This window comes from Notolepis coatsorum (assembly GCF_963971535.1).
Source record: "Notolepis coatsorum genome assembly, chromosome: 19".
Lineage (NCBI taxonomy): Eukaryota > Metazoa > Chordata > Actinopteri > Aulopiformes > Paralepididae > Notolepis > Notolepis coatsorum.
The window spans coordinates 85,332,690-85,393,637 of record NC_140183.1 but is presented as its reverse complement, the minus strand read 5'-3'; the positions used below and the strand labels follow the sequence as shown (position 1 = coordinate 85,393,637).

At 42.8% G+C, this 60,948-nt stretch overlaps 1 protein-coding gene across 1 annotated transcript; it reads right to left on the bottom strand.

The window, feature by feature from the left end:
• Positions 1–4,853: 4,853 nt before the first annotated feature.
• khdc4 (KH domain containing 4, pre-mRNA splicing factor) lies at positions 4,854–45,287 on the bottom strand. The gene is made up of 14 exons (XM_084335827.1): positions 45,139–45,287; positions 44,238–44,421; positions 32,307–32,432; positions 32,108–32,187; positions 19,750–19,802; positions 19,450–19,649; positions 18,421–18,632; positions 16,273–16,333; positions 11,725–11,782; positions 11,348–11,562; positions 10,425–10,559; positions 7,053–7,162; positions 6,832–6,920; positions 4,854–5,706 (listed from the first exon to the last, which is right to left on the bottom strand). The coding sequence occupies exons 1-14, from the start codon at positions 45,168–45,170 to the stop codon at positions 5,474–5,476; spliced, it is 1,788 nt and encodes a 595-aa protein (XP_084191953.1). The 5' UTR covers positions 45,171–45,287; the 3' UTR covers positions 4,854–5,473.
• Between the last annotated feature and the right edge of the window lie 15,661 nt (positions 45,288–60,948).

Below are 60,948 nucleotides of genomic sequence, written 5' to 3'. Positions count from 1 at the left end.
TGTGGCTGAGTTGTCTGATCCAATCGGACAGGGATTACAAATTTTGAACTACTGGGCCCTGAGGCTTCTCTCTCCTTGGATATCAATGTCTGGCTTTGACGAGGAACATGCTCGGTAATTACGTTGGTCAAACCATATACCCCAGAATCCACCCTTTATGACTCTCATCCTCCAATCAGATCTCTCTGGGTTGTCAGGAAGCTGCCATCTCCGGCCTTATTAAATTAATGTCTTACACTGGTAAAATTATCAGACAGGATTTTGGGTACTAGGTAGTATTTGTTCAGGAGTGTATTTGACTATCTCTGTTGGTCATCTGAAGGTCCGTTTGCAGAGGTGTTCAGAGGTCCCGAGACCAACGGGTCGAAAAGTACCTTGCGGGAAAAAAATCGAATCTAGCTTCAGAACATCCCACTCCACTGACTCATGCCTTCTCTATTTGAACGACCACATCAAACAAGAGGTGGACGCGGGCAAATACTGCGGCATGGTCATGCTGGACCTCCAAAAAACTTTCGACACTGTCAATCACTCCATTCTGATTGACAAGCTAAAAGCGATTGGTTTTGATAGTTCATTAGTGAGCTGGATGCAATCCTACCTGGAGGGGAGAGAACAGATGGTGAGGTAAACGGTACTCTACCCCCCCCCCCCCCCCCTCACAGTGAGCTGTGGTGTTCCACAAGGAAGCATACTAGGACCGTTACTGTTGCTAATTTCTGCAAATGTCATGTCGTCAGCTTGTGACTGCAACTTGTTCCTGTTTGCGGACGACTCAGCCCTGCTGGTCTCTGACAAGAACAAGTTGCAGGTTGAAAAAGCCCTCAGCTCTGAACTCGGCAGAATCTGCACCTGGCTCGCTGATAACAAACTATCATTACACCTGGGTAAAACAGAGTTCAGTTCAGTTATTTTTTATTTCGGGCTTTGGACACATAACGTTCATTCCATAAATCACCAAAGTTTTACCAGCTGCTATTGCAGCGTTGTCCAATTGTCCGAAAAGGGCTAGGGAGAAGCACTACTGCACTAGGCTTGTCGGGCCCTACCCCTGAAGACTTGCGTTTAATTTTTTTTACATACATACATCATAGTATACATATAGTACACTGTGTACTGTACACACATATAGTACACATTACAGTATATAATACATAAGTGTATACAGCACATATATAATGTGAGATATTGTTGAATGCCCACGCTAGGTCTTAGGTCAGATCGATAACTTCATAACTCATTGGTCTGCTCATCTTGACATCAAACAGCGTCCTGCGAAGTGGTTGACATGCAGAACCGAACGAGTCTACAAAATGTTGTTGTTACTACTGACCGACAAGAGATAGCGAATGCACCGTTCCGACCCCCGTCAGTCATCGACCTTAGGTCGAGTGATTGAAGTTGCGGAATCTTTTATTTTATTTGCACTGGGAAGGACTCTCCTTATTCAGATGAGGTCCATTTCCCTTATTCGTTACACGTATTATCACTATATGGCTTTACTTGATAATCCCATTATACAGTACACGTATTATCACTGTATGGCTTTACTTGATAATCCCATTATAGCTAGGGATAAAGCCACTTACACGTATTATCACTGTATGGCTTTACTTGATAATCCCATTATACAGTACACGTATTATCACTATATGGCTTTACTTGATAATCCCATTATAGCTAGGGATAAAGCCACTTATTCTATTTTGCTTCAATGCATAATCATATGTCTCCTTTTACTCCGTCTGGCTAAAGCCTTACTCAGGAGGTTTTTTATATCATAAATCAGGCACATTACTGGACCGCATGGTTGACATATTTCTCCTTTTACTCCGTCTTCATTAATCAAAACGCAAAGGGTGAAGTTACAAGGCAAAACACATTTCATGCTTACCCGGTCGTCTGGTCAGAAGAAAGGATACAAAGGATATTTATAAAGAGGTATTTTTAATTAGAAAAAGCTAGTTACAAGAAGAGACTGAAGTGGAAAATTTCCAATTCAGTTTAAAATAAGCAGAAAACAGAACATCTCAGCATTGCACGGCTTGTGCCCCGTGTCTGGCAGCAGGATCTCCATCTCTCAAAAAAGTCTGGCCCTTGAATGAGCAACCGTCTCTTTTTATCGACATTGTACCATATTTCCGATTGGTCTAAACACAGTGATGTCACAGGGTTGTCATGTTTGTTTAGCAAACCAAAATACAATACATAATTCGTATTAACTCCTCCTTCTTTGTACTAACGTTACTGCTAGTTACCTAGTGGTTTTAAGTAACAGAAAGTCCCTTATTCCTTCAAAACAGACAACGGCTTTGTCTGTGGTGACCACGTGACATGGTACCATGCACGAGGCCGCCCTCCATAGGATTTCTTAAAGGTTCCCTCCAGACAAACAGTTTTACACATCATTCTTTTAGTATAATTTTCTACTGACAGTCAATTATAAGCATGCCATTTATGAAAACTTTTACTGTACACATTAAACATTTAATTGTTATATAGTTTTTTCTTTTAAGATTTCCTCAATAGTTTCCGGACTCCTGGCTTTCAACCCTCAACCTTTAATTCCCTTCCCTTCTGAAAGGGTTAACATTTTACTGCTCTCTCTCCTCTTCTGAGGCCCACATTCCGCAGGTTGACTCCCTTTTCACTGTTTTTCACAGACAACAGGCCCCTTCTATGGAGACATTAAAGGCTCAGTTCCATTTTTTATAAGTAGAGCCATCATAGAGCTATCTTTCCAGAGTTCAGTTTAAAGATTTATACTGGTCATATAGGAACGATTCAGGATGTCATTGTCCAAAAGTGTCACTTGTTCTGTGGCACTTCACAGATATATAGTACATGATATATACAATACAATATAGTACCATAATATAATAGTATAGTGCAAATATAGTTCAATATAATATACAAATTAATTATGATTATATAATGTGATATGATATAGCGCACAATACAGTATCATATGTATTTGTAATTATTAAAAAAAAATTATATGCAATTAAAGCTCTTTCCTTCTGTACCTATGAAAAATAGATTTTCTTAGTCTAGATTTGAATTGATTTATGTTTTCACAATATTTTTGTTCATCCTGTAGCCCATTCCACAGGGTGGCTCCGTAAGAGATACACATTATTTTCAGGTTGGTTTTCATCACAGGTTTTTTGAAGTTCAATGGTCCTCTGAGGTTGTATCGCCCCTCTTTATCCTGAAATTTGCTTCTTACATTTACCGGTAATTGATTATTTATTGCTTTGTACATAACTTGCAGAGTTTTAAAGTTTACCATATGAATGAACTTCAAAATGTTCAATGTCTGGCTTCCATTATCTTTGGATCAAATAACGAACTCAGCAAGACCAACGGCTTCTCTGTTACAGTAGGTGACAATATTGTCACAAGGAAAGAGGAAATTACATACCTGGGTTCGATCCTAGAGGCAAATCTTTCCTGTGACAAAATGGCAACCAATGTAATAAAAAAAAAGTCAACCAACGAACAAGATTCTTGTACCGGATCTCCTCTGTGATGAACAAGAATAACCTGAAGACTAACGGGAGCACTTATTCAAGGGTACTACGACTATGCTTGCACCTCATGGTACCAAAGCACCTCAAAGGCACTAAAAACAAGATTACAAACATCACAAAAAAAAATTGGTCAGACTACTGCTTGACCTTACTCCTAAAAACCCACCTCACCCCTGCCCATTTTGACAACCTAGGATGGCTTAGAGTAGATGACAGAGTACAGCAACTTGCAATGGGCCTGGTCTACAAGATACTACACCACTAAGGTACCCATGTACATGTCGAAATACGTCCTAAATGTCAGTGAAGTCCACGACCACAACACCAGAGGGAGCTCCACAAATCATGTTAAACCCAGATTCTGCTCAAACAAGGGACTAAACACGTTTCGCAATTATGCCACATCAATGTGGAACACCCTACCCACAGCCGTAAAATAATGTGAATCCCTACCAACCTTCAAAACCACTCTCAAAGAACACCTACGGGAGGCTGCAATTCACAACTGGCCCCTGTAAATATCCAAACCCACAACCCCCCACCCTCCAATGTAGTTTCTTCCCCCTAAAATGTACTCTTTTAGAAACTCTCTCTTAAACAGTACTGTATATTTGTATGTCATGTATGTCATAAATGTTATGAATTGAAAATGGGGGACCCTGATGTAAACAAGACGAAAGTCTTTCTCTGGTCTGCATCCCCTTAACAATTGTGTGTAGAGCCGTACTGTATTGTACCCATTCTGCAATCTGTTAATAAAGTTTTCAATCAATCAACTGTAGATCCGATTAAACATGCTGCCTTACATCCGATTGGTGCCGACTTTACGACCTAACTAACAGCCGAACACTGTCACCTCGTATTTACCATTTGCTCATACGACTTTACGAGGACAGACCGAACGCACAAAGAGACAAGCTTCTGTTGTTTTCTGGAACCACTGCTCCCAACCCATGTTGTAGTTGTTCACACAGGGAATAAACCTGGTTCCAACACAACGACGGCAGGAACATAATTAGCTATTAATGTATAACGATCAATCAATGGCCTTAATTGTTCCGTGACTTTGTAATAATTGTAAAATGTTTAGTTAGACAGTTCATATTATCACAGTTTGACAAATGTCTATTTTTCCAAGTATATAAATCTTAGTTCACCCATCTATACTATGTCTTGTTGATCGCACCTAATTAGAATATCTGAAACACACTTTGATCATGTGTGGCTTTGTATATTCCATGACTACGTTGTGGCATACAATAGGCATTCATCTATTCCCAGATTAAAATACACCAGAGGTGAAAGAACGACTCACACACACAACAATAAATTATGTTTATGTATTTCACAAAAGCATTAAATAACCTCAATGATACATAGAACTCCATTGTGATCTGTACACAGAGTGAAGAATGGCATGTGAAACACTGAATCTGAAGGTTTCTCTGGATCTGCTTAACACGGAGGAGAAAGAGGGGTGACAAGCAGTAAATGATGATGGTATAAAATTAGAAGTGGTCAGTGATGTAAAACATCATTACCTAGAAACTATTTTCAACTCCTTCATCTGGTGCAGGCCTCGTTCCAAAAACCTGACAAAATATGAGGCAAAATCTTACTAAACAGGGTTTTCATCCATAAAATAGTTTGGGGTATTAGGTCTCTTCTCAATCGCCCCGTTGTCTCCAAACGATCGCACGTGCACGTCCCAAACACCAGCAGGGGTACTTTCACTTTAAAAAGTCAGCAAGTCCATTTTAGACCCTATACTACTAAACCTCCTATCAATGCGGAGAACAGAACAGCTTCATGAGGGGGGGGAAAGTCATCCGTGTGATGGATGAGGACCATGGGACCGGCGATGGGGCGTTGAGAGGGGATGATCTGGGTCAAAGTCCTGTACGATAGAGAGGGAGAAAGCGTTGGAGCCTCATCCAGTCTCAGGGCGCCATCCAGAAGGGCATGGGCTGCTGCTGCTGCAACACCTGTGTTTGGGCGTGTGGGGATGGTGGAGGGGGGCAGCGATACCTCTGTGTCCAGCCTGACGGGTTGGGAGGAACTGCCCCAGGGTTACCTGCCCCCAAGGACCTGGGGGTGGAGTGGTCCTCCTCTTCGTCCGAGGAGTCTCCAGTGTATGCCACCAGACCAGTCTTCATCCTCTTCATTGAGGGATCTGAAAGAGGAACGGGGGTGGGGGGGGGGGGGGGGGGGGGGAGAGAAGACAAGGGGGAAATAGTGCATTGGGAGAGAAAGAAAGAACAGAGATAGGAGGAGAGACACACAAAAAAAAGACACAAAACAAAGTACAACCACCACAGACCATCACATGTGTTAAAAGAAAATTAAAAAGTTGATTATTTAAAAACACATTTTGGGAGAGACAAATAGTTAATAGATTTAATTGCATTGATTATATCAGTAGAGGAGGGGCATTGTTTGAAAAACCAGCCATTGGTTGGTGGGGAGCGACAGTAAGGGGGGCCGTCCAATCGAGCGGTAGGACAGCGTCACAGGGAAGAGTCGTGCCCCACCCCCAATCAGTATCCAGCATCGCCAGAGACACATGGAAGAGAAGAAAAACACAGAGAAAAGAGAAAACACAAAAAACAGGAGAGATTCTCATTAGGGAGAAAGGCTTAGAGACGACACTCCAGACTGATGATGCCCTTTCAACGGCTATTCAAGAGGGGGGGGGGGGGGGGGGGGGGGGGTCCAACAGCAAAGCAATTCAAAGCCTTTGATCCTAAGGCACTTATTATCAGGGATTCAAAAGGTATAGTAACAACTTCTAACACCTCACTGGACATTTTTGTTCATGTCTGTACAATAGGAAGGCCAAATCGGGGTGTATGTTGAGTATTTCAGGAGGAGGAGGTCTCTCTCACTTGAATAATTCCAAGAACAGATGGGTACTATGTTCTAAACCAACTTGGATGTATATATATAACCAAACTGGGCCAAACTGCATTCCTCTCTTATCACATCAATGAGCAAACGGCATGTCTGCATAGAAATGCATTGATACAACATGACAGCCTATTTGGGCTTCTAGTGGACTGGATATGTACAGTACTTTGTCAAATATCTTGGAATAAAAGTACTGAAACCAAGTTACTGTCACTGAGCCTGTAGCAGAGGTCCATGTTCTGCACTACAGGGGCAGACATAGGCGGCATGCTGTGTAGCTCTACACAAGGGCAATAAACGGGGTCAGTTTGCGGTATTGGGACACAGCCCAGCTTCAGGAACTGTGGATTTTGGGGCAGGGATTTGTCGATCCCTGGGGTGAGGCCCTTACCCAGGGACCCCGGCAGCATTCTCCTCTCCTCCATCTTGGGTCTCACTCCTCCATTCACGGGCATGGGTGGTGGAGGCATTAGATGCTTACTGGAGAGAGAGAGAGAAGGGGTGGTGAATGGTAGTAAAAAATAATTGGTGAAATTCAATCAAATGTTTAGTTTGGTCAAATAAGCCTCTTAACCCTTGCACGGCATGTTGCTTTAGAAAAAAAATATATACCTGTCCCTCTCCCCCGGCGGGCCGGAGGAACTCTGTGGTGGGGGTCCTGACGTCTCAAGGCTGCCCATTGGGAAGCCTGCACCTAAATTAGTCATATGAAGGGGTCCATGCTATGAGCAGAAAAACACAGGCACGATTAGCAGACATCCTCTACCTGATCCTTCACCTAAACATCTTTACTAACATAAATATACCGTCATTAATATTAAAGATAATTAAAAATATCATAGTTTTACTTTATTATTTTTTTTAACTTAATTTTTAATTTAAATTTTTAAATTTAATAGTTTTACTGTCTTAAATACCATTGCGGTAATACCCAACCACAATATCTAATTATAATATAATAAAATGAGTTATAAAAATCTAGATTAAAGGTGCTATAGATAACGTTTTTGTGTCGAGTAATCATAAAAAAATATTAATACATCCACAGAGCTTTTATAAAAAGGTGTAGAATGAAAGTATTGCTTTTCTCCCAAAAAAAATTTGCGGGTCCGAAATAATAATAATCATTGTCGCAAAATAATTGACCGACACAGAGTTTAAAATACCGAGCCGCCTCGGCGAGGTGTTTTAAACGTCAGTGAAGGTCAATTATTTTGCGACAATGATCGAGTATAGCTAATTAGCTATACATTATCCCGCTTATTACATGGCTAACTTACTAACAATATACCTAATTCATTTTACATCGACTCGCAACACTGGTTCTGGCTGCGTTCTGGCTCCGCTCGTCGCTCCGCCCCCTGTCATCGCCGGCAGCAGAACACCGGCAGTGTCTAATTGCACTGAAACAGTGTGTGTCAGTGGGCTTGATTGCGAACAGCTGCGCACAGCGGTCATTATTGTCCCACAGCGGTCATTATTGTCTGATAATGACCGCTGTCGGGGGGCTATTGACCAATCACAAGCAAGCATTTCGGCGAATGTGAAAACGCCATGTAATAATGTTGTTTAATTGTTTAATGTTGCAGGCCCTCCCATACTTCCCATTTCGCCCACGTGGAATGCACCCGATTAGATAAATGATATGCTGGTGCTCTATTGCAACATCTAGTAGCTGAATGTTCTATAGAATCTATAGCACCTTTAACATGACATACCTTAACATACACCATAACAATCCCTTTTTCTGAATTTCCAAAATACAGTTAGAAAGAAACACAAACAAATGAACAAGAAACAGGGCACTATCTCAAAACATGTACATAACAAAGCAATTGTTGTTGATTTTCTACTTATGGCGCATTTCCACTACCGTGTCATCCTGTGCCGTAACCCGTGCTCCCGCTTTGTTCCCCTTTTCCCACTGAGTGCCGACTGACCCGTGTGGAACAGCGCCTACCCATGCTAATTTATGCATTTAATTTATTACATTTACCTGGCGCCTTTATCCAAAGCGACTTTCTGTACAACAAGTCAGCAAGAAGGGTACAACTCTGGCAGCTAAGGGTAAGTAACATTGTTCGTCAAACAGTGTTGAACTTGAGTGCTACAGTATTGAGTGCACAGTAGTATAGTATAGACCAGGGGTGGGCAATTATTTTTCCCGGGGGGCCGAATGAGCAACTGAAAATATGTTGGGGGGCCGAGCCAAAATTCCAAACTCAATTATGCATAATATACATTTTATTTCTATATAAAAAGCAGTAAATGGCATTGTTTTGACCCCTGGTAAGAGTGTATGTTATTATTTGGCAATTAAAAGGTGAGGTTAGCTTTCAAAAATATCATTTATTCAAATAGAATTTATTTCCAAAATGATAAACTAAATGTGAAACATGAATAACGAGTTTCTATTGTTTCTATTGAAACAAGGATTTTCTTAGCTTTCTAAAGACATCACATCATCTTATAGCAAAAATAAACAAGACATGTCACTGAACTGTGTAAAGAAAAGTGTCCCCGTTTTGTAGCCTTTTTTACTTTACATGCCTATATTAAACATTTAAGAAAAAAAAATATCAAGTGTCCCATTTCACTTGTTATATTTCCACATTTTAGTGTTCTTCAGTTCTTTTTTGTTTCATTCAGTGTGAGAAATCCAGTCTCTGTTGAGCTTTAACAAGTCCATCAAAGTCAGGTTGCATGTCTGAGGTGGAGATGCGAAGCACAGCTGCCAGATGTTCATCAGTGAGAGAGGATCTGTACCTGGACTAAATGTCATGACTGAGAATGTCTGTACACATATGTAGGTGGATCCAAAGAGAACCAACATCTTCTGAGCATGTCTCCTAAGCGTATATTGTGCGTGTGAACGTTGACATGAAAAAAAAAAAGTATATAAAAAAAAAAAAAAAAAAAATTAAAAAAAAAAAAAAAAAAAAAAATTTTATTATCATGTAATCTTTCGCGGGCCGGTCAGTACAATGCCCAGGTCTGGTATAGACAATAGACATAACAGCATAGTAGGTAGTAATATAGGCAAGGTAGATTAATTAGTTGCAAAGTGCATAATCGTAAAAGACAGTACGAAGGTCTGTAGTTTTTTTTTTTTTTTTTTTTTAACGGTCAACCTCATATTGTGGAAAAAGTTTAGTGAAACTTAAGAAATGTATCAATCTAGTGATCTATGCACAAAAACAATTACATTTTTGCAGCAAATCTCATTAGTTACATCAATATTGTGCTGTCAGAACAGTTTTATGTTTGTACGTTAATTACCTAAAGTTCACTATTGGCCGTTTTAGCACTCCCATCTTGTTATCACCAAGGAAATGCTTTGAAACTCATTAAAAGAAGTTGGTCAATCTAGTGTTCTATGCATGAAAACTGCACACAGTTTTGCATAAAGCAGTGTTGTTTTTAGAATCCAACCACCTAAACGGTTCACTGAAATATGTTTGACAACTTTTGAAGCAAGAAATAGTCCTCTACGGTCCTGTGTTGTCACGTCTCTCGTGAAACGTGAAATGTACGCCAGCAAGCAGAGTAACTCCTCCCAAAGAGGGCTCCTCCATTGTCTCAGCTCCTCCTACCTACACCTACACTGACACAGGTGTATAGTGTACGGGGAAAAACAACACAGGCAACACGGCAGGGTGGAGCACGGCAAGTCTACCTGTACTGTACCGTGCTGTACCATACCGTGCCTAGCGGTCAGTGGAAATGTGCCATTAGAGGGAGTGAGGGATCAAACGGACTGAACAGGCAGACACATTGCAGACAGCGAGGACAGTAAAGAGTAAGGAAACAGTTACACATACAGGTTAGGTTGGCGAGTCGCACTCTGCTGCAAGACAGAAGAACTGCAGTGAGAGAGACTGACAGACGGACAGATGGGGGACGGGGACACCAGAAGAGGAGGCAAGGAGGAGGGAGGACTCTCCAAAAAGAGGCGGCGCAAGAGTAGAGTAAGCGGATAATCACCTGGTATCCCAGCAGGCCGCTGTTATTCTCGTCCGGCACCTCCTCTGTGAAGCGCCTCTTCTGTGGTGGGTTGAGTGGAGCAGCGGGAGGAAGGGCTTTGGGTGGAGCAGGAGGGAAGGGGACAGGAGGGAGAGGCTAGTGATGGAGAGGATAAATATTAACACAATTCACAACAGTGTACAGTATATAGCACAATTCATCAGTGTATTATTGCACAATTCACAACAGTGTATTATAGCACAATTCACCAGTCTATTATAGCAGTGTATTATAGTGTATCATAGCACCATTCACCACAGTGTATTATAGCACTATTCACCACAGTGTATCATAGCACCATTCACCACAGTGTATCATAGCACCATTCACCAGTGTATCATAGCACCATTCACCACAGTGTATCATAGCACCATTCACCAGTGTATCATAGCACCATTCACCAGTGTATCATAGCACCATTCACCACAGTGTATCATAGCACCATTCACCAGTGTATCATAGCACCATTCACCACAGTGTATCATAGCACCATTCACCAGTGTATCATAGCACCATTCACCACAGTGTATCATAGCACCATTCACCAGTGTATCATAGCACCATTCACCACAGTGTATCATAGCACCATTCACCAGTGTATCATAGCACCATTCACCACAGTGTATCATAGCACCATTCACCACAGTGTATCATAGCACCATTCACCACAGTGTATTATAGTACCATTTACCAGTGTATCATAGCACAATTCACCAGAGTGTATGATAGCACAATTCACCAGAGTGTATTATAGCACAATTCACCAGAGTGTATGATAGCACAATTCACCAGTGTATGATAGCACAATTCACAACAGTTGTGATTGGAGGATCAAGAAAAGAGGGCAGGGTTCGAGAGAGGTCAATTGCCGGCTTAAGTCTTACCTGTGGAAGAGTGGTGGGGATGGGGGGGAGGGGGTACTGAGGGGGCACACCCGCAGGCGCCCCGGGAGGTATGGGTGGCGGGACAGTGTACGGAGGAGGAACCAGTTGTGGCTGAGGGGGAGGGATGGGCATGGAGTAGGCTGGCTGGAATCCAGCAGGAGGATAGTACGGAGGCTGAGGAGGCATCCCGTTCACCACCGGTGGCTGCAGGAAGCCTGCGGGTGGAGCGGAGAGGGGTCAGAGGTCATTCACGTCAGCATACCTCTGTGACTACTGCGGTCACACAGTTATTATAATGACCGACAACGACCATGGTTCTTTAGCTGAAGCAAACTATATTCCCAGATACGAGAGTGAGAGTCGGTCAGTGGCTGTACCTTGATTGGGCATCATGGCACCCATCTGGTTGAGGAAGCGGGAATAGTCCGCATGCACCTGGATGAAGACATGGAGAGGTTCAGACAAGGCTGGGGTCCAGTTAAAAAGGAATATTAACTACAATGCCAACACATTTTGTGGCCAACAGGCGTGTCAACAGCCTGCCCTTTCATACAGTCGTCACCAGGGGGCGACCCACCTTGTGTTTCTAGGCAACGGGGAATTCCACTTCCCTAGAGATTTATTAGCCTCCGAGGTCTGTACATTTTGAGTGAAAAACAGTGAGCCACTGGTTCCTTATCTTCACAATTTAAACCTTTAGAGCTAAATGGTAAATGGTGCATTTACATGGCGCTTTTGTCCAAAGCACTTTACAATTTTTGTTCCTCACATTCACACACACACACACCGATGGCGAAGGCAACCATTCAAGGTGACAACCTGCATAGCAGGGTTAAGCATCTCGACTCTCGCTCAAGGACACTTTGACACGCTGCCCCGGGAGGAGTGGGAATCGAACCGGGAACCTTCCGACTACCGGACGAACACTCTACCTCCTGAGCCACTGTCGCCCCCCCCGAGCTAGCTACCGAAGCAGTTTTGTCCATATATGTATTATTTATTCAGTCTGGTTAATTGAAGCAAAGATGCAGTGATGTCATCTATTTTATTGTAAGAGTATATTTGGACTTATAAACAGACTGCATTGATATTGCACATATTGCACTGGTATGGCTATTTTTCATATAGACATGTCTAACTGGAGCCTAGAAGAACATTCCGCGCTTCCCTGACTGGAGTAGGCTACTGGTAATTTGCATAGTCTTAGAGAAAAATAAGGAAATAAAAGTTATCCTCAGTAGAGGAAACGGAGCACGTGGATCAGAGAAACAACGCATTCATTCCGAAGACTATTGCATCTTCAATTAATTCAAGTGCCAAAATGAAGATGATTACAGTCATCTTAGATTTAATCATTTTAAATAGGGAGAGACCGATAAGAGAATGATGAGTGAGAGACAGTCACTGAAGGGTGTGTGGATGATGGAGAGAGCAGTCTGTCCTCTCCTGACTCTCAATCATTCTCCCATCTTTTCCCAATCCTGTGATTCATTCAGGCTCTTGTATCGTTTCCGATCCCGATTCAAATGAATAAAATTACTTCTATCCCGTCCATTATGTTTGAATTGACACTTCGCTTCGGCAACCAATGCAAACCCGGTGGCCCCACGGGACTCCCATTCAAATGTCACACTAACAGGGAAGGGATCAGCGAGCTATATGGAGAGCGACAGGAAACCTTAACCCCAGATTTTAGGCTGTGATCACACTGGATGCCTTTTTGAACGCGCCCGTGCCTTGTTTTCACTGGTTGTGTCGCGACAGGTGCACGTCTCCTCCAAACTCTGTTGAAAACGTTTCAACTTTAGCCACGGAGCGCACCATCATCAATGTCACCTTCTTGTCGACAGACCAATCAAATCATCCGAAGGGGAGGGATTACAAAACTGAGATATCTGAAGAGAAATGGACGGCAAAAAAAAATAAGCTCATTTAGGCGGTTTCTGACAAACCTTGTTTGTACAACCAGGTCTTAACATGACCGATATGAACAGCAACACACCTGCAGGGCTGCGAGTACGGCAGTAGAGCTGTGAATCTTCACTGGCCTCACAGTTCGATTACGATTCAGCTGTCCACGATTCGATTAGATTACGATTCAGCTGTCCACTATTCGATTCTATGATGCATCTCGATGCAGCTCAATAATATTATAATATTACATCCTCAATTTTATAATCTATATTACTGCACACGGCTACTTTTTCATCAATTAATACAAGCAGTCAGATAAATTTACTTTTATTTAGAAAGTTCTTAAATCAGAATGTCAAAATAAATGTCTAAATAAATGTCTTTACTAGTGTTGTATGATACAGATACTAGAAAGGTATCTCGATACCCAGCTGTTAAAAACGGTTCAATACTCTTTATTAGTATCAGAATTAGTATCAATACTTTTAGAATAGCCTGATGCTGTATTTTCTATGAGTTGAGTGGATGCATGACCAGAGCACTAGCTTTAATAATAATAATAATAATAATAATAATAATAATAATAATAATATATTTGATTTGTAGGGCTTTATAGTTCTGGAGAAAATATATATATATTTTTTTTTTAAATAATCGATTATGTTCCGTCACTGCATCGATGCTGAATCGTCCACATCCGCATCGCGATGCATCTTAGAATCTAGACATTTCCACACCCCTAGCGAGTAGTAATGTATGCAACTTACGTAACATTAGCGGAGGTAGCGACTGTAACCAGTGGTATCGCTCGTTACGCCCTGTGCACTTTCGATTCTCTATTCACACCGCCGCGCCGCGCATCTGAGCGCAAGAAAGAGGCCTCCAATCTGATCACAACCTCAAGCAGCACAACAACAAACACATCCTGAACAGCTGCGTGACCCAAAACAGAGCTTCTCCCAACAGCTCTTCAGTGGAGGTGAATGAAATGCTCATCCAGTTCAACACTGAAAGAGGTTCACCCCTTTACTTTTTCTAAAATATGTCACTTGTAATAATGTCAGCCATTGTTCATGGCAAGAAATAAAGAACATAAGAATAAATAATGTGCAAGTAAGGTCCTGAATACAGTGCAGCAAAAAACTACATTTAAATAAAAAGCAACCAAATCGTGTGCCGGTGGCAGCACCTGAGGAAGGGCCTCATCGTCACCACTAGTGGGAAAAGTCAGTCCTGGCTGTTTAGACCTACTGTTACAAAGGGTCAGATTAAACCGAATATATATATTTATTGCTTGAGATCCCATGTATAATATTTGTATATCGTCTGATATCCCTTGTATATTCTTTGTACATATACACGGAATATCCCTTTACCTAGGTACAGGCCAGACCATAATATTCGTTCTCCTATTGGACAGCGACCCCCTAGGCGCCACGGCCATACCCCCAATGCCGAGTTCAAAGCCACCGCCAAGGCTTGTCTCAACATGTCCAGGTTTGCGCAGTAATACGAGACAGAACTGAGGTTGGCACTAGATTATTCACCTTACGTATAAATACGTTGCAGGTGGATACAGCAGTTAGTTACCCTCAAACGAGTTAACCCAACAAGTTGAAGCCTTCACCACGAGTCAACGACCAAGTGAAGTGAGCAACCTTGCATCTAAATAGAGCACTTATAACCGCGTGCGAATAGGATAGTAAAAGTGTCAGAGCTTAGTGAAATAACGTCAAGTTCGACCTAGTTAAATGTGAAGTACCGTGCACAGGAGAATCTACACCGGCAAATGCAGAGCCTTTTCCGGCTGGATTATTATATTGCTTTGGTACCGTGGCTGCTGGAGCAGAGAACCGTCTACCCCACTGCTGTGTGGGATTTACCCGTGAGGAGCATCACTCGAGCCCGTCTCTAGGAAGAGGCTGGCTGGCTTTCATCCATGCTGTCCCGCATACTTGGATTATAGCTGCTGCTTTTGTCTGCCGATCGAGGGGAGTATATGTACAGACTCCCGTAGCTGGAGCTTATTGATTCCTCGTTGATCCAGACTTTTGCTCCCGAACATTCCTCTCCCCTGCTGGCTTACAACCGGAGGGAACCCCCTTAGTATCTCCCGCTGACCTACGAGTGTACCTTATATAATTCTTATGCTACAGGTGGTATTAATTATCCCCTTCGTAATATGCTCATGGACTTACGCTCTTGACCTATTCATGCACATTCTTCGCCTTACAAGCGCAACTCTAATTCTCAATAATATGTAAGATAATCTTGATGCTCTTCTAATAAATATTACAAACAGTACTTTCCTTGTTAAGCCGTGTTATTGTGTGGGTGTTCATCACATATACCTGTGTACTGTATGGCCAGTAGTAATGTACATAACTCAGTAGTGGTTTAATGATACCACACTTATTCAATACAGTCAGGGAATTGTACCCCTCAGTTACACCTACAGATGCACAGATTAAAAATACATTGTTATGAGGTTTGGTGGTACTGCTGCAATTGAATGAGCATAAAAGAATAATGCACTCAATATAGAAGACACCTCCGCATAATGCCTTCATGCATGTTTCCAAAACAGATGTGAATTTTGATCGTACCAAAAGAACAAAAAGTGATGAATCCCAATACGTTTGTGGAAAAGTTTGCAGGTAACATTACATTTTTCTTCCCTTTTTAAAGAAACACTGGTGTTTTTGTAGTTTCTTGGCCATTTGTTTTGTTTTACCGACTGTAGTAAAGGCTATTACTTGAATAAAACTGAAGGGTGCCAGGAGGAATATCAATAGCGTTTAATTTGGTTTGACACTGATATTTTATTTAGCTGCCAAGCCATCCAGAAATGCCACATTCTGAGTGGAATGTAAAAGCTGAAACATTACACCTACCCCTCTGCTCAGAGCAGAGAGACCGGAGAATCGTTTAGTCTCCGACCACGGGAGGCAAATCTGACCGCGGGAGACAGGTCGCTGTTCCGAATAAGATAGTATCAATGAAATACTCACCGTCTGAAGCAGGTTCTCACACAGGATCTTTGCGGCTGCAAGGCCCTCTGGTTTAGGATGACTGGGAAGACGAAAAGACTGCCATCAGACCTATACAGACCTGAATTAACCATATTCACACAGTGGCCATTTTGCTCTTATGTCGTGCTCAGGAAAGGAATCCCAACCAGAGCATGACCTAAGTGCAAAATTACCGCCGTGTAAATACGGTCAATTTCGACTAAAGGTACATGCCCAATTAAATGAAAGATTGCTCCACTTCTACAAGGTCAATTTGCATGTCCTTGGTATCTAGGAACATCTAGGGACCTGGGGGTATGTATTCCCAGTGTCAGAAATATTGTGTCCGTTACTAGGCTTGAGTCAATTGTGATGAAACAAATTATTTTTTTTGCCGGTGAATAACACCATGTTTCATGTTATAATTGTGTGGCTCGCTCACTGAGCTCATTCAGCACCTTCTTGAGATCCAGTGTAAAAAGAAAACTAAGCAAATGAATAAAGGGAAGATGATTAAACAGAAGGATTTGTAGATACAGTAATAAATTATAATCCATTTGAATTATACATTCAAAATTGAATTATAAACTATAAATTACCTTATGGCCAAATCATACATCTATGGATAGGGAAAAGGCTTCTCTTTCCAATGGCCGTGTTAAATCTGGATTTAGTCATTTCCTCTCGGTTTAACGATAAAAGAGAGCTAGAATTCTTATTTTTGGAAAATCTTAAAAACATTGGTAAACAAACGTAGTGCTGAAAATATACACTTTGACTGCTGTTTTTATAGGGTTACAGTCTTTACTCTTGGCTACATTTGAAAAAGAAACAACATTAATTAACACATTGGTCACCAAAAACGCTTTACAGCATTATTGCCCGCCAGGCGTTGAACGCCAACAACGCTGTACAGCGTTTTTTAGATCAATATTTCATTTTTTCGCCATGGCATTCATAATTCATCCAGCCAACCTCCGGTGCTCCAGCGGGACCCTGAATGAGACTGCAACGCCTCAATACCGCCACCTGGTGGATGGTCGGGCGAGTTACACTCTGAAAACCGGATGTTGTCATTGGTGCGTCGAGGAAATTCCTCCGGCAGTCACATCTTGTTACGAAACTCCAGACAAACACTATAGTGCATATGGATCGCTGCCATAATCGATATGATTTTGGCGTTTATTGCGCCATACAAACCGGAAATGGATGTAGGAGATCGGCGTCGAATAATTGGGATCTTTCTCCTCCAGTCTCATCGGCACACAGTAACGTTATTTTCAGCCCGATTGTTTATTCATTTCACTGCAAACCATCTGATCAACATATCAAGCCATAGTAAATAAAGCTGTTACTGACGATCAAGGAATTATAAACGACCCCCCCCCCCCCCTTTCTTCCACGCATGATGAAGCATAATGTATACCGATCATACAGATTTGAATTTTTTAATATAGCCTGTATATAATAGGAGAGAAACACCAATCGATAATCTGCTTCAGGGCCTATAACTACTGTTTTTGGAATTACAGCAGAAAAGATTAAAAACATACTTATATTCTCGACGCTAGTAACACAACAATGTATGAATGAAAAAATATAACGTTCCCACATCCTGAACGATAGATAATCGATGTTGAATGGGCCATAGTAATGTCAATATAGCAATACAATTTAAAAAGTTATAGCCCTGCAAAGAAGGTAAACATCACCATAGGCTTTCAACGGTGGCAGAGAGTGGTATAAGATGGGCACAATGCCCGGCGCCCAATGTGTTAATACGGTCTGTATTGAATGATGGATTTATGATAAAAACAGCAGGGTCCCCCAATAGGCCATCCGTTTTGGTTTTTGAGATATTGTTCGTAGAAGATGTTAGTAATGCCAGTGGAAGTCAATAATGGCTTGAATCACGTGATTCTTCAGAGATGTATGCTTCGTGTCCCACTCAACCTCCACCACCATTGATAACAAACGCCAAGATGTTATACTTCTAATACCTCAAAAACAGGAGCACTGGTACGAGTGCTTTTTAAGTTTTTATGGATGAATTGAAAGGAAGCTTCTTCTAAAATGGTACAAACAAGCGTCATCCCTCTCAACGCCGGCGGGTTCTAATCTTTACTTATGCACAAATTCAATACCCACCTAATGTAGATGTACATGGGTTCAAAGGCCTCTCGCCCGGAGGCTGGTTCCAGACAGCCGGATCCCTTCCCCCGGAGGAAGACTTTGGCCCCCGTCTCAGCCTGGATGTGCTGCAGGTAGGAACAACCAGGGCCCTCGACCCGCTCCTTCACTATAAACCCCTGGATGGCGTGCTCTAGTCCCACAAACAGCTTGTCCTGAACATAGTGCATCTGGAAGATAAAGACAACATAGCATGGGCATAAATGCAAATACTGCAATTGGCCCTGCCCCCTCTTAGCTTGACCGAGGAAAGCAAAGCTTGCGATAGGGTCAAGAAAAAGCCTGAATATAAAATATGAGAAAATGAAATGGTATAAACAAAAAGGTGCAGATGAGGGTCTGTATGCCCTATCGGTCATAATATACCTTACAATAAATATAGGCAATAAAGAATCTATTTGAATCCGAATATATACTAGGGGTGGGTGGTATATAGCATGCGCTTGTTTACATCAATGTTTACGTTGCACTACTCGCATGTTTTTTATTAGCCAATAATGGGCCAACTTTTTTACATGTCTTTTTCCACAAACTAGTTTATTATATTTGAATAGCAGTGCACAGCAGGCTAGCTTTGTGTGTTACAGTTGTAAATGTGAAAAAGCCTTAAAAATAGCCTTCTACAGGTACATCTGGTAGATCTCTACCGTGGCACAGATTTATACCGGTATACTGGTTCAACCGTTATACCAGCCACCCCTAATATATACTATGAGTAAAAGTATGCAGGTGCAGCACCTTGCAACACAATAGGTCATAATATACGTTATAGTCCGTACAGGTTTTGGTGGTTAAGAGTCAGTCATTCCTAATAGTTCTCAAGTTCGGCAGCCGTTAGATCTCCAGCTGCTGGCAGCAGTCCATGCCCCCGTTTGTGGAGCCTAATGGCCGCTGGCATGCAGGTTAGGTATTTCACCTAAACATAATGGTTAGTACACAACAAGTATAACAGACATGGGGAGGAATTCATAGCCATGCCAGTCTTACCCCAGACTGAAAGTGTGGTTTGTGGTGGTGGTGGTGATGGTGGTGGTGGTTCATGGGAGGTAGTGACGGAGGAGGCGGGTTGTGTTGCTGGTAAACTGTGATGGTGGTTCCGCTGGATGAGAAGGATGAGGAGGCCGATGAGGCGGTCGCAGCCTTCACCACACCGTTGGTGATGATCTCCTTTATTCGGTTTACGGCTCCTGCGGACAGAGAGAGCCGTTAGTCCCATTGTATCCCTACAGTCGGTAGCAAAACGTGCCTCCAAAAGCCTGTGATGGGATCAAATGAAGAGATACTGACTGTCGACGAGTTCCCTGGTTTGGCCTTGCACGTGCAGATAGAGGGGCCGGTCGCTGTGGGGAGAGAGAGAGGAGCCCGTGTTACACTAGGACTGATAAAACAGCAGGTCCTTCTTCCTCTTGAGGTTTTAAGGCAGTTGGCATCCAAAATGCTGCATTACTGCTACCGTCTTCACTGTAGGGTTGCACGATACACCGATACCAGAAGAGCCAGATAAAACATTAAGAACAGGTTTCTTATTTACAATGTTGATCTGGTCCAAGAGGCCCCAACAGGAGCACAAATAAACATATACATACATACACACCAATAACAAAATAAAAACACAGTTAACAGATTAATTGCCAAGAACGAGTTAACTCGTTATTGCCCGCCATGCAATTTCTTTTATTCGCTATATCTATTCATAATTCATGGCTGCAGCCTCTGCAGACCCTTCAGACCCTGTCTGAGCTGGCAGACGGTCAACACCGCCCTCTACTGCCTTGGGGAGCTATTGCACTCCATTGGAACTGGTCTGGTGTGTTTTCTGCAATAGTATGCAGCTGCAGAGCCGCAGAGCCAGCGGCGCTCTCAGGGCCGCGCTCTGACGGCCGCGCTGTGAGGGCCGCTCAGCAGCGCCACCCACCCAATGGCTGAATTGCCAATGGCTGAATTGGAGTATTGCACTGTGCGGGCACAGCTGTGAGATCCGCGCAAGGCCAGATATCTTGAATGAATGCGTTTATTTATTTCGAACATAAATTGAAAATAAATAATAATAAAAAAAAACTAGACAAATTCCGCACAGGGAAATTGTGAAGGTGTGGGTGATGCCTGTGCACCGCCGGCCAATGGGAGAGGGTCTGTATTGTCCCTGTATTGTCTCTTTCCACAGCAAAACGGTAGGCAATGCACCTTGATTGAGAAATGCAGGCTTCAATCTATGTTGTTTAGTCTATCTGTTCAGTACTGTTTCAAGATGCTCTCTCTCTCTCTCTCTCTCTCTCTCTCGCTCTCTCTCTGGTGTGCCTCTCTCTGGTGTGCCTCTTTTTGATGTCTCTTTCTCTCTCTCTAGCTTCCAATCTCTCTCTCTCTCTCTGAGAGAAGTGTTGACTATACAGACAAATGTTCTAGAATGTTTGATTATGACATCATACTGTGACATCACAAATGTTCTAGAATGTTCTATTATGACAAGTAAATAAGTCAAGAACAAAACAAGAACACCATAAAGTCCAAAACATTTAAAATAAATATATGATTCCACAGACATAACTTTGACCACAAGACCACCAGACCCACATATAGTGTCTTATGTAGTCTTATGCATAATTGCACATAGTTCATGTATAATATTGTAAAATAGCTTAGACATAGCCTACTTGCATAGAATAGTCATGTATAATAATGTATAATATTGCTGGCTGTACAATACTGCTGTATGCCTATAATACTGCTGTTCATATCCAGTATACACATAAAAAAAAATAAAAAAAAAAATATCTTATTTCCTGATCAGCACACATACACACATAGGGCCCACGTTGATATATCTGTGAAAAAAGCTCAGATTATCCCAAGACTGGTAAAATAGATTCCTTACCTCAGATCAGATGTTCTCCAAAAAGATTATTCCAATTCCTGATCGCGTTTATTGATCCAACGCTGGGTACTGGAAACACACATTTTCCGCTGTTCTAATAGTGGGCGATGACTGCAGTAGGCTCGGATTACATGTCTGACAAGTAAAATATGGAAGCAGGACTTTCTTTTCTCCATGCGTTTCATTCAATCCAATGGGGTGCAGTACCATCCGGAGAGACGATAGGGGGCGGTATTTTCCCTGTTCGAGTTCAGACAGATCCCCACTGGTAACGTGAGGCTAGATTGATGAAAAATGAATGGAAATCTCGTTATTGGCACTCAAAGTGTTAATATAAATGGAGAACAGGGTAGGACCCAAGATTGAGCCCCGAGGCACCCGTTTAGTGATGGCAAGTGGCTCAGACAGGATATTCTCTGTCTTGACCGGTTGGATCCGGTTAGTAAGGTAGCTGGCAAACCAGTTGCAGCAGGTGGGGGATAAACCAATGCTGGAGAGTAGGGGTGCACCGATATATCGGTCGGATATCGGTATCGACCGATAAGTGCCTTGTTGACTGCCATAAGCTCAAATGTGCCGATGGCAGTGGCCGATAAATATCTGTCAATTTGTGTCGCGTCAATCTGGTCCACACGTACAAACTGCACAACGCCGCCCCCACACACACACAAGCTACTACTGCATCAAAGTTACTACTTATGATTAACAAAGGCATTCGTTTTGTGGCATTAACGTTATATATAGTTACACGTTCAATAACATCAGCCTATTTACCCGAACATAGCAAGCATTACTCATTCATATCTCTCACTTCCTTCCTTTGCTCAGAGAGCCTGTACTGAATTGTACCCATTCTGCAATCTGTTAATAAAGTTTTCAATCAGACAAATGTATAGAAAAGCTTTTATTATAACATTCGTTGCAGTAAAATCATTATGCCTCGTTTAGTCATCCTGCGGAGCGCTGGTAGTCTACTCGTGGCCGGCGGGGAGCTAACTTTATTAGTGCCGGTAGGTTTGTTGTTGATCTCGCATGTAGATCAATGGCGGACTTCCCGGAAGTAAAAAACGAATAAGCGATTGCCGATTGGTGGTAAGAACAGCAGAGGCGGGTGCAAGCGGTGTGACGTAATTGGCAGAATCTACTGTCAATCAAAATTGTTCTGTTGCCATCACCATGCATTGCTTTGGTTGAGAGAGATAGTGCTCTCTTATTAAAACTCATAAACAAGTCTTGAGCAAGACAAGTTAGTCTGTTAGGTTATGAAAGTCAGTGAGTATTGTATGACTCAGACTTCAGCAATAATCATGACTCATGAGCATTATAAAATAAAAACACACATGGCATGGTGGAATTAATACCATAAACATATTTCTTGATGTTTCCTCTTTTTAAGTAAGTAAAGAGGCCTATGTTCATATCGGTGAGCACAATTTGTAACACAAAAAGAGAGACGTGTAGCCTATTTATTTATTTAATATTTTATTTATTCATTTTTATTATTATTATTTTATTTGTTGCCATGCCTAAAATAATAGTCAAGCATAGGGCTAAAACATTTTCATAAACAATATAATTGTTTTGTTATATGGTTATAATAAAAGCTTTTCTATACATTTGTCTGATTGAAAACTTTATTAACAGATTGCAGAATGGGTACAATACAGTACAGCTCAGTGGACTGGAGGATGAAGACCAGAAAAAGACTTTCGGCTTTTTTACACAAGGGTCCTCCATTTTCAATTCATCAAAACATTTAGAGACATACAAATATACAGTAGTTTCATAAAATTATTAAATAAAAAACTATATATATAAAATAAATTTTTTAAATATTTTTTTTATCTTTTTGCGACAAATATCGGTATCGTATCGGCCGATTGCGTTAGTTGAACAATCGGTATCGGTGGCAAATTTTCATATCGGTGCATCCCTACTGGAGAGCCTACCCAGAAGGGTCTTGTGGTCAAATGAATCGAATGCCTTGGCTAAGTCTATAAAGCTGGCAACGCAGACCTGCCTGTTGTCCAGGTCAGTGATGATGTCGCCAAGGACCTAAGGGTGGCTGTGATGCATCCATCCATGGCCAGAACGGAACCCAGATTGAAGATCGGACAGAATATGATTTGTGTTGAGGAAATTATCCAGTTGCTTAACACATTGGTTGCCAATAACGAGATTTCTCGTTATTTAATCGTTATTTATTTTATTAGCGATATCCATTCATTTTTCATCCATCCAGCCTGACGTTATCATTGGGAATGGCTCTTGAGCTCGAAAAGGGCAAACACCGGCCCCTATCGTCTCCCGGATGGTATTGCACATCATTGGATTGGAGTCGATGGGACTTGCATCAGAAAAAAGAACTCCGGTCCACATTTTACTTCTGGGGCATGCAACCTGATACTAGTGCATTCATTGAGGGGACTGGAAGCAGCGTCGATTATCTGTTTCGGACTATAACGTTGGATCAATAAATGCGATCGATATTTGGAATGGCAATCAGGAATTGGATTCATCTTTTTGCAGAACATCTGATCTGAGGTAAGGACTTTATGTTACCAGTTTTGGGTTAATCAGAGTTTTTTTTTCACAGCGTTCAAATTTTTCAGCCCACTTTTGTATCGTGCATAAGAACACAAATACTCTCGATAATTTATAGTTTATTTGAAAACTATTCATAAATCAGCCGGAAAATGACAACGTGTTTTGTGTATTCCAGTAAATGGCTATTATCGCGGAATCTTTTTTTCTTTCTAGAAATCTCCAAAACTATACTTGTATTCAAAGCGGTATAAAACTGAAATGTACTGATGAAAAAACAATCCGTTTCGTACATGTTGACTGCAAGCAAATCATTGATAAGCGACGGGTGTATTAGACCCATAGCCATAATTTAAGATATAGTTTAATCGCTCGCAAATGTGCTTGTCCTCCCATTGATTAACGTGCTGGCATCCAAGCGATAATTCGTCATATCCGGCTGGCAACCAAAGTGTTAAGGACCAGCTTCTCAAGAACTTTAGCTAAGCACGGCAGGATGGAAATGGGCCGGTAGCAGTTGGGGTCAGAGCTAGAGCCGCCCTTGAAGAGGGGGAAGATAAGAGCTGATTTCCAGTCAGAGGGGAAGACAGAGAGTTGAATGGACAGATTGAATAATTTTGTGATAGGGTCAGCTAAAAGATGAGCGGCTGCTTTAAGAAACTTTGGATCCAGCCCATCAAAGCCAGCAGACTTGTTCGGATCGAGTCTGGAAAGTTCATCCTGAACCTCAGAAATTGAGAATGGATTGAAGGAGAAGCTATTGGTAATGGGAGGGGAGGACAGAGTGTGTGGTGGGACGCTATGCGGGTCAGCAGAAGAGAAGGCTAATGTGGAGCTTACAAAGTGTTGATTAAATAGAGAAATCATACAAGACTTGTCGGTAATGACAACCTTGTCAAAAATCATGGATGCAGGCAGGCTAGGAGGGGACAGTTAGTTTTCCATGGATTTGACAGTGGTCCAAAACTTCTTCGCATCAGTGCCACACATTGTAAGTTTCTCCTTGAAGTGAGACATTTTGGCCGTCCTAATGGCCTGGGTACATTTGTTCCTGCATTGCCTGAAGGCAAGCCAATCAGCTGGAGACTAAGGGTGCTTTCTCACTCACCATTCGGGGTCGATTCAGAGCCGGATCGCACCAGAAAAGGGTGCGTCAGTCCTAGTGAGAACACTCCCCCCCGTCCCCCGTCCCCCTGATTCGCTCCAAACCTGGACCGCTGAAATAGGTGGTTCCGGGTGTGCACCAGTGGGAGCGGGGGGCGTGGTGTGCGAGCTTGTACCAAAACACGGGAGAGGCTTCTGTATCAACTTGCTGACACACAACGTTGTTAGTATCGTTACGGTAATGTTTTCATGCTTGCTTGAATTTTGGGCAGATAAAAACATACAGCAACAACTGGACAATACCCACAAAAACGATATTTATGGGCAATTTGCGAGTTCAGACCTCAACCAAACAAGCATGTGGAGCCTCACGGCTCAGTGGATGAAAACATGAAGCCACGTTACAAGCACAAGACTTCCCTGGCTTGCATTAGGCCTGGCATTTTTTTTGCCATTGCTATGTCTACTATACATTGGTTTCTTGTTCGAATGCATTTATTTCTATTAGACCAGTGGTGCCCAACCAGTCGGCCGTGATCGACCGGTAGATCAATGACATGCAATATAATTGCCGCGAGCGTGGAAGAATGCGCCAATATGAGAATTAGAGACATAAGTCTTATTAATATAGATCCACACGGCTGGGAAACGGTGCTGAATACTGGGAAAAGCCATTTATAAGATAGTACCCCTTTAAAATTTAAAATGTTGTACTCTGTTTTTATAATTAGTTATTTCTGTTATTATTGTTGCTGTCATCTCCCTGTGAAGTTCTGTGTATTATTATTATGGTTATTGTATTGTCTTATTTTCATGTAAAATAATAATAAAAAAAATGTGATCAAAAAAATAATTGCCGCGAGCGATGGGCTAATGTTAGCTGCTAATTAGTTACCCTGGAAAACGCTCAAAGCGGACTCCACGACACCAGTTCCATTTGTGAGAAAAGGGGGGTGGGTTATATTAGGGCTGGGCAATAAAACGATAGCGATAACTATCGCGATAAATTATTTCCTCGAAATAAACATGAAACGTGGTCGCAAAGTTTCGACATATCGATTTTCCAAGCTTGGATATGAGCACACGCACTAACAACCAATCAGTGAAGGAGATGGCCGATAGCGGAAGGAGACCCGTGCTGCACCTCTGGGTAGAGAGGTAGCACTCAAGTAGTAAACAAGGCTGGCTAGGATAATTAGCTTGCACGGCGCTATTTTATAGTTTACGTGCCGAGTGGGTGTGTGGCGTGAATTCTGAGGGCACCGTTATAGTAGTGTGGGGTATACGGTGGACGTCGTTGCAATGTATTGGGGCGGAACAGAGTATTTTAGGGTTATATTGAGTGCATTGGAAACAAGGCTGGCTAGGATAATTAGCTTGCACAGCGCTATTTTATAGTTTACGTGCCGAGTGGGTGTGTGGCGTGAATTCTGAGGCCACGGTTATAGTAGTGTGGGGTATACGGTGGACGTTGTTGCAATGTATTGGGGCGAAACGGAGTATTTTAGGGTCATATTTAGTACATTGTCATGGGATACACGGCTTGCTCTGGCTAACTGCTAACGTGCGCGGACTGACGACGACATCAACTTGAGACATTCGCAGCAGCAAAACAAGTCTATTAATAGCCTGTCCATCGGCGCCGGGCATAAGAAGTTAATTAAACTTGACAGACATTATATCGACGATAATTATCGATATCGAGTTATATGAAAATTATTTTATCGCGTTAACGTTTTTGGCCATATCGCCCAGCCCTAGGTTATATTGACAAGGCTTGACAACAGAGGTTCAAATATAACTTCATATTTATTGGTTATTTGTTTCTATATATCAGCATCCAGTCTCCACCGCCGTGTTAAAACTCTTCTTATGTTGACGTTCGAGCGTGACATCATCGCCTACGGCAAGCTTACACGCTCAAAACGCAAACCGTAAACAAAACCCAGAGCACACCAAGACTGAGTGTGTACGCAAACTAGAGGGGGGAGAGGGAGGGGGGGAAGTTCGCACCCAAGGACGGAACGGACCCAAATGGTGAGTGAGAAAGCACCCTTAGAGGTACGAGCTTTTCGCCAGTGAGTGTTCTTTCAACGTACAAGCTCAGCCAAGTCATGAGAAAACCAGGGGCTAAGGCGATTCTTGGTCCGGTATCGTTTCAGAGGGGCGCGTGTTTATCAATGATAAGGCCAAAAGTGTTCTTAAAGTAAGACCAAGCATCCTCAATGGAGGTGAATAAGTTGAGTCTCTCCCAGTCTGCAGCAGCAGTGTCATTGAGAAAGGCCTGCATATCAAGCTTCTTCACACAGCACTTGGTCACGAGTACTGGGGGGCGTTTGACTGAGAGGCCAGAACAAACACAGGCAATGGCGCAATGAGCGGCCAGACCATCGCTGAAGACCCCAGAATGGTAGCTAGAAGGATTGTTGGTGAGAATAATGTCGATCAGTGTAGAGGATGAGGGAGGGAGTATCGATACTTTTAGAATAATAGCCTGATGCTGTATTTTCTATAATTTGAGTGGATGCGTGACCGGAGCACTGTGTGTGAGAGAGCGCGTAGTGGGCATATCAACAGTGTCGGCACTGTTTATAAACAATTTTCCCTGTTCAGTCATCTAATTTCATATATTCCATTACTTTTTACTTTAAAATCCTAGGTTTTTGTTGTAGTATCGTTTTAGGCTGGTATCGGTATCGGAGTAAACATTTTTGTATCGTGATGACAACACTACTTGACTGAATGCAAACTAAGGAGAAAAAAACCAAACCACTCTTTATGCTCATTCCAACCTCACATTAGCAGGAGGAAAATCTCCTCCCATTTCCCTAATATCCAAACATTGAGCAGCAGCATCAATGTTCTTGGGCTTTCCTGCTATCTTACTGGCACAGTTCATTACATTGCTATAAACATGACATATTCCAGCGCATTAATCGCATGTTTTGCTTGCGTTAATCATGTCACATTATTAAAAAAAATACATAGCAAAATGCACCTGTAAAGAGAAATGCATGAAATAATAGTTATGGAAAGTAATCATAAGTACTTGACCATAATGATAAGATCATGACCATTTGCAAAGCAATTACTGTTGTTGTTATTATTATTACTACTATATTATTATTATTATCCTCTGTCACTCTGTTAATCTACCTATGTCACTTGTGCCTTCTTTTTTTTGGTTACTTTATTCATCTTTAAGATTTCTTTATTTTAGCATTACATTTTTTTTTAATTATAGTTTAAGTCTATATTTTGTGATTCTGTGTGAAGGGGTACTAGCAAAGTAAGAATTTCATTGTACAGTGTAACTGTCTGTTTAACTGTGCATATGACAAATAAACATCTTGAATAATGTTGACTGGCGATCCATTTTGTGAATACATTTGTTCAAGCATAATTAGCAAGCGTAGCGTCGCTCGACCCGTGTACCAGCACGTCGGCACGTCTTGCACTTACACTCACCTTTAACATTCACTTTAAACTAGGGCTGTCAGTTTATCACGTTAATTAGATTAATTAATTACACAGCAAATTATCGCGTTATGAAAATTAACTCAAAATTTTTTTTTTTTTTTTTTTTAATCTCATTCATTCCATAAGAAAATAGAATACACATTTACAGACTTTTTTTTATATGGTCCGTTTGCATGTTCTTGGTATCTGATTCTAGGGCCATCTATGTATTCCCAGTGTCAGAAATACCGTGTCTGTTACTAGGCTTGAGTAAATTGTAATGAACCAAATGAGAATATCAATAAAAAAAATGTATCTTTGACTGAATAACACCATGCTCAAATTGACTAGACCTGAAAAATCTAAGCAAATTAATCAATGGAAGATGATTTGTAGATACAGTACTATGAGGGCAGACGTTCCACTCTACTGGTTAAAATTACTTACTCGTGAGTAGTACGTTCGTTGATAATGAAAAATTATGTACACAGCCACTCCAGTGTAAAACAAAGATATCCAAATGGATGGTCCAAAGATGCACACTGACCTGGCTGAGAGAATTGCTGAATATAGAGCTGCCGCGGTATTGATGTTTTCCTTACCGCACAACTTTGCAAAATATTTCCTGCGCCGCGGTTATTACCGCACGCACACAAAAAATTTAAAAAAAAAGTTTGAATGCATTTTTTTTAGTAGTAGTCTACTCTTTATAGCATATAGCAGGCCTGTACAGTGCGAGATATATCTCGCACGTGCTACAGCAACAGCGGTCTGTGCGATGAATGGATTTACTTCACTAGCACTGGTGCGATAGGGATTCGGTTCATATAGATACTCTTATTTTGAAAATCCTGTAGCGGGTCTCATTTCTGCCCACGCGCAGCTCCAGCTATAATAACTAGGCTCGACAGCTAGCAACATTCAGGTGCATATGATACTCTTATTTTGAAAAAACTCCGTGACAACTCGACGAGTCATATCCGCCCTATCCGTGCTTGCAAGCAGAGCAGCGTGTTGGTGCGCACTGCTGCTGCGTAACACAGCAGTGCGCCTACACGTCCCGAAATAAGTCTGTGGTGTTTTTTTTTTCTCGCAACGGGTCAAATGCATCTACATGCTTTGCACCGTCGCCATTCCTTTATGCGCACATCGCCCGAAATTAACGTTTATGTACCATTACAATCACTACAACGTTAGCAAGCTAACAAGCTAATCCTGATCACAGGCAGAGCCAGCAGACACAGTGTGGAAAGGGAAATGGGGGGGCACTCTCTCCCCTTCCCTGTGTGTGTGTGTGTGTGCGTGCGTGCGTTTGGAAAGACGATGAAGTCACTAGTCAGGACTCAGGACAGGAGTATATTATAGTAAACTGAGGATGGACAGATAATGTTGATATTCAAATATAAAAAATTTCGAGAGGAGTGGAAGTTTGAAGACAGACTAGACTACAATATGATGCAGGGGTGGTGAGTTGAAACAGTGTGTGTGAATGAATGAATGTAAACTTTATTTAACAGATTGCAGAATGGGTACAGTACAGTACGGCTCAATACACACAATTGTTAAGGGGATGCAGACCAGAGAAAGACGTTTGTCTTGTTTACATCAGGGTCCCCCATTGTGTGTGTGTGTCCCAACCGACCCCACTTCTATGTTTCAATAAATTATTTGCATTTAAAACTATTAACGCTGACTCATTCCTTCAGTCCACTCAAAATTATGCTAATATTCCTTATGTTGTTTATGATATTAATTGAAAATAGCATATGAGAGTATTACTATTATAGTAATAATAACACATGGCGATATACTAAATGACAGCCAAACATGGCACTGCAACTAAATAACACAAATACAATAGGCACATTTGTGACTGTTACAAATATAACATGTTTTATACTTGTGCTACAAGATTTTGGCCTGTGCTACAAAACTATCAACCTCTGTAGCACCAGTGCTATGTGCAAAAAAAGTTAACGTACAGCCCTGCATATAGCCTGCCTCTAGTCTAAATGTCTATCTTTAGAGGATGACTTTGCAGCATGAATATTGTTTGGGATTCGGCAAGCACGCATTCGTTATTGAAAGTGAAACACGGATTCGAAGTTTCCCCTCTGGTCGTGCGCCGTTCACTCGGTGTCGCGGTCAGGGGTGGTTACCCCCCCGACCCTTTCTTATTATTATTACTATAAAGTAATGGCATTAACATTATATAGTTATACGTTCAATAACATCAGCGTATTTACCGGACCATAGCAAGCCAAGCAATACTCAATTCATATCTCAGTTCCTTTGCTCAGAGCGTGCTGAGTTGTCCCATTCTGCGGTCTGTTAATAAAGTTTTCAATCAGACAAGTGTATAGAACGAAGGGCTTTTATTATAACATTCGTTGCAGACAGTAAAATCATTATGTCTCGTTTAGTACTCCTGAGGAGCGATGGTAGTCCACTCCGGCGGGGAGCTAAAGCTAACGTTACGTTATTAGCCGTATTGTGATGCGCTCTGATCAACGCGTCGCTCTTCTGACCAATCAGTGGTCTGCAATGTTTCACGTGACTTTTCTGGTACCCAATAGGGTCGCTTGGAACCTCGATAGAGGAGTAGGGTATATCTGCAGAGCCGCAAGCCCAACGAGAGGAGGGTACGTTATTATTATTATTATAAAAAACAGCGGTGATGCGGTATTCAGCCTACTCTGCGGTGGCCGTGATGTAACAGCGATACCGCGGTAATGCGGTAATCGCGGCAGCTCTAGCTGAATATACTGTATAGATACACAAATGTTCTAGAAGGTTCGGTCATGACATCACCACAAATGTTCTAGAATATTCAATGTTCTAGAATGTTCGGCGCTGACATCACCACAAATGTTCTAGAATGTTCGATGTTCTAGAATGTGCGGCTATGACATCATCACAAATGTTCTAGAATGTTCGGCGCTGACATTACCACAAATGTTCTAGAATGTTCGATGTTCTAGAATGTGCGGCTATGACATCATCACAAATGTTCTAGACTGTTCGACCATGACATCATACTGTGACATCACAAATGTTCTAGAATGTTCTATTATGACAATTATATAATACAATAACCTAAATATAGCTTTGGCTCCTACAAGTACTGAATTCTGCCATCCGGACACATGCAATTTGAAATATGATTATAGAATATAGAATATCAGGCATAAAATGGTTATGCGATTAAAATGTGATTAATTAGATTAATTAATTACAAATCGTGTAATTAATTAGATTAATTTTTTTAATCGCCTGACAGCACTACTTTAAACACTACACCATATTTGTATCCATTTATTACTCAAAGATTTGCACTACATCCCCGCCTCATTTCTGCACTTGAAAAGGTTTGCATTTTGTACCTCATTTATACTTTAGTTTGTATATTGTATATTTTGTATAGTGTTTGGCCTTTATTCTTTTAACTTTTTTTACTGTATGAAGCACAATCTCAGGGGGCTCGTACAGAACCAAGCATTTCACTGTAATGTACACGTACCTTATATGTGACAAATAAAACTAAAAACTTGAAACGTCATGTCTGATCACAGACAGCAGATGGCTCTTCCATCGGCCGTCTCTGTGATCAGACATGACGTTTAAAGTTTGAAAGAAGCAGTGCCGTTTGAAAGAGGCAGGACTCACCCTGGCAGGGCTTTGCCCTTCTCGTCTGCAGCCATGTACCGTCCCCTCGTGGACACCGCGGCACCGCTCACTTTACTGATCTGCGGACAGAGCAGTGAGACTATATGACGGAACCCCACAAGGACGGCAGGGAGAAAACACTCCACAAGGCCACAACACGTTAGTGGAAAATCAACAAACGCAGATTCTTCACACTGACCTCGTCCTGCGTCTGTCCGCGGGTCAGGAGGTTCCGGCAGGTGAGAGGAACGTCGTTGATCTCCACCTCGGCAACCACCAGATCATCCTTGGCCTTTGACGACTGAGGCTTTCCAACATACACAGCCTGGACAAGAATAGTGTAAAGAAGAAATTACATTATCTGAGGCTTTCCAACACCCACAGCCTGAACAAGAATAGTGTAAAGAAGAAGAAAACAGTCTTCCGACACTATACACATTTAAAGGACCCTACATGGTGATAAACCTGGGTTAAATCAATCTCCTGGGGGGAGCTCCAGTAGCTCACCGCGTACCTCGAGCGCTATTTCGGCGCCGGGGACAACCGTGCTCGTCACGGATCTGGGGTAGCAAGTTCGATTCCCGGACAAAGCCGTAACTTTCTGTCTTCCCCCCATCTCTACCCCCATTCAACCTGTTTCTGTCGGTCAGAAAAAAGCGATAAACGCAAGAAGAGCCAGCGGAATGGCCAAAGTTATATAAAAAATAAAAATAAATCAATCTCCTGGTTGTGTGTTACGACCCCGAGTCATACTGGGAGGTGCGCTCTTACCCCTTTTAGACCGGCCAGGCTCCGCGCTGGAGTCGGTTCCCGAACGTAATCTCGCACTGGCCGGCGCGTTCACACCGGGATTAATTGGTTCAGAACGTGACAAATCGGTGCTCAGCTGGCACCGGAAAATAGTTGGTTTTTCCTTGCAAACCGTGACGTCAACAGTGGGCGTGTCGTATCCTAGGCTGTCAAGATGAGTGAACGGGGGAAAGTAGCGAGTCGGCGTTCCACTCAACAGGAAGCGATTTGCGACTGCTCTCGAAACAAGATTAGATTTAAATGTATTGTTATGAAGATACATACATCCAGGGACCGAAACTAAAGCCCGCCGCCCGCCAGGGGCGGTCTGTTTTTACCTTTGGCGCATGACACTTAGAGGGCTGTCCGCCGTGTGGCGTGTAGTTCATAACGATACTCTTGTGCGAGTACAGATTATAGCCGTTCGTCTTTTTTTTCTCCGCCGCGAGATCGTTAAAAAACTACAAGTCCCACATCGCACTCAAGTCAACGGTCCAATCACAGTAGAGTGACGTGACTGGTTTCATGAGAAAAAAAAGGAAATGACCAATCGGAAGCTATCATTTGGCTTGTTTACTTCCGTCTGCTCTAGTCTATATCGGACCTCCATGAGCTAACGTTACTGTTTAAACAATGACCCAGTCAACTATTCACTTTTAGTTTAATACATGACGAGGCATTGTCTAACGGTATCTAGCTGGCTAGCTACTGATATCAACAAATGCTCCAGCAATAGTCTACTCGAGTGCATAATACCTCCGTTCCCTCGTTAGCTAGCTTAGCTAGCTCTCGTTAGATCCATCTGTCCCAGTAAACTAAATTGTCTTAACGTTATCTACCGGGCTAGCAGTAGCTACAGATAGCTCCTGATATCAATGTCTTATAACATTGATTGAATGCGTATTCTAGCTGAGGCCGAGGGCATGTTGAATGTGATTTGACAAAAGAACCGTAACGTTAAATAGGGTCCAGCTGCATCGCCGGAGAATCCTTGCATGCTGAATGTAGGGTCTAGCTGAATATAGGGTCTAGCTGCAGGGCCGGAGAATCCTTGCTGGAGCTGGAGGCTACTCAAGTATACACACAGACAGTGGAGCTGTTTGCAGATAGCAAGCATTTTGACTTATTGCGTGGTGGCGATGTCTCGCAGATAATACAACTACAAGTATGATTATATAATATATATTTTATTTAAAAAAAAATTATATAAAATATATATATATATTTTTTTTAATCAAAAAAAATTTGGCAGGTAAGAAATATGCTTGGCGGGTAGACTCTTCCCATCTACCCGCCACTGGCCGGTGAGTCAAAAAGTTAATTTCGCTCCCTGCATACAGCACAAGTACAATACACCATCCAACCAGAGTGGATAAAGAAATGCTCCAGAAATGCGTGGAGAAAGGCTTAGCGAGCCTCAACTCGCGAGCGCACACACTTTGAAATGAATCATTCCAGCAAAGTAGGCTTCTATTATTCGAATTACTGTTTTAATGGGTATCACAGTAGTAAGTCCTACTGTAGAACATGACATATTAGCATGACATCTGATTTATTAATGCAAATACTAAAAATTAGGGACAAACGCACAAGTGTAAATGATGGATTAGTCACTCAGTTTTAACATCAGACTGAATAGCTCAACTCGTTAGTCCGCTGGCTGTGGATCCTGGTCACAGGTTCAACTTCAAATCACTGTTGGTTCAACAAACAAAAATTACGTTTAATTAATTTATCCACTCTGGTTGGATGGTGTATTGTACTTGTGCTGTATAATGACAATACATTTTAATCGAATCTCATTACGTAATTTGGGCAAGTGTGTGTGTGACTGACTTTTTTTTTTCTGCGAGAGGGAGAGGGAGAGGAAAGCATTTAGCACTGCGCTTGCAAGTCTCATCTCAGCCGCGGCGGCCTCTAACGCGAGGGCAAAACATCACGATATCCACGATACGTTTAAAAAGTGTATCGTTAATGAACTGTACCCGATATTTATATAATATCGTCATATCGCCCAGCCCTAGCGCTCGCGCGTTGAGGCTCGCTCTCCACGCATTATTTTATCCTCCGCCTGAGTAATGCCCCCATTGATGACGGAGACGGTGGAATGTTGGTTCTGCTTAAATGGGTGTAAACGCGGGGTGGTTCGCCAGAGAGCACCAAGGTTCAGAGGGTTCAGAACGGAGCTGGAGCTTGAACCGGAGCCCGGGCGGTTTAAAAGCGGTATCTGTGAGCGTGTGTGTGTCTCTCTCTACTTCTTTCGTCTGTGAGCGTGTGTGTGTGTGTCTCTCTCTCCTTCTTTCGTCTGTGTGTGTGTGTGCAGAGAGATGATGGTCAGCTGGTGGATGCTGATTGGCTCCTACTTAAACAACTTGCCTGGAAGCTACAGCCCACACACACAGATAACAGCAGCGGAACAGACCCGTCTCTTGTCGCCCTCCAAACCAGCAGTAGTCTCAGTACATTTGTCTACTTGTCAGTGTGTAGTGTCCATGTTAGGTCTTTTATATATTTATGCAAGTACCTTTCTTTTGGCTGTTAACCCATTCTCTGCCACGCTTATATGCATCGCTGTTTGATCTCTGCCAGTACTGTAAGTCTATGGAGATGTTCACCTTCTTTGCAGGGCTATAACTTTTTAAATTGTATTGCTAAATTGACATTACTATGGCCCATTCAACATCGATTACCTATCGTTCAGGATGTAGGAACGTTTTACTTTTTCATTTCACACATTCATACGAAAATACCGTCTAGTCTAGAGTATAAATATGTTTTTATCGTTTTCTGCAGTATTTCCCAGAACGTGAGATATAGGCACAAATGCATATATTAGATCATCAAATGCAGTTTGATACCGATCGACGCTATATTAAAAAATTCAACTGTACATGGTCCTAAGGGTTATGACTGATCATGCGCGGGTGAACGGAGGGGGGGGGGGGGGGGGGGGGGTGTGTTTATAATTCTGTGATAGTCGTTAGATGCTTCATGTATATATGTATATATGGGTGATATATTGATCAGAGCAGTTTGTATCGGAAATGATAAACAAAAACGCTGAAACTCACGTCAGTCTCCTCGTACCGTTGGGCGATGAGTGGAGCAAACTAGGGATGCTCGATATTGGCTTTTTTACAGATACCGATATTCCGATATTGTCCAACTCTTAATTTCCGATACCGATATCAACCGATATCAACCGATACCGATATATGCAGGGTTTCCCCGTCCAAAAAAATGAATAATTTCAGGTAACTAATAATTTCACTGGATATAATATATATAACAAATATTGTTATTGTTTTTTTTTGTTTTTAAACCGATACCGATATTTTCCGATATCACATTTTACTGCCGATATCGGCCGATAATATCGGTCGGCCGATAATATCGGACATCCCTAGAGCAAACAGATCCCAGTTATGTGGTGGGGATCTAGGGGATCCATTTCCGGTTTGCATATTACTAATACACGCCCAAATCATGTAGATTATTGAGTTATGGCAAAGATCCATATCCACGGTGTGTGTATTGAGTCCTGTGACAATAAACGAGTGGCCGGACGGAATTAGGGGACGGACCGAGCTGCAACGGGCATTTCCGGTTTGGCAACTCGCCGATCAGCCACCAGGTGGCAGTATTGAAGCGTTGCAGAGTTGTGCCGAGTCCCGCAGCATCTGACAAGGCTCCGTGAGTGAAATATGAATACCATGGCGAAAATATGAAATTATGATCAGAATCACGGCGTACGCCGTTATTGGCAGAATTCGCATGAACTTGAAACCCGTCGTACGCCGTTATTGGCGGGAAAAGGGTTAATAAAAAGGCATTGCATCATCATTATCTGTGCCCGATCTGGGGAGCGGGGAGGGAAGGGTCCTTTTATGTCATGTCCAGGTTCCCCCTAGGCTGGGGCATAACATATTGGTTAGCCATATTGGCTAACAAAGACGTAGCCTCTTATTAAAGAAATCGATGCACGCATAGAACCAGAAAGGCCTTACGGAAGGTGGTGAGTGAACAAGGAGTAAAAAAAAATGTAAACAAGAAGTGCACACACACAGAACATATTTTAAGGAGCTGTGTCTTTGTTAGCATGATCAGGAGATAACTTTTGGGTAGGTCGCTTACCGTCTTCTCCAGAGAGGAGAAGAAGAAGAAGATGATAGACACCAATTTCCTCTCCATGCTTTCAGTAGAAAGCTATCCGGCTGCAAGCTAGCCTAGCTTAGCACAAATGAAGGAAGCGAATATGGACCACTAGCCTAGCTTTAAAACTCCAGGAGAGGTGTTTTTTTTAGAGTTGTTCCGATACCGATACCAGTATCGGAAATGCCGCCGATACTGCCTAAAATGCTGGTATCGGTATCGGCGAGTACCCTCTAATGCTGCGCTCCGATACCACGTAATTTATCAACAACACTGCGGTCTGTTGAGTGAGCATTATAAAACAAACGTGTGTTTAACCGACGTGAATTAAAGTGTCAATGCTGTTTGTCATTTTAACAGCAGATACTTTCTTAAATGCCATCCTCCCGACAGAGCAGTGTTGACAGGGAGCTCAGATGGGTTCGCTTGGTGGTGTTATTAGCATTGAACAGCTAACCGAAAGCTAGCGTTAAAGGTTTAGCCATAACGTTACCTTGGCTAAAGTTGGGGCTATTCATAATCCAGCAATAATGGCTGCAGACCTGCAAGCAAAGTACAGCAAGTTGGCAAAGGAGTATTCCAACGTAAATCACATTTTCACCAGTAACGTTAGTCTTTCCATCTGCCGGTAGCTCATGCTAGCTAACCTAGCTCACGTTAGCGTCGTCACTGAACCACCTCGCGTAGGGGTGGACGGTATAAACGGTATACGGTATAAACGGTATTAATTTGCTCTATGGTATGGATTTTGACTATACCGTTTAACCGGTAGAGCAGCTCTAAAATAGCAATGACGTCATGTAACCACAGCGCGAGTATTTCAATCGCATTTGCCCCTAAAAATAGATAGAATTAGTCATAGATAATAGATATGTGCAAACTGGAAAAAGTTATTTAGGAGGCTTCGCGCAGTGGGCGTGTCAACACGCAATTGTCATTTCATAATAAACACATATCACTGCGGCGCACAGCAAGTTTCAATTTCAGTTCCTGGCATTTTTAACCAGTGGAGAAAGGTAAGATATTTCCCTATCGTTTTTCTTATATGAATTATTCTACGTTAATAAAACATACCTGGTGATCAACTACAGTTTGCTGTAAACATTACGACATGTGTGTAGTGTTATGATAACGACGGCAGCAGCGGGAGCCGGGAGGAAGGCGTGCAGCAGTGGATTTGCGAATAGCATGCAGCTGCAGAGCCGCAGAGCCAGTGGCTCTTTCAGGTCTGGTCACAGGCCCGTCAAACAGCGCCCCCCCACCCTTGCGCCGTTCTGACCCCCATCGTCTCTAAGCATTTTGTGTGTCAATTTGTTGACACATGTGTCAATTTGTTGACACATGTGTCAATTTGTTGACACATGTGTCAATTTGTTGACACGTGTCAATTTGTTGACACAATTGTCAATTCTTAAAGCTGAGGATGAGTGGCACCTTTGTCTCAATTCTTATTCAATTCAATTCGCTCTGCGGCTCTGCAGCTACATATGCTTCTAGCAAAATCCAGCCCCGCTGTTTGCAATGGGAGCAGGAGTCTCGACTCTGGACTTATTTTATTTGGAATATAATGACTTTATACGCAAAAGTAGCCTAGTTTTAAGTTAAAATATTATAAATCTACATGCCTTGAGGATGTCATTCTTTATATAGCCTGCCTATCAGGCAAAAAAAATTATTCTAACAGAAACACTGATACCGTGATATATACCGTTACCGTCTATGCTTCAAATTATACCGTGATATAAATTTTAGACCATACCGTCCACCCCTAACCTCGCGTACACAATTAATGACATGTTGCGGACAGCCATATTGGTGACAATGTTAGCTTTTAGTGCCAAATGATAAGAGTCTGAGGCGGAGTCTCAAAAGAGAATGTTGAATATTTATTGTGCAAAAATCACAACAGAGCCTCTACTACTAACTGAACCGGAGCCTTCTGGTAGCAAGTGCAGCAACTAATAATGTCCGTGTGGATCATTGGAGTAGGGTATATCTGCAGTGCTGCAGCCCCACTCATTGATTAATGATACTAATACAAATCAATACAATCACCTGTTGTTGAATAAATACCATTACTTTCTAGTTATTACTAAAAAACAGTATACCGTATATAAAACAGTAGCTGTATATAAAAATAAAAAAATAAAATTATAATTTATATAATTTAATTTTACATTTTTTTTTAATGTATGCACTGGTATCGGATCAGTATCGGTATCGGCCGATACCCAAAGCTTAGGTATCGGAATCGGATCGGAAAGGAAGAAATGGTATCGGAACATCTCTAGTTTTTTGCCAACAGCTATGCTATCTTGCAGCCGGATAGCTTTCTACTGAACGAGAGGAAATAGGTGTAATTGTGAAATTGGGATCTTCTTGTCTGAACGACCACATCAAACAAGAGGTGGACGCGGGCAAATACTGCGGCATGGTGATGCTGGACCTCCAAAAGGCTTTCGACACCGTCAATCACTCCATTCTGATTGACAAACTAAAAGCGATTGGTTTTGATTAGGGATGCACCGATATGAAAATTTGCCACCGATACCAATTGTTCAACTAACACAATCGGCCGATACCGATACCGATAATTTCTTTTTAAATATAAATTTTTTTTGTAATATTTTTTTTTTGTAATATATATATATTTTTTTTATTAAACTACTGTATATTTGTCTTACAAATTGTGCTCACCGATATGAACATAGGCCTCTTTACTTACTTAAAAAAAAGGAAACATCAAGAAATAGCACTATCTCTCTCCCAGTATGTTCTGCAGGGCTGCAGCTAGATACTAGTTCTCCCAGCATGGTCTACCTGCTGGGCTGCAGCGAGATACTATTGTCTCAACCAATGACATTTTGATTGACAAGTCGATTCTGCCAATTACGTCACACACCGCTTGCACCCGCCTCTGCTGTTACCACCAATCGGCAAGCGTGTTGCATTTTTTACTCCTGCTTTTGTCCGCCATTGATTTTGAGTTGACGAGGTTTTCTAGAACAACAACACGGCGCGGCTGACGTTTAGCTTTTAGCTCCGCAGGATGACTTAAATGAGGCATAATGATTTTACTGCAACTAATGTTATAATAAAACAAAGCCTTTCTATACATGTGTCTGATTGAAAATGTTATTAACAGATTGCAGAATGGGTAAAACTCAGGGCTCTGTGAGCAACGGAAGGAACTGAGCTAGTATGAACGCTTGCTACGTTCGGGTAAATAATATGCTGATGTTATGAACGTGTAACACTAACTATATAACGTTAATGCCACAAAACGAATGCCTTGTTAATCATAAGTAGTAACTTTGATGCAGTAGCTTGTGTGTGTGTGTGGGCCGGGGGCGGCGTTGTGCAGGTAGGTCGCGAGTGAACTTTTTTTTGTCTTGACGCTACACAAATTGATGGATATTTATCGGCTATTGCCATCGGCACATTCGAGCTTATCGGCCGATAGGCCGATTGCAGTCAACAAGGCACTTATCGGCCGATACCGATACCCGACCGATACATCGGTGCACCCCTAGTTGATAGTTAATCAGTGAGCTGGATGCAATCGGTAAGGTGGAGGTAAACGGTACACTACCCCCCCCTAAGGGTCCTAAGGGTTATGACTGATCATGCGCGGGTGAACGGGGGGGGGGGGGGGTCGTTTATAATTCTGTGATAGTCGTTAGATGCTTCATGTATATATGTATATATGGGTGATATATTGATCAGAGCAGTTTGTATCGAAAATGATAAACAAAAACGCTGAAACTCACGTCAGTCTCCTCGTACCGTTGGGCGATGAGTGGAGCAAACAGATCCCAGTTATGTGGTGGGGATCTAGGCGATCCATTTCCGGTTTGTATATTACTAATACACGCCCAAATCATGTCGATTATTGAGTTATGGCAATGATCCATATCCACGGTGTGTGTATTGAGTCCTGTGACGATAAACGAGTGGCCGGACAGAATTAGGGGACGGACCGAGCTGCAACGGGCATTTCCGGTTTGGCAACTCGCCGATCAGCCACCAGGTGGCAGTATTGAAGCGTTGCAGAGTTGTGCTGAGTCCCGCAGCATCTGACAAGGCTCCGTGAGTGAAATATGAATACCATGGCGAAAATATGAAATTATGATCAGAATCACGGCGTACGCCGTTATTGGCAGAATTCGCATGAACTTGAAACCCGTCGTACGCCGTTATTGGCGGGAAAAGGGTTAATAAAAAGGCATTGCATCATCATTATCTGTGCCCGATCTGGGGAGCGGGGAGGGAAGGGTCCTTTTATGTCATGTCCAGGTTCCCCCTAGGCTGGGGCATAACATATTGGTTAGCCATATTGGCTAACAAAGACGTAGCCTCTTATTAAAGAAATCGATGCACGCATAGAACCAGAAAGGCCTTACGGAAGGTGGTGAGTGAACAAGGAGTAAAAAAAAATGTAAACAAGAAGTGCACACACACAGAACATATTTTAAGGAGCTGTGTCTTTGTTAGCATGATCAGGAGATAACTTTTGGGTAGGTCGCTTACCGTCTTCTCCAGAGAGGAGAAGAAGAAGAAGATGATAGACACTAGGCCTGCCGCGATAAGCAATAAATCGATTAATTGCCGCGATAATTAAAATGAATGCAATGATTTTGACGGGCGCGATTAATTGCTATTTGCGCGTTTGTTTTAATGAGGCGGAACCAGTGCCCCTTGTCAGTCTCTCTCCGTGTGGGGGGCCGCTGGCGTTACTACAGAGCACAGCACGGGAGCTCCGTGGGGCAGTAGCAACGCCACATATAGCTTAACTACATTTCTCAATAGTGTTGCTCCTTTTAACCAAGTAGCGTTATTTGTAGTGTAACGTTAGAATAACACAGAATAACGTTAATACAATTACATGCATCATTGTTTACAATGAACGGGTGGGGCTAGTCAAAGGACTGGAGACGGGGACAAGTTAAACATGAATTAATTTATTATAACGGGTCGTTTTCGAGTCGTGCTGCAGTGCCTACGCACCACAGCTATTCTATTATATACTGCTTTGACGCTTCCTCCTCATCGTTGATTGCCTGTAGTAGCTGCATCTAACGTTAGTAGCTAACGTTAAAACTAAAAAACACAACCGGACGAGACAAGTTGTCGGCTAGGATAATCACAACAATACTTCCGGTCCGGTCGGTGGGCTTCAAAATAAAAGTCTTAAAAACCGGAAAAGACGGAGCGGTGGGCTTCAAAATAAAGGTTTTGGGAAATAAATTTCTCAAAAAAATTCTCTAACCGGTCGCAATAATATCGCTTATCGCGATATTTTCGGGGGCAATTAATCGCCCAGCAAAATGTGTTATCGTGGCAGGCCTAATAGACACCAATTTCCTCTCCATGCTTTCAGTAGAAAGCTATCCGGCTGCAAGCTAGCCTAGCTTAGCACAAATGAAGGAAGCGAATATGGACCACTAGCCTAGCTTTAAAACTCCAGGAGAGGTGTTTTTTGCCAACAGCTATGCTATCTTGCAGCCGGATAGCTTTCTACTGAACGAGAGGAAATAGGTGTAATTGTGAAATTGGGATCTTCTTGTCTGAACGACCACATCAAACAAGAGGTGGACGCGGGCAAATACTGCGGCATGGTGATGCTGGACCTCCAAAAGGCTTTCGACACCGTCAATCACTCCATTCTGATTGACAAACTAAAAGCGATTGGTTTTGATAGTTCATCAGTGAGCTGGATGCAATCGGTAAGGTGGAGGTAAACGGTACACTACCCCCCCCCCCCCCCCCCTCACAGTGAGCTGTGGTGTTCCACAAGGAAGCATACTAGGACCGCTACTGTTCCTAATTTATGCAAATGACATGTCATCAGCTTGTGACTGCAACTTGTTCCTGTTCGCGGACGACTCAGCCCTGCTGGTCTCCGACAGGGACAAGTTACAGGTTGAAAAAGCCCTCAGCTCAGAACTCGGCAGAATCTGCACCTGGCTCGCTGATCATTACACACCTGGGTAAAACAGAGTCCATTCTCTTTGGATCAAATAACAAACTCAGCAAGGCCAACGGCTTCTCTGTTACAGTGGGTGACAATATTGTCACAAGGAAAGATGATATTACATACCTGGGTTCCATGCTAGAGGCAAATCTTTCCTGTGACAAAATGGCAACCAATGTAATCAAAAAAGTCAACCAACAAACAAGATTCTTGTACCGGATCTCCTCTCTGGTAAACAAGAATACCCTGGAGACTACAGGAGCACTCATTCAAGGGTACTACGACTATGCTTGCACCTCATGGTACCATAGCACCTCAAAGGCACTAAAAACAAGATTACAAACATCACAAAACAAACTGGTCAGACTACTGCTTGACCTTACTCCTAAAACCCACCTCACCTCTGCCCATTTTGACAACCTAGGATGGCTTAGAGTAGACGACAGAGTACAGCAACTTGCAATGGGCCTGGTCTACAAGATACACTACACCACTAAGGTACATTTACATTTAGTCATTTAGTTTAGCTGACGCTTTTATCCAAAGCGACTTACAAGTTATGTATGACAAGTCATCAGGAAGAGCACAACATCAGCTGAGTAACAATGTTCATCAAGTACCCATCAGGTACCCATGTACATGTCGAAATACTTCCCAAAGGTCAGTGAATACCACAACCACAACACCAGAGGGAGCTCCACAAATCATGTCCAACCCAGATTCGGCTCAAACAAGGGACTAAACACGTTTCGCAATTATGCCACAACAATGTGGAACGCCCTACCCACAGCCGTAAAATAATGTGATTCCCTACCCACCTTCAAAACCGCTCTAAAAAAAGCACTGGTAGATGTCTCTTCCCCCCCCAATGTACAGTTTCCTCCCCCTCAAATGTATATATTTTGTATGTATGTCTGTAAATAAACAGTACTGTATATTTGTATATCTTATATCTTGTATGTCATAAATGTCTGGATGTAACAGTACTGTATCTGTATGTCGTGTATGTCATAAATGTTATGAATTGAAAATAGGGGACCCTGATCATGTAAACAAGACGAAAGTCTTTCTCTGGTCTGCATCCCCTTAACAATTGTGTGTATTGAGCCGTACTGTAGTACCCATTCTGCAATCTGTTAATAAAATGTTTAATCAATAACTCTGGAGAAGACGGTAAGTGCATTTCCCATAATGTTGGCAGAGAATGTTCATTACCTTATCAGGAGGCCCAGGATTGCCTATCTGTGAGGGCTTGAGTTTGCCCTTAGCCACCAGCATGGCATTAATCTTGGCAGCCACAGCGGCTGCTGCATCCAGGGCACCAGTGGGTGCAGCCTCAGCCTCCCCCATCCCACCCAAACAAGAGCCTGTCTCGGGCTGGTCCCATTTGCTGCGGCGGCTAGAATTTTGACAGGACACATAGAATAGATAGATAGAAATAGTTTATCGATTTAGAATGTAATCATACATATACATTTGATCACAGGATGAACAGGTATACATTATCACCATTTACCAATAGGATTCGAATAAACACAATAAAGCCATAGGCTTGTTTCCATTGTGGTCCTTCATCATTGCATTGGTGTCAGTGGATTTATGTACTGGTGTGTGGACGTGGGTAAAGGAAGGCATGTTATCCAATGCTCTAGTCTAGACTAGCAGTCCAAGGAACATTCGGGGGAACAGAATCAACAGAACTGAGATTTGATGTTGTGAAGATGTTAAATGTGGAGCCGTTGCACAGAGAATTACATAGCTCGCCCATAATGTTAACGTTTTGTTATTGTTGACGTTTTTGGGGATGTAGGCTAGTAGTAGTCTAGACCGACTCTGTGCCAATTGCAGACAACAAACAAGAAGTATAATGTTGCTGTATGTTGAGAGCGATATAGCGTTACGTACGTGAACCTTTTGAGAGAGAGAGATATACGTTTGTATGATTTAGAAAGAGACAAATTGTAGAAAATGATCTTTAATAACTGACAACTAGCTGGAGGCGGCGCGCTGCTACAGCACAAAACACACCGCCATGATTGTGAGCTAATGTTAGACCAGCCAGCTAAGGATAGCTGCTGCTGACTGCTGCTGAATTCACTATGTTGTCCAGACTCACCCGCCGTTTTGTGTTCCTCCACCAAATGACATCAATGTCCAATCCTATGGCCCCTTTTTCTGAATGCAAAAGAAACGACACATACACGTCCACTAGACTTCAGAAGGTGGCTTCTTCATCCACTCGTCTGTGTTATGTCAGTTAGCCCCCCAGTGTTAGCCACACTAAAGCTAGGTCGCTATTTCCGTTTCCGGCGGCGAGTGAGACCACTGCACTTCCGCGTTACATGGAGCTCGTGTGTTCTATATATATCTATGCTCGTGAGCGTGAGGGGGGAGGAGGGAAGGGAAGGGGGGGGGGGTTATGATAACAAAAATAACAATTAATTCATGTTGATTAGAGCCTTGACGTAAGTGGTTGTAGCTAGCCGTAGCTACTACAACCACTTACGTGAAGGCTCTAATCAACACTCATTAATTTGATCTCCCCGCGCTCCCTTTCCCCCCCACCCATGTTATGTACATGTCAAAATACTTCCCAAAGGTCAGTGAATACCACGATCACAACACCAGAGGAAGCTCCACAAATCATGTTAACCCCAGATTCGGCTCAAACAAGGGACTAAACACGTTTCGCAATTATGCCACATGATCATCAATGTGGAACGCCCTACCCAAAGCTGTAAAGGAATGTGATTCCCTACCCACATTCAAAACCGCTCTTAAAGAGCACCTACGGGAGGCTGCAATTCGAAACTGGCCACCGTAAATGTCCAAACCCCCCACCCCCTCCTAATAGACAGTCTCCTCCCCACCGCATGTATATATTCTCTCCCCACAGTATGTATATTTCTCTCCCACCCACCCACCCCCTCCTAATGTACAGTCTCCTCCCCACGCATATATATTCTCTCCCGAGTCCCCACCGTATATGTATATTTCTCTCCCAAGTCCCACCCACCCATCCAATCCAAATGTACACTCTGTCAGGATCTATGGGTAACAGTACTGTATATTTGCATATCGTATATGTCACAAATGTAACAGTACTAAATACCGGCTGTATGTCATGTATGTCCCTATGCCATAAATGTCATATGTTGTGTATGTCATAAATGTCACTATGAATTGAAAATGGGGGACCCTGATGTAAACAAGACAAACGTCTTTCTCAGGTCTGCATCCCCTTAACAATTGTGTGTATTGAGCCGTACTGTATTGTAACCATTCTGCAATCTGTTAAATAAAGTTTTCATTAATTCATTCACTCTCTCCCATGAACTCAAACTAGAAAGAAACAGACTAAGAAACGACGTAAACTCCATGATCAAAACTGCAAAAAAGAATTTCATCAATGACAAAACTGAGGAAAACAAAAACAAACCACGTGAACTTTGGAAATTACTCAATAATCAACTAGGATGCAGTAAAAAACTTAAAACCAGATTCTCAAACATAAACATAAAAACGGCCAATTACTTAAACATTTTCTTCACAAACATAGCCACAACACTGGTAAACAAACTACCCTCCCACTCAGGGCTTTATGGGGTAGAACACATAGTAGCTTACTACAAAAACCTAGGGGTCCGCAAGGACGACTTCAAGCTGGAAATGGTAACAACAGATGAGGTACTCAATAAACTGAGCGCCCTCCAACCTAACAAGGCCACTGGCCATGACAACATCCCCTCCAAATTCCTCAGAGACTCAGCAGCCGCCATCACCCCAATCATCACACACATAATAAACCTCTCCATAAAACAGAGACACGTCCCCAAGGACTTCAAAATTGCGAGGGTGACCCCTCTGCACAAAAAGGGCAGCAAATTAGACCCAGGCAACTACCGCCCTGTTTCTATTCTCACCTCCATCTCGAAAGTCATGGAAAAAATAGTCTATGAACAGGTCGAAAAGTACCTAGCGGAAAAAATCTAATCTACGAATTCCAATCTGGCTTCAGAACATCCCACTCCACTGACACATGCCTTCTCTATTTGAATGACCACATCAAACAAGAGGTGGACGCAGGCAAATACTGCGGCATGGTCATGCTGGACCTACAAAAGGCCTTTGACACGGTCAATCACTCCATTCTGATTGACAAGCTAAAAGCAATTGGTTTTGATAGTCTATCGGTGAGCTGGATGCAATCCTACCTTGAGGGGAGGGAACAGATGGTGGAGGTAAACGGTACCCTATCCCCCCCCCCTCACAGTGAGCTGTGGTGTTCCACAAGGAAGCATACTAGGACCGCTACTGTTCCTAATTTATGCAAATGACATGTCGTCAGCTTGTGACTGCAACTTGTTCCTGTTTGCGGACGACTCAGCCCTGCTGGTCTCTGACAAGAACAAGTTACAGGTTGAAAAAACCCTCAGCTTGGAACTAGGCAGAATCTGCATATGGCTCGCTGATAACAAACTATCATTACACATGGGCAAAACAGAGTCCATTCTCTTCGGTTCAAATAACAAACTCAGCAAGACCGACGGCTTCTCAGTTACAGTGGGTGACAATATTGTCACAAGGAAAGATGAAATTACCTACCTGGGTTCCATCCTAGAGGCTAATCTCTCCTGTGACAAAATGGCATCCAATGTAATAAAAAAAGTCAACCAACGAACTCGATTCTTGTACCGGATCTCCTCTCTGGTAAACAAGAATACCCTGAAGACTCTGGCAGGAGCACTCATTCAGGGGTACTACGACTATGCTTGCACCTCATGGTACCAAAGCACCTCAAAGGCGCTAAAAACAAAATTACAAACATCTCAAAACAAACTGGTCAGACTACTGCTTGACCTTACTCCTAGAACCCACCTCACCCCTGCCCACTTTGACAACCTAGGATGGCTTAGAGTAGACGACAGAGTACAGCAACTTGCAATGGGCCTGGTCTACAAGATACACTACACGACCAAGGTACCCATGTACATGTCAAAATACTTCCCAAAGGTCAGTGAATACCACGATCACAACACCAGAGGGAGCTCCACAAATCATGTTAAACCCAGATTCGGCTCAAATAAGGGACTAAACACGTTTCGCAATTATGCCACATCAATGTGGAACGCCCTACCCAAAGCTGTAAAGGAATGTGGATCACTACCCACTTTCAAAACCTCTCTCAAGGGACACCTACGGGAGACTGCAATTCAAAACTGGCCCCTGTAAATATCCTAACCCAACCCCCTCCAATGTACAGGACATTTACCTAGTATGGTTTTGTCAATAGTCCAATGTACAATTTTGTTTGTTTGTACAGTGTCTCCCCCCCCCCCCCCCTCAATGTACAGTTTTGCTTGTTTTGCTTGTTTATACAGTGTGTCTCCCCCCCCCCCCCCCAACCACCTCCAATGTAAATGACCCAGTATGGTTGTCAATATCCCAATGCACCCAACCCCCCCCCCACCCAACCTCCTCCAATGTAGTTTCTACGTCAAATGTATATACTCCCTTTTCTTGACTCCTTCTGTATCACAAACAGTACTGTATTTGCAAATCTGGTATGTCATAAATGTATAGATGTAGCAGTACTGTATATCTGTATGTCATGTATGTCATATGTCCTGATGAATTGGAAATGGGGGACCCTGATGTAAACAAGACGAAAGTCTTTCTCTGGTCTGCATCCCCTTAACAATTGTGTGTATTGAGCTGTACTGTATTGTACCCATTCTGCAATCTGTTAATAAAGTTTTCAATCAATCAATCAATCAATTCAATCAATCAATCAATCAATCAATCAATCAATCAATCAATCAATCAATCAACTCAAAATGACGGAAGTGTTGCGCGGTGGTCTATTGGCTTCCACCACGAGGGGGCGGTAGACACTATCCGCCTCTCTGCACACAGCGCTCCGTACACCTCTGACTACTGAGGGCATCGTCACCAAAAAGGCTCCCCAACCTTGGTTGGTGCGATGCAAGTACAAGCAGTGCAGCCTCACCTGGCGCAGCCCTGCCCTGCTGCTATGGCATCTCTGTCATCACCACCACCACCACCGCCGTGCCACGGTGCCACCACGGGAGAATTCGCAGAGGAGGCTGAGGCCACGATGTCGGCGCAAACTTTCCATGCAAGGAAAGTCATACCTGCACAGACCTCATCATCATCACGACCAAATCAATTCAAAGGGGCCAAGATCACAGGGTAAGTTTCTTTCACTTGCCCATGCCTCTAATGCGACTTAGCGGCGTGTTCTACAAATGACTAATGTGCGTTTTACAAAGTGGTCCCGTGAGGCACGTCGTCAAGTGAGCCAGGGGCCTCCCTATGTGGCATTGTAGTTCTGAACAAATGCAAGACAGTTGAGTTCATATTCGTTGTTGTGAGAATGAATTGATTTGCAGAGGTTAAATATACCGTAAGTAAGAATGATTAATTTAATATTGTTGACCTTTAAATTATAATTGATTGTAGGATAAACAAACCAAAACATATATATGTTTTTAAAAGTATATAGGGTAAATAGCCAACATAAATGAGCCTATTCGTTGTAGGTTTGTCAATAATAATAATAGGCTATTTCTGGGGCTGATATATGCTATTATTTATTTATCTTAGCCTGCTTGGCCTAGTTACATTGACTTTCTCTGTACAATAGATCTGTTGAAAACACTGGCACATTGTGAGGTGAGAGTGTGCCTAGTAGCATTCAAACTTTACAACAACAAAAAGATGAAGTTGGCTATAGAGCTGTGATGATATAGCAGTACCAGGCCATGCCTAGCTGCCCTCTGTGGTCCTGATGGATAACCCTGGCTTGGCGCTATTGGAGGGGTGTGGGAGTGTCTGACCCTCAGAGCGGCCGTGGTATGGCATGAGAACAACATCGGTCCTCCCAAATAGCCCCTGCTCTGGTGTCCCGCTTAAAGAGGGGCTTGTTCTGATAGACAGGGTTACTTTAGAGCCACTCTGGCAGATACAGGTGTTCTGTTACTGACCACACAGAGACACAGCCAGGTGGTGCAGGTTACTGTGGAAGGTGAGAACACTGTGTGTGTGTGCTGTGTGGGGGTGGGGGGGGGGCATGGCTCAACAGATTGAACCACGCCACCCCTATGTAGAATTTCTATTGGTGGTGTGTTCCAGCAAGTTGATGAAAAGTCCCAGTAATCACTAATTGTCTTCTTGAAATGATTTTTGGAAGTGTGGTCATTCTTAACACTCATCACTGTCTGGTCACATGGATTTAGGCAACAGACGGGCAGCATCAGACTGGAGATAGTCATCACCCTGGATCAGGGGTGCCCATACCTCCAGACATGGAGGGGCCCAGGACTGGAATGTATAGTGTATTGTAGGCCATGGGGAGGACAATTGTGATTTGACATTGATTATTTAAAAATATAATATAATGTAGCCTAATATTAGGTCTTACATTGTCATTGTGTTTGTTAATATACCATGTATTAAGCAGGTTTACTCAAAATAAAAAATGCATCAAAACAGACCAAAGTGGAATAATTTATCACTCTCTGGAACCCTTATGAGCACTGAGTGACCACTGATTTTTTTTTTGGCTAAACCCTGTCATTCCCCAGACCTGAGATTCATATATAAATGTATCAATTATATATATGTTATAATAAATTATATAAATAAAAAAATATAAATTATAAATTATATATAACACATGTCAATTAATGTGTTTCAAATCAATGTTTGGTCAAAGCATGTTTTTGCTTTAACCTGCAGGTGGCACTCTAATTCTAAGTCTCACATATTACACATCATGCATTCTTAGATACAAAAAAAAAATCATAGTAGTGCTTTTTCTCCTTGAGAAGCAAACAACAAAATGTGTTCTAACCAGCCTTGCCTATTCTCTTAAAACTCTAGATTTTGAAACTATTGTTGAATGAAGTTGCACTCAGCGGCCACAGGCCAATCACCTGTTAGAAGAGAACCATTTTCTCGAAGCCTAGGAAAGCCATGGCAACCATACACAGATTATTGATGCCTATAGTTGAAAGTTTGGCGTAGATCTCCTATGTTCCCAGTGCTGAATTCTGTTATATTTTGGAATAGAAAGTATGCAATGTCTTCCCGTGACCCTCTCTGCGTGCTCAAGCATGGGGTTCAGATAAGTGAAGTGTCATGAGGCCAGAGGTCAGGGGAGGTTTGACGCCTTAGTTGACAGGACTGACTGTTTATGGGCAGTATGCTGAGAGAGAGGAGGGAGACAGGGCTGGCTGGAGAACCACAGCAACAAAGAGCGAGAGGGAGGGAGAGCGGGCAGACATGCCATATTTACTGTCTTTCCTAGTAAGAGCCCATGTGTGAACTGCAGTACGTATGTAGGTTTATGTAACCTCCGGCCCTCAAGGCACGCAAGCCCGGGTCTCGCCTGATCTTGGCGGCTGACACAGAAGTGTGAAGGCAGGGGACGTGGTGGGGAGGAGGGCGCCTCACAGTAGGGTTGCCGCGGGATGAACAAAGACACACTGTCTGTCTCAAGGTTTTGACTGTTTGCCGTCAAACCAGCGATTACAAGAAGGGGGTTGTGAGAAGTTTATTTTATTGTGTTGGCTACATCTGTGGGCACCATTAATCTGAACATGAGTCTTTGATACATACGGGCTCTGTGTTACTATACGTTAGGTCAGTCTGTCAGTCGGTTGGTCCACAAAAACTTGCGGGACCTCACAGCTATTGCGAATTCACGCTTGTTTTTGAGTTATGATACTACTGGGTTGATGAGTATTCCTTTCCATAACCTTTGTTTTGAGTTGTGATACTAGTACTACTAAGTTGATAGCATTCCTTTCCATAACCTTTGTGTTTGAGTTGTGATACTACTAGGTTGATGAGCATCCTTTCCATAACCTTTGTGTTTGAGTTGTTGTGATACTACTGGGTTGATGAGCATTCCTTTCTTTCCATAATCTTCTTTTGGTCAAACTCATAAAGGCCAATGTCAGATGAGGTAAGAGTGTACACAAGAGTGGCATAGAAGAAGGAAGGCAGAGGGAACAGAGTGGAGAGAGTGATGGAGAGAGAGAAAACAGATGGGAAGATTGAATTTTGGAGGTGGGTAGGAGGAGTGCAAAAGGGAATATTTTTTTGTGCATGTCTGGAGAGAAAGGGAGCCTCTTATACACCTCACAGCATGAGTTTGGCCCGGGCTGCGGCCTAGTCTCGTCTGCACAGCAGGGTGCTTTCCTGCGCAGGCTGCCCCGGGGGAGGGGCACCTGCTCCAGCCCTCAAACACTGGTGGAGAGAAGGGCTTGATGGGCGGGACAGAGGGGGGCGGGAGGCGGGGGGGTTGCTGAGATGGAAAGACACTTGGTGGTTCCAGGAAACGGACATGTGCTGGATTTATGAAACGCTCAGGTAAAACAGAGTGACGCTCCCAAAAGAAAATATTTGTCTTCTCGCCCTCCCTGTGGACGAGAGAAGACGAGGAGGAGGGGGACACTGCGCCGGCCATCTCGGGGACGGGTTAAATCATGTTTCTGTGAAACAGAAGGCCTAAAGTTATGGTTGGATCGGGTGCGCCGGCGCTGGTAACTACCAACACAAACGGATAGTTTATGGATTGGCCGGCCCTCTGACTGAGACAATATTTTCCATCCATTTGGTTGGGTTGAACAAACACAACGTGTTTGAAGTTTATCAAACACTCAGTCATCCCAGCAGACCTGAGGGAGAACTTGATCATCTAATATATGGAGTATTACAATACACTGACATCCAAAACCTGTTCCAATGTGCAGACCGGCAGAATTAAACAACCAGCCCCCTGTTCTTTAATATCCCCAGTTCAGCTAAATGTCTTTCTTGGATAAGCCCTGTCTTTACACAAGTTGTACCCTCTATATCAGGGGTGGCCAACCAGTCAGAGACTAAGAGCCACAAAAAAATGACTGTGGTACCACAAAGAGCCACACCATATACTAGCGTTTCTCAACCTTTTTTTTCAGTCACGACACCCTTCATGTGTTTATAGGTCTCACCCTCTGGCCTCTGAAGTTGCTAATGTCTTTTTTATTTGGGCCTCACAGGGTTAAAAGTACCCTGTGAGACCCACGGTTGCAAAATTACAAAATCACTTTTAGCCATTTAAAAAAATAATGTTTATTTAAAAAATGTTAAAGGGGAACTATTTTACTATTTCTTTCACTATTTGGGCACTTTTACACAATTCCTGTGAGTCTATGGAACACCTAGGTTTTTTTCAAAAAAAATGCATTGTTTTGTATTTCTAATCAAGTACTAAAAACCGCATTTTTCTACCTCAAGATCTTAAGCCGTTTTGAGGCTGGGCTCCAACCACTGTGTGGCCTGGTGCCAACTGCCACATCAACTGCCACATTATTATGCAGCTGAGAAATCTCTGACATCACAGATATGCACATTTTCAGATGACTCAGTTCAGTGAGGGTGAATATTGTGAGAGGAGAATTGGAAGAATTCGCCAATATGAGAATTAGAGACATATATCCTATTAATATAAGTCCACATAGCTAAGAAACAATGGTAAACACTGAAAAAAGCCATTTATAAGATAGTTCCCCTTTAAGCACATGTATAGTCAATTGGTCCTGTTGTTCAGCCTCACAATGCTATTTTGATAGTAAATGTGTTTATATGTCCCACCCTCTGGCCTCTGAAGTTGCTAATTTCTTTTTAATTTGGGCCTCACAGGGTTAACCTCTTAAGCCCGAGATATACAGTAAAAGTGTATATTTTCAGCATTATGTTTGTTTACCAATTATTTTAACTGTTATTAGTGAAATATAAGATTATAGAAATCTCAGGGCATTGAGTCGGAAACCGGCGCATATTGACAGGAGGAAGTGGCACAGCCAAAAGTGAGTGTAGTCTTTTGAAGGAAGAGACTCAGGGCTTTCAAATTTCGAAAAACTACCCTACCCAGCTCACACCAGCCCCTGTCAATCATCTGACTTCTGGATTTACTTTTTAATTTCTCTTATTTTTTGGGATTATCTCCCACAAACCTGAACGTTATTGCCATAAAACAGAACGCAGTTAGTTTCTCTACCTTTCTGTGAACGTCTTGCAAAAAACGGTGTTGCAATATGATGAAGAATGGTGGAGAAATTTACATTATAAAAAAGATGGCAGAATTCAGTACTGTATCTACAAAACCTTCTGTTTAATCATCTTCCCTTTATTCATTTGCTTAGATTTTTCAGGTCTGGTCAATTTTAGCATGGTGTTATTTACAGTCAAAGATAATTTTTTTTTTAAATAGAATTGATATTCTCCTTTGGTTCATTACAATTTACTCAAGCCTAGTAACAGACACACTATTTCTGACACTGATCCATATAATGTCCCTACATGTAGATTCAGATACCAAGAACATGCAAATGGACCATTTAAAAAAAAATTGTAAATGTTTATTCTACGTCCTTATGGAATGAGTGACATAAAAAAAAAAAAGTAAAAAAAAAAAAAAAAAAAAAAAAAAAAAAATTAAAAATCTTTTTTTTTTTATTTATTTTATTTTTTTTTATGGATGGAAGAGCCGCACATTGACGGGCAAAGAGCCGCATGCGGCTCGCGAGCCGCGGGTTGGCCACCCCTGCTCTATATCTTCTCTTATTTTGGTATGTCCCACAGGTCGTTTACCCTCTATCTTCTATCATGTTGGTATGTCCCACAACAGGTCCTTTACCCTCTATCTTCTATCATGTTGGTATGTCCCACAGGTCCAAACATCATGTCCCATAAGATAACCCATGTTTTCAGAATTGCACCGAGGTGGACATCCCTGTCCCTTGTCTGCAAACGTTTCTAGTGAAATGGACAAATAAGTTGAGAGGGCCTCAGAGTTGTTGTCTGTGAGAGGTGGATGGCTATTGCATTAACTTCACAACAGAAGCGTGCCCCCCATGGTGTGCCCGCACAGGGCGCTGGGTAATAACTGCGGTGGGAATGTTCCACTGAGAGGTGGCCAGGCCAGGTAAATGGAAACACATGTCAAGCGGTATAGACTAAAGAAGGCCCCCACAGCGAACAGACAGGACGTCGTCCATAGAAATGGGCATTGCCAGCCTTTGCCGTCGAAAAACCCACCAGTTCCACGTAGATTTGTGTCCGTCGGTCATGTTGACGTCGCCTGGGACGATAAGCACTATCGTCCTCTGGTCTCTGGATATATTTACCCCCTCTCCTCACTTCACGTGTCTGTGTATACAAATAAATAAACCTAAAGCCAAGTTTGCTCTCTTCATTTTATTCAAATCTGATTCAACATAGCCTAGCAGTTCAGGCTCGCTCAAGTAGTAGTAGTAGTAGTCGTTTATTTGTCACGTATAAAGTACAGGTACATTACAGTGAGATGCTTGGTTCATACACATACAGCTCATTATAGTAATATTCCACAATTATTACATTTGGTAGTAATAATGGCTCACATAAATTCACAACAACATGCGCATTTGTTGATACATGCAGGACTAGTCTTGAGACAGATGTATGTGTATCTCCGCTGCCATGTTAGGCGCGGAACAGTCTCAGTGCAGTTTCTGAGTATTATAGAATTTGTGTCGAAGAGTAGGTTTGGAGGTTTGGTTTGGAGTGTTAAAATGAAAGCGCTTTAAGATTAGGTAATGGTCCCTCTCTGCATGATTTCATGGACAAAGAAAGACACTCAAGTCAATGTATCGCAATACAAATGTGGTTTCCCCGGTGCGCTGCCTGCTTCCGTTGGTTAACCTTTTTTGTGTGCTTACGGCCATGCTGACTGCCTGTTCTGCAGGGTCAGTGTACCAGGCGGTGTGCTATTGGGGGGAAAGGGCCCGCTCTTGGAGGGGCCTTATCCGAATACGCTGGCGATGTGGGGGGCGGTGTCACTAAGTGACCGCCTGGTGGGGTCTTAACACCGGTTCCTGACAGGGAGCGAGCGAGCGAACTAGAGACGAAATCGCGCGCAACACTGTCCTGATATGAGGCGGCGCGTGTCCGAGTGTGTCTGTGTGTGTGTGTGTTACCTGGAAGCACATGTGTGCGTAGTCGTGGGGTCAGGCCACGATCTGCTCACCCTGTGCGTTGAGTTGCTTGAGTGCCTCTTCGCACGGTCGGATCCGTCGCCCTCCCGTGATCCTCCAATAGGGGGGGTGCCCTCCATTAGGGGGGGTCGGGGGGGCTCGGTCCTCCCTGATCTGATGGTTGTGGGGGGCCTCAGCGGGGTACATTTGTCGGCCGATGGCTCTTGCTCGGCCTCCCTTGTGCAGAGAGTGACGTCGAGCGAGAGCCATTACGAAACAGAACGATAGGTTATAACTATAACCAAGTTCTGTGAGTAATGGTGACGCTCGGCGTATGACGCCGCTGCAGCCCTTGATCTCGCCTTGTGGTGAAAGCTTGGGAAGGAGGCGAGTGTGTGGCCCCACCCCTGCTTATGTAGGTAAGCTGATGGGGGTGTGGCCAGACGGATGTTGGGATGTAAAGGTGCATTGTGGAATTTTTTATTCAGTGCGCGTGCACGAGCGAGGTACAGTGCAGAGAGTGACGCTGAGCGTCACCATTACTCACAGAACTTGGTTATAGTTATAACCTATCGTTATCAACATCTGTACATGTAAAGAGACTCATTTTGGCGGGTTCTACAGCTGCCAAAAAGTTGATAGCGTCACGCTGGATTCAACCGGATAAAATGTGCCCGAAGGTATGGATTCTCACCTATCTCGATGTGATTTATCTAGAGATATCTACTGCGTGGGTTTTAGGTGTTAATGAAGCCAGCATCGCAGTCTGGGTGGCTGTAATGGATAAGATAAAGGAACGCATATAAATTTGTAGTTTTCTGGTGTTGAATGAAGTAGTGGATGTATAGCCCATGTTGGGGTCCTGAGGGCGAGTGTCCATGTATTGTATTTATTATTTTTATGTCTTTTAGTCTATTTTCATTCTGATTTAATTACCGGACGGACTGTCATTATTGTTATTATTATTTCTGTTATTGTCCTGTGAGTTATTGTTGATTATTACTGTTACTGTATTGTTTGTCTTGTTTCATGTAAAAAAAGAGAAAATAAAACATTTGATAAAAAAAATTAAAATCTGCCTGCAACAAACCCGTCCATCGCAGACGAGGTGTATGCAAAAGTTGTCTAACTAATTACTTTCCCCAGGGAGTAATATGTGAAGTACGGCAAGTTTTAAAGGTGCTGTAGATATCATTCAGCCACTAGGTGTAGTGCTAGAGCACCAGCATGTCATTTATCCAATCAGATGCATTCCATGTTGGGAAATGGGAAGTAGGGAGGGGATACATGCCTGCAACATGTAACATTCATTTTGGACCAGCATTTTTTTTTTGATGATTAATTAATTCATAAATAATTGTTTGGGGGAAGCAACATTTTTATTCCACACCGTTGTCAAGGTGTCAAATTTATAAAAATAAAATAAAATAAAAGAGATTACTCTACATAAAATGTTTATCAATAGCACCTTGGCTTTAACACATTGGGCGCCATGCATTGTGCCCATCATTATGCCCTCTCTGCCACCGCTGTAAGCCTATGGAGATGTTTACCTTCTTTGCAGGGCTATAACTTTTTAAATATTATAACTATATCTGCATTACTATGGCCCATTCAACATCGGGTATCTATCGTTCCGGATGTGGGAACGTTATATTTTTTCATTCATACATTGTTGTGTTAATACCGTCGAGAATATAAACGTTTTTAAGCTTTTCTGCTGTAATTCCAAAAACGCTAGTTATAGGCCCTGAAGCATATGATAGATTATCGATTGGCATTTCTTTCCTATACACGCTATATTAAAAAATTCAAATGTATATGATCGGTATACATTATGCTTCATCATGCGTGAAGGAAAGGGGGCGGGGGTCATTTATAATTCCTTGATCGTCAGTAACGGCTTTATTTAGTATGGGTTGATATATTGATCAGACTGATTGCAAACAAAGAAATGGACAATCAAGCTGAAAGTAACGTTAGTTGCCTCTTACCGTTCGCCGATGAGACTGGAGGAAAAATATCCCAATTATTTGATGTTGATCTGCTAGATCCATTTCCGGTTTGTATGACGCAATAAACGCCGAAATCATATCGATTATTGCGTTTCGAAAGTGATCCAAATGCACTCGAGTGTGTATATTGATCCACGCCACAATATATCTCTGGCGGAGGAATTTCCTCGATGCACCGATCGCCACTTCCGGTTTGGCGTGAGTGTAACTCGCCCGACCATCCACCAGGCGGCGGTATTGAGGCGTTGCAATATCAGAACAGGGTCCGGCTGCGATCCGGAGGGAGGCTGGATGAATTATGAAATTAAATATTGATCCCAAACACGTGATACGCCGTTGTTGGCGTTCAACGCATGGTGGGCAATAACGATTTACGCTGTTCTTGGCGCACAATGTGTTAATAAGGGAATGGTAAATGGCTGCTTTTTTATATAGCGCTTTTATCCAAATCGCTTTACAATTTGTTACTCACATTTTACCCATTCACTCACACATTCACTCGCACACTGACGGCGGAGGCGACCATGCAAGGTGCCAACCTGCTCATCAGGAGCAATTAGGGGTTAAGTGTCTTGCTCAAGGACACATCGACACGCTGCCCAGGAGGAGCGGGAATCAAACCGGGAACCTCCGGATTGCCAGATGACTGCTCTACCTCCTGAGCCACTGTCGCAACAAGTAATGTGCCTACTTTGTTTTAGAAACAACCTCGTCACTGACAATAAACCTCTCATTTCGGGCATAATGATGTTGATATTATTTCCTTTTCACATCATGAAGCACAAACGGCTCTCCATGACGGCTATAAAGGGGCTGCGTTGTGAAGAAAGTCGTGTGAACAGACACTGGGATCTCACCGGGGCTGAAGTGAACCAGAAAAAAGGATCAGAGTTCTCTTTTAAGTCCACTTAGAAAGGACTGTGGGTTTAATAAAAGAGCCCCGTCTATGTCCGCTTCAAGGACCATACTGATGTTTTTGACACGTTGGTCCTATGTGTCAGTCTTACCTTCATAGGAGTTAACGCATCCTAATGTTCCATAGGAGATACAGTATGTTATCTACTTTGTGGAGATTAAACACGGCCATAGGCTCACACAAATTTTATGTGATAAATGTCTGTCTCTGCAGTGTGGTGTAATTCACCATCTGAAGCCTCTCTTCCACAGAAGTTGTATTATTGTTAACCTTTCAAAATAAATGAATAGAATACATTTTGGCGTGGCATTTTCATGAAATATGTTTTTTTTTGTGTCGTAATTTTCAGATACAATGGAGGTAATGTTTCAGACCTTAAAGGTGGGATTAAGAATTCCAAGATGTTATTCCCATGGCCTCAGAATATCCATGTTTGTGAACATGAGCTATTCTCTCCCAAAGCCAGAAACCAGAAAAGTAAGACTCAAACTTGTGATGTCATCGGGTATAAAGTCTGGAGCTGCTCCGGAGACTGATTTAATGGACCCACAGAATGTTTGTTTGAGTTGATCCTAAATGAGCTGCACTGTTCTCAAAATGCACCTGTATAATCAGAACACCCCCCCCCCCCCCCATTTCATTGTGTATGGAGCAGCTTCAAACTTTATACTTTATACTATCACAAGTTTGAAGTTAGCATTTTTTTAGCACTAGTTTGTGGATTTGGGAAAGAGCTGATCATGTTCACAAATACTTTTGGACAATCTTAGATCATAGGAATAACATGGATTTTTAAATTGGGCTTAGTTCCTCTTAAAGAGTACACAGACCCACTATGTGCTGTAAATAGTAGACCAAGATGAACAGCTAATTTCTTTGACTGAAAAAAAGATTTATGACAAAAAAAAAACATTGTTTCAATGTAGATTTCTAAAATTGTAATATAGTCATTAGAATAGTAGCCTAGGCTTGTGAGATAAGATTTCACTGACAATACATCAATAATTTGCTTCCAATGACAGATAGTTCTCATATTGTATTGTCTCACAATCTGCATGGTGTCCTGTTGTTCTAGGCCCTGTTGCACCAAACCTATTGTGCTTCCCTCTTCTATAAGCACCCCCCACCATTATTTATTTTTTTGTAAAGCCCCACACGCCAACAATGCCCCCACATCTTCGATTACCCCCCTTAATCCCACCACTTCACCCCCAGCCTCACTCCGCTCTGTCAAACAACAATATTTGCTCATCTGCGTCAAAGAGCAGCAGGGTTTTGCTATACAGTACAGTGCAGCCTTTCAGCCAGCCAGACACAGACGTAGGTCCATGCTGCAGGGAGAGATAGAGACATCAGCCAGCCAGACACAGACGTAGGTCCATGCTGCAGGGAGAGATAGAGACATCAGCCAGCCAGACACAGACGCAGGTCCATGCTGCAGACAGAGACAGACAGACATCAGCCAGCCAGACACAGACACAGGTCCATGCTGCAGGGAGAGACAGACATCAGCCAGCCAGACACAGACGCAGGTCCATGCTGCAGGGAGAGACAGACATCAGCCAGCCAGACACAGACGCAGGTCCATGCTGCAGGGAGAGACAGACAGAGACATCAGCCAGCCAGACACAGACACAGGTCCATGCTGCAGACAGAGACAGACATCAGCCAGCCAGACACAGACACAGGTCCATGCTGCAGGGAGAGACAGACATCAGCCAGCCAGACACAGACACAGGTCCATGCTGCAGACAGAGACAGACATCAGCCAGCCAGACACAGACGCAGGTCCATGCTGCAGGGAGAGACAGACAGACATCAGCCAGCCAGACACAGACACAGGTCCATGCTGCAGGGAGAGACAGACATCAGCCAGCCAGACACAGACACAGGTCCATGCTGCAGACAGAGACAGACAGACATCAGCCAGCCAGACACAGACACAGGTCCATGCTGCAGGGAGAGACAGA

Excerpts from the sequence above, each read along its gene's own strand:
- khdc4 (XM_084335827.1), bottom strand. The coding sequence starts at position 45,170 with ATGTCATTTGGTGGAGGAACACAAAACGGCGG. Across the intron at positions 44,422-45,138 it reads GGAGGAACACAAAACGGCGG|CCGCCGCAGCAAATGGGACC; the intron begins GTGAGTCTGGAC and ends TCAAAATTCTAG. Across the intron at positions 6,921-7,052 it reads CCGCCGGGGGAGAGGGACAG|TAAGCATCTAATGCCTCCAC; the intron begins GTATATATTTTT and ends CTCTCTCTCCAG.